This window comes from Cnephaeus nilssonii (genome assembly GCF_951640355.1).
Source record: "Cnephaeus nilssonii genome assembly, chromosome: 6".
Lineage (NCBI taxonomy): Eukaryota > Metazoa > Chordata > Mammalia > Chiroptera > Vespertilionidae > Cnephaeus > Cnephaeus nilssonii.
In genome coordinates, this window is record NC_137077.1 from 64,465,658 (window position 1) to 64,537,746 (window position 72,089).

Genomic DNA, 72,089 nt, shown 5'->3' on the forward strand with positions numbered 1-72,089 from the left:
ATATGAGCTGAGGGCCAGATTATTATGATCTCTGAATGCATAATAATCTGGCCACTCAGTGTATATCCTATATAATAAAAGGCTAATATGCAAATTGTCCCCTTGACCAGGAGTTCGACCAGCAGACAGGCCTCCTCCTGGTCAGGCTGGCTGGACCCCACCCATGCACAAATTCATGCACCGGACCAGATTATTTTGTGTTCAGAGATCATAATAATCTGGCCACTCAGTATATATATGTATTTCCCCCCCACCCTTTATTGAATTGTAGAGAGACAGGAAGGGAGAGGGCTAGAGATAGAAACATCTATGAGAGAGACCTGTCATTGATTGGCTGCCTCCTGCATGCCCCCTACTGGGGATTGAGTCTGGAACTCAGGCATGTGCCCTGACCAGGAATTGAACCAGTGACCTCTTAGTTCCTGGGTCGAAGCTCAACCGCTGAGCCACACCAGCTGAGCTGTCACCACATATTTGACCCCTTTTCTCTTAGCTAAGCCTCCCATCCCCCTTCCCTCTGGTAACCACCAGATGTTGCCTGTGTCTAGGAGTTTCTGTTTGCCTTGTTTGCTCACTTGTTGCTTCCAGTTTTATATCCCACATATGAGAAGTCATATGGTTCTTGACTTTTTCTGTCTGACTTATTTCACTTAGCATGATATTCTCAAGATCTATCCATGTTGTTGCCAAATGGCAGTATTTCATCTTTTCTTATGGCTGAGTAGTATTCCATTGTATATATTTACCATATCTTTATCCAAGCATGTACTGAAGGATACTTCTTTTCTGTGTCTTGGCCACCGTTAATAATACTACAATGAATATAAGGGTGCATATATCTTTGTGAATAAATGTTTTCAAAATTCTTGAGTAGATACCCAGAAGAGGGGTTGCTGGGTTATATGTAACTCTATTAATTTTTTTGAGAAACTTCATACCTGTTTTTATAGTGGCTGTACAATGTACATTCCTTCCAACAGTAAAGGAGGGTTCTTTTTTCTCCACAGCCTCGCAACACTTATTACTAGTCTTGTTGATAACAGCCATTCTAACAGGTGTAAGGTGATATCTCATTGTAGTTTTGATTTGCATTTCACTAATAGCCAGTGAAGTTGAACATCTTTTCATATAGCTATTGGCCATTTGTATGTCTTCTTGGGAGAGGTGTCTGTTCAGGTCCTCTCCCTGTTTTTTATTTGTATTTGTTTGTTTGTTTGGTATTGAGTTGTATGAGTTCTTTACATATTTTGAATATTAACCCCTTGTCAGAGCTGTTGTTTGCAAATACCTTCTCCCATTCGGGTCCCTCCCCCACCACACACTAACTAAGGCATTCTTCTATATCTATCTTCCTCCCTCCCTTCTCTCTCTCTCTCTCTCTCTTTCTTTCAATAGGACATTTGTTTAGGACAAGAGCTCTCTTGAAAATCTTTTTAGATATGCAAGGTCAGATCTTCAAAGATGTACCTATTTCAATTGTGACTACAAATAAGCCTTTTTATGGCTTAACCATGGACACAAGAGCTGTCTTCAAAGAGTGTATAAAAGATGCAGATTTCTCAAGATGCAGAGCCACTCCAAAGATAACCTAAGAAAGCAAAGACCTCATTGTCACAGGCAGTAAAGAAACTTCTATCTCCCACAAAGTGAGACACCTTAAATCACAGACCCAATCATCCGTGTTACTGGAAATGAGATACTGGATTGGGAATTTTTCCATCACAAACAAGGCAACAAAGGTAGAGTTGACAATGGTTCTTTATATACTGGGACTCATTATTAAGATAAACTATCCAGCTTGGTTGGCGTGGCTCAGTGGTTCAGTGTCTACCTATGAACCAGAAGGTCACGGTTTGATTCCCTATCAGGGCATATGCCCGGGTTGCGAGATCTGTTCCCAGTGTGAAGCATGGGATAGAGAGCCAGAAACATCAATGAAAGAGAAACATTGACCAGCTGCCTCCTGCACACCCCCTACTGAGGATGTGCCCGTAACCAATGTACATGCCCTTGACCAGAATCGAACCTGGGACCCTTCAGTCCGCAGACCGACGCTCTATCCACTGAGCCAAACCGGTTTCGGCTTATCCTCCTCTTTTGAGTAGTCCGATATGGAACACTGACATGGTAAGAATTCTCACCTTCCTTTGTCTGTTGTCACTTATCCCATATCTCAACTGCAGTCTCTAGGGAGAGCGGCCTATCCCAGTCTTTTAATGTCCCATCCTCATTGCCAGAAACTGTACAGGAGGAAAAAAAATCCCTTCCCTTCTACCCTATTAGGGTTTCAGCTGGGACTTTGTAACAAAAGACAGATTAACAAGAAAAAAGAACCATGTTTATGAACATGCACATCTCATATATGCTTGGGAGAAATGCAGGGTTGAGTAACTCCAAGAGGTGGCTAGCACTTGGGTTTTCATAGCATCTTCACCAAGAACCAAACGTTTTTAGAGAAATGACAAGACAGAGGAAAAGAGCCTTAGTCTCCCAAGGGCAGCGAACCGTGGGAAGCTAAATATATGGGGGACTAACGGAAGATAATAGCCAGTCAGTAAAGTTTGTTATGTGCTGCCTCAGGGCTGACAAGCATGTACTATTGCAGGTTATTAACTTCTGTACAAATTTCTGTTCTGCTTCAGGCACATAGTATAGAGAGCTTTTTGTGGGTCTGTTTCTTCGTAATTGCCTTCAGCTCAAAATAATCCTCTGGCAAAGGGGCAGGTTTTCAAGCAGCATATTCTGCTATTCTGTAGGTTTGATTATAAAGTTCCCCAACTTTATAATGACCCCTATGTTTTAACATGGAAATCTGAGGTAAGGCATTGTTGTAAAGGTGTTAGGGATGTTATTCTCATGAGGCTCATTTATAAACAAAACATGTATCATAGTAACAAAAAAAATTAAAGTAGACCAGATGGCGTGGCTTAGTGGTTGAGCATTGACCTATGAGGTCACGGTTTGATTCCAGGTCAGGGCACATACCTGGGTTAAGGGCTCGATCCTGTGAGGTGTGCAGGAGGCAGCTGATCAGTGATTCTCATCATTGATGTTTCTATTTCTCTCTCCCTCTATGAAATCAATAAAAAATATATTTTTAAAATTTTACAGAAAAGTTAAAGTAGAAATCAGGCTGGGCACATCATGTGGTGCCACATACCTATTAAAAAGACAGACAAGGTGTCACGTTCTTTCATGCCGAGTACATAAAATAATTTTACGTTGAAAAAGATGAAGACAGCATAGTGAATGCACACAAAACAATTCAATGAAATGAACGTTAATGAAAAATCAGGGCTCATTTTCAGTTTGTGTAAAGTGTTCATTTGTGGGTGTGTTTGTTTTTTCTTTAGAGTTGCTAAAATTCATAAAAATAAGAAAAAGTTCCTGTTTTGGAAACAGTACTAATACCAGTTCTTCCTGAGCCAGGTCTTTAAACAATACCATTTCATCAATGTCCTGTGGATTAATTCTTTCAAACTTTTGAAGTCAGTGAACCAAAAAATTGTTCCCGTTTTCCATATATCTCAAGGGGTGGATCCTCCAAACCACCAGGAGAAGAAGGAAGTTAAAAGAGGTTAAATACTGGGGCCAGCCTACCCTGGCCATCTGAGCGGTCTGGCTTCGCAGTCAACATGAAGGCTCTCCTGACTCTGGGGCTTCTCCTCCTCTCTGTCGCCGTCCAGGCCAAGGTCTATGAGAGGTGTGAGCTGGCCAGAACCTTGAAAAGACTTGGAATGGATGGCTACAGGGGAGTGAGCCTGGCAAACTGTAAGTTAACTCTCCATACTTCCAAATAGCCAGCCAGGTGTGCAACAGATACTAACAGAGGATGAATAATGAGAAAGGGGCTTTGTGTGAATGGACTTCTTTAAAAAAAGTTAGTTGAGGATTTGTATACTTAAAATGGTTTTTAAAAAATCAGCTTGTTCCTTTAGAACCAGAAATGCCAGATGAAGGGATGAGGGCACGGAGTGCAAAATTCTGCACCATTCTACATAAACCACCACCCATTGTACTCTTCGAGTGCTACCAAGCTTGCCACTTGCCTCAGACTCTGTGGACATGTAGGCTGACTAATACATTTGAGCACCTGAGCAATCTCTGCCACGTCTTTGGTACTTGACTCCAGCTATTTCCTGTGAGGAACTTGGGCTCTGTGAGCCTAGAATAATGCAGCATTTTTCTCTTTTTTAATTCCCCTGCATGACATGAAGCTTTCATAGCCAAGTTTTTTTTGTTTTTGTTTTTTTTAATTATGTTGAAATCTCAATACAGGGGCAGAAGGAACCTATTCCCCTCAATCACTGTTTATGTCAGGATCCCTGAAATGCAGAGGGAAATGCCATTTCATTATTCTTACTCACTCTAGTTGATTGTTTTCATTTTTTTTCTATGCAATCCAAGATGTGCCTGTGTAAAAGTTACTTTGTATTTTAGCCCATTTTTGTCAATGTTATCACTGTATATTTAGGTTGAATTCAAACACTTCCCCTTAATAACTATTTTTGAATGCATGAGTGAATAGTTTGATGGATATATGGATGGACTATGAAATAGTCTTTCCTGTTCTACATCTTTATACTTATAAAGTAAGTCATTAGTAAAATAAAATTAGCTATATAGAACTGATTATGGTATGCAGTATATGTCATATGGTGTTGCTATTTATTACTAAAAATATGTTCTTTTCAGGGATGTGTTTGGCCAAATGGGAAAGTAGTTACAACACACAAGCTACAAACTACAATCCTGGAGACAGAAGCACTGATTATGGGATATTTCAGATCAATAGCCACTACTGGTGTAATGATGGCAAAACCCCAGGAGCAGTTAACGCCTGTGGTATATCCTGCAGTGGTAAGAGAAAGTAGCATTTAAGTGAGGGCTCAGGACCCATCTGGTTATGCTTACAAGAATAGAGATTCAATACAAATGAAAAGTTTTTGAAAAATTCAACAGGGACTTACAAAAACTCCATCTTGCCCTGGCTGTGTGGCTTAGTTGGTTGGAGCATCATCCCGTACAACAAAATGTTTCGGGTTCGAGTCCTTGTCATGGCACATACCTAGGTTGCAGGTTCAGTCCCTCGTTGGGGTGCGTATGGGAGGCAACCAATTAATGTTTCTCTCTCTCTCTCTCTCCTTTTTTCTCTAAAATTAAACACACACACACACACACACACACACACACACACACACACACATATACTCAGGTGAGGATTTTAAAAAAAAGAAAAGAGGTGACTGACTTTGACTTTAAAAAATAAAATAAAATCATAAAAATGAAAATATTTGAATAGTATTATAAAATTGATATCATTAAACTTCTAAATGTTAAAATTCTAATAGAAAAGATTATTCTTAGAATATTCTTTTGTATCCAGTTAATTTATTTTAAAAATATTTTGTACTATATAATAATCTGTGGTCACTGAATAAAAATTCTTACCAAGAGATTTATGACTTCTAGTAACTTTTGGTATATATTGTTCTACATAGAATATATATCAATCATATATGTGAATATTAAGCTATGTCATGTACAAATATAACTACATACAAACATGTAAATAATGTGTGGTGTTTTTAATGGTTATTTTTTATTATTATTACTGATTTTGGAGAGAGAGGAAGGGAGAGGGTGAAACACAGATGTGAGAAACATGGATTGGCTGCCTCCTGCACTCCCCCTACTGGGGATTAAGCCCACAGCCTGGGCATGTATCCTGATCAGGAATCCAACCGTGATCTCCTGGTTCATGGGTTGATGCTCAACCACCGAGCCACACCGGCCAGACAAAATATGTGTTTTAACAAAAATAAAATTATACTATATATACTGCTTTATAATTTGTTCTTTATCACACAAAATTATTTATATGTTAACAAATACCAATCTTTATTATTTTATTTTTATTAATTTTTCGTTTTATTTTTATTCTTTTATTTTATTTTGGGGGGAAATGGATCTTTTTTTCATTTATTTTTTTAGATAGAGGGGAGGGGAGGGGAGGGGAGGGGAGGGGAGAGAGAGAGAGAGAGAGAGAGAGAGAGAGAGAGAGAGAGACATTGTTTGGTTACCTCCCATATGTACCCAGACTGGAGCCATGGATCGAGCCTGCAACTGAGGTACATGCCCTTGACTGTGATTCCAACCCTTGACCCTTCAGGTCTGCAGGCTGACGCTCTAACCACTGAGAAAAACTGGCCAGGACTCTTATTTCTTAAGGGGAAATTTCTAGTAGGAGAATTGCTGATTAAAAATTATTTGGTTGGTTCCTCTTTTTCTTCTAATAGTGCCTATTACAAAGAGAACTATCTATCATGTTAGTTGATAATTCCAGAACTTCCAATGACTTTGGTATCTGAGTTTCCTCCTAACATCCACAGATGCATAACTTGTGGAAAAGAATTTTAGTATCCATTCCTCAGCCTAAGAGAATAAAATGGGTAAACCTAAACTTAAAATGAAATTTCTGTGAAAGTTGTCTTCATTCCTCACCACGTGTTTTTCAGTTTTGCTTCAAGATGACATCACTCAGGCTGTAACCTGTGCAAAGAGGGTTGTCAGGGATCCACAAGGCATCAGAGCATGGTATGTGTAAGCATTAAAGGGGAAAGCTTTTTTGACCTGTGTTAGGAGAGAGGTGAGAGAAGATTTTCAAGGACCACAGTATCCTACTGAGAACTGAAAGTTGCAGCTTTAGAGTATGCTAAACAAACTATCACTTAGAAGCAATCTATTTTAACAGATGCAGAATATTTTTCTCTTCCTCCTCCATTAATTTTGGGGGATGTCTAGAATTTTTAAGATTCTCCACACTCTACCAGTTCCTTGTCCTATTTTGAAATGTTTGGAATGAGGTAAATGTAGAATGCACTTTGCAGTGGCTGTTAGGGAATGCACGTGACTCTCGTGGTCAGCATACTATGCTGTAGACAGGGCTTTGGGGAGAAGTGAAGTCTTTGGTGTACATATCTCCATTTAATAAATAGCAATACCTGGATCTATCAATAGCCTGTATTTCATATAGTGTTAAAATAATTTGTCAAAGGATTTTATGTACGTCTATCACAATGAAGATGTGCTTTAACCTTATCACCATTTGTTTCACCTTTCCCTACAGGGTGGCTTGGAGAAATCGTTGTCAAAACCAAGATGTCAGTCAGTATACCCAGGGCTGTGGAGTGTAACTGGACAGCTTTCCTTCTTCAGCTCCTTTTGTCTCGTTTTCATAATGAGGAAGTAGTAGTTGTGTAAAAGTTCACACTTCTTTCAAATAAACAATGTTGTTACAGAAGCTGGAGCAAAATATGGTCTTTCTTCTAAGAGGCTAATGTTGTCTAACGTGTTAATGATTGGGTAGTAAGTCTACAACATGTTTCAGTGTGCTGATGGAGGTAAGGCTGGTGAAAATTTACCTAAAATCTTGATTACCAAATACGTCTCCAGTACATTCAGTTCTTAATCAAAGACTTCATCTTGAATGACACCAGTGTTCCTCAATATTTGATAAATATGTAACAAAAGACTATTTTAAAACACATTGACCTTGGGCAAAATCTCAGCTGAGTAGGCATTTGATGTGTTCATCTGTTCATTCGTCTCGCAAAACAGTAAAAGATAACCATTCTTTGTTGGGCAATATAAAATTTACAAAGGAACAGAATGCCAAATAGCTGAAAATGGACACAGCCTGAATTAAGAATATTGTTTTTATTAAGTGTGATCTTTGGTTTAAATGCTTTCTTAGAAATGTTACGTTTATACAGTTTTAAAAATGAACTCACAATTTATATATCCATCTACTTTAGCCCTTTAAAGAACTTTTTTTATGTATCTTCCTGATCATGAAGGAATATCAAGAAGGATTAGATTAGCTGTTGCTGTTTCTTAATTTTATAAGCTTAGATTCATGTATTATGACTAAAACTGGAGGCAGATGAGTTTGAAAGTATTGAAATAATTGCTAATTAACCACCAGTGTGAACTTATCATGTAAAACATTAAACATTTTCCTTAAAGGACTCATATCTTGTCTTTCTCTAGTGTGGGAAAAAAAATGACTTAGCCCTCTTAATATTTCCTTATACCTCACCTGTACCCAAACCGGTTATATTGCTGGAAAAAAACCAACAACCCACAGGCATGCTGACAGATGTCACTTCAAATTCATAACCACACCTGGCCAGTGTGGCTCAGTGATAGAGAGTCGGCCCATGAACCAGGAGGTCGGGGTTCAGTTCCCTGTCAGGGCTCACACTTGGGTTATGGGCTTGATCCACAGTAGGGGTCATGCAGGAGGCAGCCAATCAATGTTTCTATCTCATCGTTGATGTTTCTCTCCCTCTCCCTCTGTCTGAAATGAATAAAAATATATTTAAATTCATAACCACAAATCTCAGATGGGCCCTCAAGTCTGCCAGGCCATCTTAGTCACCTGTCTGCAATCCTTCTGGATTGGTGTCCCCACCCTCCAAAGTGACTATTACTATTTTACTTTCCTTCCTCTCTCTTCAAAGCCGTAGCACAGGTGCCTGACCACTCACCTCCTGCCCACCTCTGCCCTCAGTACTGGCTCAGAGAACACTGAGAGAATAGAAACAATCTCATACACAATTCTCCCCTTGTCAGGGCCCACACCCTCCCCTAGGTCCATTCTTCCTTCTTGCCCTGCTATCACCAGGATGAAGGGCCTCTGCTCCTGCCAATGGCAGTGTCTCCACATGCAATCTCCATCTCCTCCCTCTCACTGCTCCAAGGTAGGCTGTTTCCTGCATCCTGGGTCTCTCCCTCTTTGCAATTACCCCACCACTGTGCAAACTGCCCTAATAACCTCCATTACAAATAACTCTCTATTGACCCTACATAATCCTCTAACTCTGCTCCCTTTTGCAGCAACACTTCTGAGGTTAGAGATGTATACTCACCAGTTCCACTCCTCACCTCCCATTCTCTTTTTGCTGTTCTGATTGGATGGTTTTTGCTTCCTCATATGCCAAATTGCTGATTTGAATCTAGGTGTCCTCTACTATACTATTGATTCACTGAATTTAGTCTTCATTTCAGGTAGTGTATGCTTCATTTTGATTGGTCCTTTTTTTATGTCATTGATGTTCTCTCAAAGTTCCTTGAAGTTGCCACTAAGTTCCTTGATGTTGTCACTAAGTTCCTGGAGCATTCTTATAACCATTGTTTTGAACTCTGTACCTGATCATTTGCTCGCTTCCATTTCTTTCCTTTTTTTTTAACATACTTTATTGATTTTTTACAGAGAGAAAGAGAGAGGGATAGAGAGTCAGAAACATCAATGAGAGAGAAACACCGATCAGATGCCTCCTGCACACCCCCCACCGGGGACGTGCCCGCAACCAAGGCACACGCCCCCGACCGGAATCGAACCTGGGACCCTTGAGTCTGCAGGCCGACGCTCTATCCACTGAGCCAAACCGGCCCCGGCTGCTCGCTTCCATTCATTCAGTTCTTTTTCTGGAGATTTCTTCTGTTCTTTCTTTCGTGACATGTTTCTTTGTCTTCGAATTTTCGCTGTTTCCCTGTGTTTGTTTCTATGTATTAGGTAGAGCTGCTATGTCTTCCCATCATTGGAACTCTGGGCTGAGGGTTTTGGTGTGGGGCAAGGACCCTTTGCTCCTCACGTAGATTTCCACAGCCAAGATATCCCGCCCAGCAGGCATGGCTCAGTGGTTGAGCATTGACCTATGAACCAGGAGGTCACAGTTTAATTCCTGGTCAGGGCACATGCCTGGGTTGCAGGCTCAAGCCCCAGGGTGGGGTGTGCAAAGGCAACTGATTAATGATTCTCCCTCATCACTGATGTTTCTATCTCTCTCTCTCCCTCTCCCTTTCTCTCTGAAATCAATAAAAAATATACACTGAATGTCCAGATTATTATGATCTCTGAACGCATAATAATTGGCCACTCAATATGTGCGTGTGTGTGTGTGTGTGTGTGTGTGTGTGTGTGTGTGTGTGTAGAGGCCTGGTGCATGAATTCGTGCATGGGTAGGGTCCGGCCAGCCTGGCCAGGGGGAGGGGATATGGGCGGTTGGCCGGCCTGCCTGCTGGTCAAACTCCTGGTCGAGGGGACAATTTCCATATTAGTCTTTTATTATATAGGATATACACTGAGTGGCCAGATTATTATGTGTTCAGAGATCATAATAATCTGGCCACTCAGTGTATATTTTTTAAAAAAAGATTAAATGAGGTAATAAGAGTGGTATCCTAATTCAATAGGACTGGTATTCTTATAAAAAGAGGAAGAGCCCTGGCTGGGTACTCAGTTGGTTAGAGTGTCATCCTGATATGCCAAGGTTTAAGGTTTGATACCCAGTCAGGGCACACACAATAATCAACCAATGAATGCATAAGTAAAACAACAAATCGATGTCTCCCTCTCTCTCTTTCTCTCTTTCTTGTTCTCTCTCTCTCTCCCTTCTCTCTCCCAAATCAACAAATAAAATTTTAAAAAGAGGAAGAGACACCAGGGATGCTCCGGCACAGAGAGAAGACCATGTGAGGATGCAGCAAGAAGACGACCATCTGCAAGCCAAGGAGAGAGGCCTCAGAAGAAACCAAATCTGACCTTCACCTTGGACTTCTAGCCTCCACAACAGTGAGAAAATAAATTTCTGTTGTTTAAGTCACACAACCTGTGGTATTTTATTATGGCAGACTTAGCAAACATAGATGTTCTTTTTTTTTTTCTTCAATATATTTTTATTGATTTCCGAGAGGAAGGGAGAGGGAGAGAGAGAGATAGAAACATCAATGATGAGAGAGAATCATTGATCGGCTGCCTCCTGCACACCCCCTACTGGGGATTGAGCCTGCAACCTGGGCATGTGCCTATAACCGGAATCAAACCTGGGACCTTTCAGTCAGCAGGCTGATGCTCTATCCAATGAGCCAAATCAGCTAGGGCTACATACAGATGTTCTTATCTTTTATTTCCTATTTTCCAACTCTGTCTTTTGCTCTACTTTCTGGGAATTTTCTTTGGTATTATCATCCAATGTTTTCATTTCTGCTATCATATTTTTAATTTCCAACAGCTTTTTTTAAATTTTGTGTCAGATTTAATACTTCTTATTTTATCTGAATATAGTAATAATAATCTGGGCTTGTTTTTTTAGTTTACTTCTCTAATCTACCATTTTGTTCACTTATTTTGGGTTATATCTTTGACATTAAATGCATTTGACAATACGGAGATAGAAATATGCAGGATTAAAAATGTATGGGTTGCTTTTTTACCATTTTAAAATTCAATTAGTAATTTATTTTTATTAAAGCATGGTTGACATTCAATATTATATTAGTTTCAGGTGTACAACATAGGGATTCAACATTTATACTGCATACCTCATGATGTGATCACCACAATAAGTCCAGTTACCGCACTGTTATTAGAATATTATTAACTATATTCCCTATGCTATACATGGCATCCCCATGACTTACTAATTTTATAACTGAAAGTTTATATCTCTCATTTCCCTTCACCTTCTTCACCCGACCTCCACCTCTCATCTGGCTCCCCTCTGGCAACCATCAGTTTGTTATTCTCTGTATCTATGAGTTTGTTTCAGTTTGGTTTTGTTAATTTGTTTTATCTTTTCAGATTCCAACTATAAGTGAAATCATACAGTTTTTCTCTTTCTCTGTTAGACTTATTTCACTTAGCATAATATCCTCTAGGTCAGTGGTCGGCAAACTGCGGCTCAAGAGCCACATGCGGCTGTTTGGCCCCTTGAGTTTTTAACAAAGGCCAGCTTAGGAGTACCCTAATTAAGTTAATAACAATGTACCTATCTATATAGTTTAAGTTTAAAAGAATTTGGCTCTCAAAAGAAATTTCAATTGTTTTACTGTTGATATTTGGCTCTGTTGACTAATGAGTTTGCCGACCACTGCTCTAGGTCTTCCATGTTTTTGCAAATTGGAAGATTTCATTCTTTTTTATTGCTCAGTAATATATGCATATGTAATATATCACATTTTCTTTATCCATTCATCCTACCTAATAAAAGAGTAATATGCAAATTGAACGCATGTTTGCTATGCCCAAGCCATGCCCACCAGCCAATCAGGGCGAGTATGCAAATTAACCCAACCAAGATGGCGGTTAATTTGCACACATAGGCGCCCTGAGTGGACCCCCTGTGACAGATCGCAGGGAGCTGGGGTCCGCTCCGGCACAGGGCTGAAAGCCTCCACCGGAGGCTTTCAGGCCTGGTGCACGAGCGGACCCCCTGCAATCCATCGCAGGGAGCTGGGTTTGCTTCAGCCTGGTTCTTTAGGCTTTAGGCGTGGAAAGGGGCCAAGCCTACAATCAGAGGTGCCGGGGAAAACCCCTTCCCAAGCCTAAAGCCTGGGGCGGAGGCTTTAAGCTTGGGGAGGTGCTGGGGGGAACCCCTTCCCAAGCCTAAAGCCTGGGATGGAGGCTTTAGGCTTGGGAAGGGGCCAAGTCTGCCATTGGAGGTTCCAGGCAGGGGGTTGAGGGGACGACCCCTTCCCAAGCCTAAACCTGGGGCGGAGGCTTTTGGCTTGGGAAGGGGCTGAGCTTGGGATTGGAGGGAAGGGGAAAATATCAATGGAAACATATCCTTAGGTGAGGATAAAAAGAAAAAGAAAGAAAGAAATGTCATATCCTATGAAAGACACATCTTGAAAATGCTTAAAGAAAGTTGTCATTTTTTCATGGTGAAGGGACTGGAGTCCGTTTTGATGAAAATACCTGGGCAGCTGTGGTGACTGGCAGTGGCTGCAGCAGCAGGGTGATGGGGCTGGCACCTTCCCCTGATCAGCCCGGTTGCCTCAAGCAAAGGGAGGCCAGACTGAGGCTTAGGTCCGCTCCCAATGGGGAGCGGCCTTAAGCCATCCATAGGACATCCCCTGAGGGCTCCCAGTATGTGAGAGGGAGCAGGCTGGGCTGAGGGACCCCTCCCCAGTGCACAAATTTGGTGCACCAGGCCCCTAGTCTATAAATAATGCTGCAATGAACATAGTGGTGTACATATCTTTTCGAATGAGTGTTTTCGTTGTCTTCAGATAAACACCCAGAAGTGGAATTGCTGGGTCACATGGCAGTTCTATTTTTGTTTTGAAGAATCTCCATACTGTTTTCCATAATCGCTACACCAATTTACAATTCCACCAACAATGTTCAAGATTCCTTTTTTCCACATTGTTGTCAACACTTGTTTGTTGAATTTCTGATACTAGTCCTTTTAACAGGTGTGAGATTTAAGCTTGTTTAACTCTTCTCACGGGAAAGAACCAAAGAAGGAAGGTTGAAGAAATGGGGCAGATTAGGGGTGGTTGCTGGGGCAAAATCCTTGAAAAGGCAAAAAGGAATGAGCTGAAGAACACAGTCTGAAGGATTGATTTTAAACTGGAAAAAGATTTCCTCTGAGAAGTACAGCCCTATCCGATTTGGCTCAGTGGATAGGACGTCAGACTTCGCAACAAAAGGTCCTGAGTTCGATTCTGGTTCCAGTCAAGGTCACGTTCCTTGATGTCTCCAGCCCCGGTGCAGGAGGCAAGCAATTGACGTGTTTCACTCACATGGGCATTTCCCCTCTCTTCCAAGCTCCCTAAAAACCAATGGCTCCTCGGGTAAGGATTAACAACCACCACCAAAAAAAGAGTACAGATTGCCTTGGCCGGTGTGCTGTGGTTAGAGTGTCAGCCTGAGCACAAGAGAATCGCAGGTTCGAGGTCACTGGGGTCAAGGGCACTGCACTCATCTGTACAGGATTTAGTACCACAGAAAGGCAATGGGGTGGATGTCCAGTTATGCACCTTGGATTGCAAACTGAGTAGAAAAGGAAGGAGATAAATGAGAAATAAGCGGTTCAAGCATTGAGATCAGAATGTAGACAAAGAAAAGCTGTGCGTGGGCGAGATTTCATGACCTTGATTTCAGAATTAGAACGCTTTGGCGGTGACAAAGGATTGCCCCCAAAAGCCATTTCTCAGCCACCCCAAGGCCAAGGTGTCCGGGCGGGTGACAGGCGAACTGGAGACTCCCACATCCCTGAGGCCCCTGGAGACGAAAGGCCCCGCCCATCTCGCATCGGCGACCCGCGCGTGCGCAGTGCGCCTGTGCCCGGTGCGCCTGCGCACGGCGCCCCCGCGCCCCTCCGGTTCCGCTCTCCGCCCGCGGGCTGAATGGGCTTCGGGTTCCGCACCGCCGGCGAGTGGCGGGCGGCTGCTCCTCTGTCTCCGCGAGCGCCGGCGACCCGCCCTCCCTCGGCCAGAAACCGTCCGCCTGGGCCCGCGCAGGCGGAGCGGCGCCTCTGAGGCTGCGGCGACCCCGCCGGCCTCGGTCTCTTTCCCTGGCGGCGGCGGCTTCTCCCGTAGGACAATATGTTCAAGAGAATGGCCGAATTTGGGCCTGACTCCGGCGGGAGAGTGAAGGTCAGTGGCCGCCCCGCCGGTCCTCCCTGCGCGGCGTGGGGAGGGCCGCGGGCTCCCCCGAGGTTTCAGGGCGGGGAGCGAGTCAGCGTCCCTGAGGGAGCATCTGTGTGTGATGGCGCCCCACCTTCACGGCGTCACCCCCTCTTCCGTCCCCGCCAAAATCCAAACTTGGTGCTGGCTGCGGGGAAGGACGCCGGGCACTGTTGCCCAGGAAACCAGCCTCTCCGCGGGCTGGGAGGTCCCGCCTGGGTGCGGGCAGCGGGGTCGCCGTCGGCCGGGGCGCCGCCCACCTGGTGGGAGGGAGTCCCAGCAGCAGGTGTTCGGTGACCGCCTCCGCCTGCCCAGCGCCCGGGCTAAAAGCTTGACCGATTCTCCGCCCCGTCCCCGAGCAACTTACAAAGGCCGATCACCCACCGCATTTGGGATAACTCGGAACTGGAGGTGGAAGGTCAGACACCCTGCCCAGGTTATGGTGGTGCCAAAGCCCCTGCAGGTACTGACCAGGGCATGCACAGCACATTGCCTGGCACACAAGGAACATGGACATGGCAGCTTCTGTTTTTCATCCCAGTTACCATAGAGCCTGGCGTAATGTCTGACATAGTGACACGTTTCCCTGCCACTTTCTCACATCCCCTCAGCACATTAATTTTTAAGGCGGGACCAACTGGTTCCCAGTACAACACCTGTTTCTACCCCTTAGGATTTTTATTTATTCCAGAAAGGAAATTTTTCTTTAAAAAGAAATTACCCACTTTTGCACCAGTCTAGTTAGTATAGGTTTTTAAAGAGTTCTTACCTGTCATATTGTTTTCACATAATTTTAACTCTATACTGTGTTTACAACTATCATAGATGGTGCTTTAATACCATATGTAAAGTGGGAGTTCTTCGAAAATCTCAAAAGCTACTGAAATTTCATCTAAGGGGAAAGAGATGTCAGGTAAATTGATAAATATACACATTTTGCCCAGACTTTTTGGTTTTGAACTGATAGGTAAGCACTAGCAAACAGAGGGTTAAAATAGATTTTGGAGAAGAACTCACAGAAGTTTCAATACTTGTAACCATGTTAGGTTCTGAAAGTTTGTAAATTTAAGTCCCAAGTGACTTGAGATTAGACCAGTAGCCCTCAAATGCTTTTCTACAAACACTGGTGTGAGTTAGTCATGTGAAGCTTAAAACCAGTGATTTGCAACCTTTTTCGTATCATGGCACACATAAACTAATTACTAAAGTTCTGTGGCACACCAGAAATATATATTTTGCTGATCTGACAAAAAAAAGGGGGGTATAATTTTGATTCATTCACACTGGATGGCTTTTGTTGTATTGAGTGTTGTCATTTTTTTAATTTAATAATCAAGGGAAAATAGCTCAGTGCCCCTGGCTAAATAGGTAGGTATCACATGTTTTAAAATTTCTTGCAGCATGCCAGTCGAAAATTTAAACTTAGGGACTTATTTCTCCTCCTCACTCATTGTTGTGTGGTTTTGTAGGCATCTTTTTCCAATTTAGATAAATTTTATCCAGGTAGAAAGTCTGTTGACAGATGAGCCCCGTTTTTATCATTGAGGAACTCTGCACGTTCCTTCCAACACCGTAGCCGCCACGGGAGCTCTTAGCCACTCACCAGTCCGCACTCCTTATCCTCACTCATTCAGGCCTGGAATCTGAGGCCCCGTCCGTGGTTGCCACAAAAGTGTCAGTAGCACTTACCGTGATTATTTACGTTCTTATACAAACAGCTTGCCTTCTTCTGGACTAACTTTAGGCTAATAAGTATTGAATTTATTTGTTACTTATTCAGCCACAATTAACAGTTTTTCCATTTGTTCACTGCTTTCCCTCGTCTCTTCTTGGTTACATTGGCACAGCACTTATCACATGTGTATATCTTGCTCTTTGACCTTCAGATACATTCTTACTGTTGAACAATTGATCTGAAATTCATGTGTAACATTCAGCATTTTGTCTCCACTTGAAATTTTTTCTCTCCTCCATCATAATCTGTCAACACTCACTGCCTTTACACTCACCAGATGTGATGAGAAACATGTATGTACATCTCAAAAATGAGCCCAAATGTAGGAAGCATGGCCATTGGCCAATAAACTAGCATCAGTCATCCAAGTGACATTTTATCAGTATCCAAATCCAGCTGTAATATTGAACATTTTTATTTAGATTACTTTTTAAAAGCCCGTTCCTAAGCATTAATATTTTTGAAATTATGGGTTTGAATTGCTAGTTATAGTTATGGTTTTTCTAACAGTGATTAAAGTAAACCTATAAATAATAAAATGCGTTTATTATGTTTGCCCTTATTCTACCTAAAATCTTCCAAGCTACCTTTAATACTTGAACCGTGCTTTGGAAAACACTGCCATAAGCTGATAAATAGGACATGGTCACATTGTCATCAGACTAGAGGCCAGTTGCACAAAATTCGTGCATGGCGGGGGAGGGGGAGAGGTGGTTTCCCCTCAGCCTGGCTTGCACCCTTTCCAATCTGGGATCCCTCTTGCAGTCTGAACCACTGGCTCCCAACCACTCACCTGCCTGCCTGCCTGCCTGATGCCCCTAACTGCCTATCTGCGCTCCCCTCCTGGCCTGATTCCCCCTAACTGCCTATCTGCGCTCCCCTCCTGGCCTGATCGCCCTAACTGCCTGTCTGCTCTCCCCTCCTGGCCTGATCCTCCTAACTGCCTATCTGCGCTCCCCTCCTGGCCTGATCCTCCTAACTGCCTATCTGCGCTCCCCTCCTGGCCTGATCGCCCTAACTGCCTGTCTGCTCTCCCCTCCTGGCCTGATCCTCCTAACTGCCTGTCTGCTCTCCCCTCCTGGCCTGATCCCCCTAACTGCCTATCTGCTCTCCCCTCCTGGCCTGATCCCCCTAACTGCCTATCTGCGCTCCCCTCCTGGCCTGATCGCCCTAACTGCCTGTCTGCTCTCCCTTCCTGGCCTGATCCTCCTAACTGCTTATCTGCTCTCAGATAGAGAGCAACCTGTCACGACCCACAGGTTGAGAACCGCTAGCAGGGTCGCCTAAGACATTCGGGAAACACAGATATTTACATTACAATTCATAACAGTAGCAAAATTACAGTTATGAAGTAGCAACGAAAATAATTTTATGGTTGGGGGTCACCACAACATGAGGAACTGTATTAAAGGGTCGCGGCATTAGAAAGTTGAGAACCCCTGGTATAGATGATTGCAGTTGGAGTTGGTGATCTTTATTGCAGAGCCTCACTTTAAAGTTTGTGAATAAAGAGCCTTTTGTGTTGTTGTTGTTTTTTGGTTTTTTTTTTTTGTTTTTTTCAGAAAAACTCTCAAAGTACTTAACATGTTTTAAACATATTTTTATTGATTTCAGAGAGAAGGGAGAGGGGGCGAGGTAGACACATCAATGATGGGAGAATGATTGGCTGCCTTCTGCACTCCCCATCCTGGGGATTGAGCCCACAACCTAGGCATGTGCCCTGACCAGGAATCGAACCCTGACCTTCTGCTCCATAGGTCGATGCTCAAACACTGAGCCACATGGGCAGGGCTAAAATAGACATTTTCAATGTAGGGACATTGTAATTAATCTGGTGTTTAGTTATTTGTATTAATATGAAATGAGGATAATTGTCTAAAATTGATTTATTGAGAGAAATGATGTTATAAGCAAACTAGTTTTTTTATTTTAATTTTTCAATTACAGGTGACACACAATATTATATTAGTTTCAGGTGTACAACATAGTGATTAGACATTTATATAACTTACAAAGTGATCACCCTTATATATCTAATAACCATCTGACACCATACATAGTACAGTACTGTTGACTATATTCCCTATGCAGTACTTTACATCCCTATGACTATTTCGTTACTACCAATTTGTACTTAATTCCTTCACCTTTTTCACACCCCCGCCATCCCCCTCCAATCTGGCAACCATCAAAGTATTCTCTGTATCTATGAGTTTGTTTCTGTTTTGTTTGTTCCTTTATTGCACACATAGGTGAAATTATATGGTATTTGTCTGTCTCTGTCTGACGGATTTCACTTAGCATAATACCCTCTAGGGTCCATCCATGTTGTTGCAAATGGTAAGTTTTCATTCTTTTTTATGGCTGAGTAATATTCCATTGTATATATGTACCACTTCTTTATCCATTCATCTATTGATGGACACTTAGGTTGCTTCCATATCATGGCTATTTTAAATAGTGCTGCAAAGAACATATGTCTTTTTGAATTAGTGTTTTGGATTTCTTCAAATAAATACCCCAAAATGGAATTGCTGAGTCCTTCTTTGTCTCTTGTTATAACCTTTGTTTTAAAGGTAGGTGGGTGGGAAGAGATCAACCAAAGAACTTGTATGCATATATGCATAACCCATGGACACAGACAATAAGGTGGTGAAGGACTGGGGCGGGGGGCGGGGTGGGCTAGAAGGGGACAATGGAGGAAAAAGGGACATATGTAATACTTTCAACAGTAAAGATTCAATTAAAATAAAATAAAGTCTATTTTGTTTGGTATAAGTATTGCAACCCCAGCTTTTTTTGTTTCCATTTTCTTGAAGTGTCTTTTTCCATCCCTTTACTTTCAGTCGGTATCTTTCCATCTGAAGTGAGTCTCTTATATGCCTGCCATTTCTTAAAACAAACTTTCAGAACTCTTCTATTTATTTGGATAATGATACAATATTAATTAGTGTTTACGTTTTTTTCTTTCAGGGGGTTACTATCGTTAAACCAATAGTTTATGGCAATGTTGCTCGATATTTTGGAAAGAAAAGAGAAGAGGATGGGCATACCCATCAGTGGACAGTATATGTAAAACCATATAGAAATGAGGTAAGTACTTCTTTCCTATAACTTTTTTGAAGCTACAGTTTGTTTTGCTTGAAAATAAATTGTAATATTATAGTGACTCTCTGATTATAAAATTGGTCCTTTTTAGAAAAGTTACCCACCCCAAAAGTCGAAAGAATAAAGTGAGAGCTGTCATTTTCATATAATTGTTCAGTAGAAAAAAAAAATTTTTTAAGTATATATTTTTATTGATTTCAGAGAGGAAGGGAGAGGGAGAGAGATAGAAACATCCATGATAAGAGAGAACCATGGATCGGCTGCCTCCTGCACAACCCCCACTGGGGATCGAGCCTGTGACCTCCTGGTTCATAGGTCTATGCTCAACCACTGAGCCATGCCTGCCGGGCTCAGTAGAAATTTTCCAAAAATGTTTTCTAATTAAAATTAAATTACACTAACAAGAAATGTGCTATATACACAGCACATCTTCCATTCACCATGTCTCAAGTTAGCCTAGTATTTAATCAGATGTTTCAAGAATAGTAGTTAATTTTTAAGTGATAATTTGGTTGGTAATAAGACCATCAGAGGAGATAAAAGACATAACTGCTATATAATCTGGCTGCTGGTAATTTTGTTTTGTTGCTGAATCTCTAATGCCTGGAATGCAGCCAGTCCATAGTAGGTATTCAACAGATATTTATTAAGTGAATAAACTGTTCCTCTATTTAAATCCTTCAAAGTCCACACAAAAGAATGGGAACAACTCAGATGTCTTGAATAAATAAAATATGGCATATCCATGCAATGGAATGTCATTAGGCAGTAAAAAAAAAAAAAAAAAATATTGGTACATGCTGCTACCACATGGAGAAATTGAGAAACATTATGGTAAGAGAAAGAGGCCAGACACAAAGGCCACATATTCTATGATATCATTTTTATAAAATGTCCAGAATAGGCAAATCCAGACACAGAAAATAGATTAGTGGTTGCCAGTGGGTGGGGGGAAGATGGACTTAGGAATGAGTGCTAATGGTATGGGGTTTCTTTTTATATGATAAAAATATTCTAAAATTGAATATAGTGATGGTTGTACAACTCTGTGAATATGCTAAAAAAAACCACTGAATGTTACATTTTAAGTGGGTGAATTATGTGTTGTGTGAATATCTCAATAAAGCTATTATTAAAAAAAACACCTTCGCCCTAACCGGTTTGGCTCAATGGATAGAGCATCAGCCAGCGGACTCAAGGGTCCCAGGTTCGATTCCAGTCAAGGGCATGTACCTTGGTTGCGGGCACATAACCAGTGGGGAGTGTGCTACCTTGGTTGCGGGCACATAACCAGTGGGGAGTGTGCAGGAGGCAGCTGATTGATATTTCTCTCTCATCGATGTTTCTAACTCTCTATTCCTCTCCCTTTCTCCCTGTAAAAAAATCAATAAAATATATTTTAAAAAAACACCTTCAATGACTACCAATTACCCTCATAAAGTTAAAACTATCTTATTTTAGAAGGCTTGCTGTGGTCTTTCCTTATCCTATCTCTGCAGCATTATACCTTGTCTATATTTGCTTCTTTATTTCCTTATACCCTACATTCTACTAATACTAAATTCCAGTTTCTCAAAGGAGGACTCTTAAACCCCTTCCTTCCTTCCTCCCTCCCTTCTTCCCTCCCTTCCTCCCTCCCTCCCTATTTTTACTATTCCCTTAGTCTTAGTTCAAGTGTATTTTCTTAAGAACTACTTTCTTGACCTCCAAAAACTGTTACGTTAGGTGCCTCTCCTGTGGTGTTATACCTCATGCCCTCAGGAACACAGATTACACTGAAATGCTGATTTCCTTTTCTGGCGCCTACTTCATAGACAGATCCTAAGGGCAAGACCCTATTACCATTTTGGCATCTGGTACCCAATGTTAGTAGTCACTTATACTTGTAGAATAAAAATGAATGAAACTATTTCTAAAACAGTCTTCAAAGATACTTAGGAAAATCTGCCTCAGAAAAAAATGTTCATACAGATGATGTGTTGAAGAATTGTGCACCTAAAACCTGTGTAATTTTGTTAACCAGTGTCACTCCAATAAATTCAATAAAAAGGGGGGAAATGTTCACAATATTATATTAAGTAATGAAAGCAGATATTAATATATCATTATAGTATGATTCCAATTTAAAAATATTGGATGCAAGGTAATAAGCACAAAAAAATTCCTGAAAGAAAAAAAATTAATAAACATTTTTATTATTTGGCTTATTCTGTTTTGCATTTTTCTATAATGAGGTATGTTTGAAAAAGACGTTAACTAGGAGAATCCCTTTTATGTGTCAGAACTAAGGAATATGCTCTTGTGCTTCAAAATAAAATTCAGAAAAGGAGGAGTTTATATCCAACAGTTTTAGCTGCTAAATTGAGATGACCTTAGTTTTATATGATATAATTTTGTTCTTTGAAGTTGCTTAGTTTTTAAATTTGCTTTGGATAATATAGTTATTATAAAAGTATTGGAAGTGTACTATTGTTTTTCTGGAAATATTTTGATTTAGAGTATTTTCTATAGATAAATATAAAAAAACTATTTGCAAAATAAGTGAATTGATATGTATATTCCTATCTTCTTCTATACTAATAAAAGGGTAATATGCTAATTAGACCAGGAGACCTTCCAGATGTCCTTCTGGACAAAGCCATGGTGGCGGGGCCGAGGCAGAGGCAGTTAGGGGCGATCAGGCCAGGAGGGGAGGGCAGTTGGGGGTGATCAGGCTGGCGGGGAGGGGGGTGGAGTTGGGGGTGAGCAGGCTGACAGTGGGGGGGCAGTTGGAGACGATCAGGCCAGCAAGGGGAAGGCAGTTGGGGGCAAGCAAGCTGGCAGGGGGGGCAGTTGGGGGCGAGCTGGCCAACGGGGGGGGGGGCAGTTGGGAGCGAGCAGGCTGGCAGAGGAGGGCAGTTGGGGGTGAACAGGCCGGCAAGGGGGGGCAGTTGGGGGACAAAGGCCAGCGGGGGAGGGGGCAATTGGGGGTGAGCAGGCCAGCAGGCAGAGTGGTTAGGGACGATCAGGCAGGCAGGCAAGTGAGCAGTTAAGAGCCAGCAGTCCCAGATTGCGAGAGGGATGTGTGACTGCCGGTTTAGGCCCGATCCTAAACCGGCAGTCGGACATCCCCTGAGGGGTCCCAGATTGGAGAGGAGTGCAGGCCAAGCTGAGGGACACCTTCCCCCCACAACCCCCCCTCGGTGCATGAATTTCATGCACCGGGCCACTAGTGTATTATGAATTATGAGAGAATTCACTGGCTTCCTTGTTTAAAATAAAAAACCAAATCTTCTAGGTATAATTCATGTTTTTTGTGGGTTTTTTAAAGAAAATTAGATTCTATAATATTTGAGGGGAAATGTATTTTATAAAATTAGGTACATATGCTTAGTTTATTTCCCTCCTAGTTTTTATATGTAGATGGTAGAACTAATTAATTCCTCTGTATTTTAGGATATGTCAGCATATGTGAAGAAAATTCAATTTAAGTTACATGAAAGCTATGGCAATCCTTTAAGAGGTAGAGTATAGTTTTTTCATTTATAAAATACAAATTTAAAAAGAGCTAGGAAACTACATCAGTAATTTACAATTATAATTGTTTTATTTTTTCTCTTCTTCAGTTGTTACTAAGCCTCCATATGAAATTACTGAAACAGGATGGGGTGAATTCGAAATAATCATCAAAATATTTTTTATTGATCCTAATGAAAGACCTGTGAGTAATGGTAATCTTTGTAAATTTAAAACAGATTTTTTTTTTTTTAGTAATTGTGAAAATGTAACAATACTTAATGAAGAACATACTATGTGTTGACATTTTTATTCAGACTTACTTTATGTACACTTATCGTATGGTGTATTTTTTTAAAATATGTTTTTATTTGTTTTAGAGAGAGAGAAAGAGAAATATTGATCGACTGTCTCCTGCCTACTGGGGATCAAGCCCGAAACCTGGGCATGTGCCACAACAGGCAATCAAACCAGCAACCTTTTGGTGCATGGACAACACTCAAGCAGGGCTGGCATGGTGTATCTTGCCATGAGTTAAGGTTTTTTATTTTAAGTGATGTGCCTTCCAAGGCTTTTTCAATATAGGAAGAAGGAATACGATGTGAACATTTATTGGAAAGAAATCATGAAAATTATATGATTACTATAGCAAAAATTTTATTTTTTTAATTTACAGATTTAGAGAGAGGAATGGGGAAAGAGAAAGAGAAAAAAACAAACATCAATTTGTTGTTCCACTTATTGATGCATTCGTTGGTTACTTCTTACATATGCTCTGACCAGGCAGGGATCAAACCTGCCACCTTGGTGTATTGGGACAATGCTCCAAACAACTGAGCTACTCGTCCAGGGCTACCACAGCAAAAATTTTAAATTCATTAATATCATTTGGTTATTAGTAATAAACAAGTTGAGTTCATATGCTATGAAATGGGAGTATTCAGTTTTTTATAGTTAAAAGCCTTAGAAATAGTCTTGTTGCTTTTTCAAAGCAAAAGGTACTAGCAGCTTTACTTGTGAATCCTTATTGATAACCAACTTTTTCATTTTATAGTCTCTTCTTATAAGATTGTTGCTTGATAATACAAAAAGTCCCTCAAACCTTTCACTTTGATACCTCAGCAACTTTGTGAAGTTGGTGATATCTTCATTTTAGATATGAGAATACTAAGGCTCAGAGATCAAGTCACAGACTCAAAAATACAGTTAGTTGTGGCAAAGCTAGTTTTGAACCCAAGTATTGGGTTTAGACCACACACTCTTTCCGTTACTCTTTCTTTCTAAAAAACCACTAAGCCTCCTTTTATTGATTGATTGATTGCTTTTTTGGAGAGAGAGGGAGGGAGAGAGAGAGAGAGACAGAAACATCGATTCGTTCCACTTATGCATTCATTGGTTGATTCTTGTATGTGTCTTGACTGGGGATCGAACCCACAACCTTGGCGTAAGCCTGTTTTATTTTTAAATCTAGAAGGCCACAACTCAGTTATGGTTCTCTCATTTCACATTTGTGTGGCTGGTGGTTAATTTATTTCAGGGCTTTAACAGTTCTCACCACTAATTTTCATCTTGATAAATTTAAGCTCATTCCTTTGGCACCAAATCTTTAGACTTTCATTATCAGATTAAATTTTTAAAACTATATGTGGTTTTGCCCTAACCGGTTTGGCTCAGTGGATAGTCGGCCTGCGGACTGAAGGGTCCCAGGTTCGATTCTGGTCAAGGGCATGTACCTTGGTTGCAGGCACATCCTCAGTAGGGGGTGTGGAGGAGGCAGCTGATGGATGTTTCTCTCTCATTGATGTTTCTAACTCTCTATCCCTCTCCCTTCCTCTCTGTAAAAAAAAATCAATAAAATATATTTAAAAAAAAGAAGAATATACACTTAAAATTTTAAAATAAAATAAAATAAAATAAAAAAGAAATAAATAAAACTATATGTGGTTTTAAAGGAGTTGAGTATCACCTGGGCCAGGGGCTCAGAGGATTGGTTCTTAACCGACTATATCAGAAGTACCTGAGGCGTTTTTTAAAATTTCAAATAGGCCCAATCCCCTGGAGAGTCTGACTCAGTAGTTTGGATAGGGGCCAGCACCCCAGGTGATTTTGATGCAAGGTAAGATTTAGAACCCATTGGCAGAAGCCATACTCTTCCTAGGTAGGAATTATTCATGCTATCTCTGAAATAAGAATCTCCTTTGGATTTGCTAACTTCAGTATGGAGAATATTGACTTCTGTCATAAGTGAAACATTCTGTTCAGGTTTGGGGTAGTTCTAGTTTTTTGGTTTTGCTTTTTGTTTTAAAGATATTTTTATTGATTTCAGAGAGGAATGAAGAGGGAGAGAGAGATAGAAACATCAATGATGAGAGAGAATCATTCATTGGCTTCCTCCTGTACACCTCCACTGGGAATCGAGCCCGAAACCCAGGCATGTACCCTGACTGGGAATCGAACCATGACCTCCTGGTTCGTAGGTCAAAGCTCAACCACTGAGCCATGCCTGCTGGGCATGGTGTGGGGTGGTTCTAGTTTTAAGAAAGCTCTACTTTATTTTAAGCTTCCTTGAACTTTTTATTGATAATTATTCATACATTAGTTTTCTTTTTTCCTGTATAAACATCTATGGCTCATTTAAATATTCTTCATGTGATAAGGTTTCCAGGTCTACCATTTTTGTTTTCTTTCTAGAGTACTCTCACAACTATTCTATATGGCAAGATATTATTAAATATTCATTATTTGCAAAATATTATTCAAATATCTTGATACAAAGATGAAGCACTGCTTTTGTCCTTAATCAAAATAGTCTTTTAAGTCCTGGCCAGTTTGGTTCAGTGGGTAGAGTGTTGGCCTGTGGACTGAAGGGTCCCGGGTTCGATTCCAGTCAAGGGCACGTACCTCAGTTGCAGGTTCAGTCCTTGGCCCTGGTTGGGGCACATGTGGGAGACAACCAATTGATGTGTCTCTCTCACATTGATGTTTCTCTCTTTGTCTCTCCTTCTCCCTTCCACATTCTCTAAAAATCAATGGAAAAATATCCTCAGATGAGAATTAACAAACAAATAAGTAAATAGTCTATTAAAGAGACTAGAGCACAAAATTTAGCAGATATTGAGAGAGATAAGAAGTCAGTAGTGTTACTAGAGCAGAAGCTCTTTTTAACTTTGTAAGATTGCTTTGAATTCATTTTTATTTTGAGAATGTGTGGCCTTACCTATCTCTTCATCTGTTGTCCCCTCCTATCCCAATTGGAAAATACATCTCTGAAAGAAATCTTTATATCATATAATTTTATTATGAGCTGGCTCTTAAAGTCCACTCTTGGAAAAGTAAAGTAATATGTTCGTTTGTACTTCCGCAGTGATTAATTTTTTAAATAAGTTTCCATATAGATCTACATAGGCCTGAATTTTAAAAATATATATTTTTTACTTTTTAAAGAGAGAGGAAGGGAAAGAAAGAGAAACATTGATTGGCTGCCTCCTGCATGCCCCCTACTAGGAATGGAGCCCCAAATCTGGGCATGTGCCCTGACCAAGAATTAAACCAGCAACCTTTCGGTGCCCAACCAGCTGAGCCACCCAGCCAGGGCGAGGCCTAAATTTTAGTCCCCAAAAACCATTGTAGTATTATTTTAGTATAATGAAACCATTATACTTTTTCAATAGTTGGTTCTTACAGAAAATGTCATATGAGGGTTTATTTAAAATATAAAAGACACTGGTAACTTGTGATTTATTTCTGTTATCCATTAACCTATTATAGGACAAGCCATTGCTAAAGGAATGGTTGTTTCTAAAAGCAAATGCTAAAATTGTTGCCCTGGCCGGTGTGGCTCAGTGGTAGAGCATCGGCCTGTGCACCAAAGGGTCGAGGGGTCAATTCCTGGTCAAGGACATGTATCTGGGTTACAGGTTTGATCCCTGACCCTGATTAAGCAACCAGTTGATGTGTCTCTTTCACATCAATGTCTGTCTGTCTGTCTGTCTGTCTGTCTGTCTGTCTGTCTCTCTCTCTCTCTCTCTCTCTCTCTCTCTCTCCCCCCCCCCCCATCCTTCCTTCCCTCCCTCCCTCTTCCTCCTCCCTCCCACCCTTCCACTCTCTCTGAAAACCAGTGGAGAAAATATCCTCGGGTGAGGATTAACAAAACAAAACAAAAGCTAAATTGTGTTTTATGTCTAGAAATACATCTGTAGCAAGTACAGGTGTTTTCATTGCTCTAAGAATCACCAAACATAGCTCAAAAAGTCTTTTGTACTAATTTCTTATGGCTGTCATAACAAAGTACCACAAACTGAGTGGCTAAACAACAGAAATTTATTCTCACAACTCTGGAAGCTAGAAGTTCAAAATCCAGGTGTTGACCCTGCCTCTCTCCAGAAGAGGATCCTTTCTTGCCACTCCTAGTTTCTGGTAGCCCCAGGATCCTTAGCTTGTGGCAGCATAACTTCATCTCTGTCTTCATTGTCACATGGCCTTTCTCAGTGTCTCTTCTTATGAGGACACTAGTCATATTGGATTTGGGCACACCCTAAACAATTTATCTTAATTTGATTACATCTGCAAAAACCTTACTTCCAGGTAAGGTCACATTCACAGGGCCTAAGGATTAGGACTTCATCATATCCTTTTAGGGGGAAACAGTTCAACTCATAACACCTTTTTTTTTTTTTTAATCTTTATTGTTCAGATTATTACAGTTGTTCCTCTTTTTTCCCCCCTTAGCTCCCCTCCACCCGGTTCCCACCCCACCCCATGCCCTTACCCGCCCCCCACTGTCCTCATCCATAGATGCATGATTTTGGTCCAGTCTCTTCCTGCACCCCCCTTACCCCTTTCCCCCTGAGAATTGTCAGTCCACTCCCTTTCTATGCCCCTGATTCTATTATATTCACCAGATTATTCTGTTCCTCAGATTTTTTATTCACTTGATTTTTTAAAAAATTTTTATTTTTTTTAAAATATATTTTATTGATTTTTCACAGAGAGGAAGGGAGAGGGATAGAGAGCTAGAAACATCGATGAGAGAGAGACATCGACTAGCTGCCTCCTGCACACCCCCCACCGGGGGATGTGCCCGCAACCAATGTACATGCCCTTGACCAGAATCGAACCTGGGACCCTCCAGTCCGCAGACCGACGCTCTATCCACTGAGCTAAACCGGTTTCGGCTTTTCACTTGATTTTTAGATTCACTTGTTGATAGATATGTGTTTGTTGTTCATAATTTTTATCTTTACCTTTTTCTTCTTCTTCCTCTTCTTAAAGAATACCTTTCAGCATTTCATATAATACTGGTTTGGTGGTGATGAACTCCTTTAGCTTTTTCTTATCTGTGAAGCTCTTTATCTGACCTTCAATTCTGAATGATAACTTTGCTGGGTAAAGTAATCTTGGTTGTAGGTTCTTGCTATTCATCACTTTGAATATTTCTTGCCACTCCCTTCTGGCCTGATAGTTTCTGTTGAGAAATCAGCTGACAGTTTATGGGTGCTCCCTTGTAGGTAACTAACTGTTTTTCTCTTGCTGCTTTTAATATTCTCTCTTTGTCTTTTGCTCTTGGCATTTTAATTATGATGTGTCTTGGTGTGGTCCTCTTTGGATTCCTTTTGTTTGGGGTTCTGTGCGCTTCCTGGACTTGTAGTCTATTTCTTTCACCAGGTGGGGGAAGTTTTCTGTCATTATTTCTTCAAATAGGTTTTCAGTATCTTGCTCTCTCTCTTCTTCTGGCATCCCCATAATTCGGATGTTGGTGCGCTTGAAGTTGTCCCAGAGGCTCTTTACACTATCTTCATATTTTTGGATTCTTTTTTCTTTTCCAGTTGTGTGTTTTTTGCTTCTTTGTATTTCAAATCTTTGACTTGATTCTTGCGATCCTCTAGTCTACTGTTGGATGTCTGTATATTATTTTTTATTTCAGTTAGTGTATGCTTAATTTCTAGTTGGTCCTTTTCCATATCCTTGAAGGTCTCACTAAATTTATTGGCCTTTTCTAGAAAATTCTTGAAAAACCTTATAACCGTGGTTTTGAACTCTATATTCAGTAGTTTGCTTTCCTCCATTTCTTTCATTTGTGACCTGTTTCTTTGTCTCCGCATTTTGGCTGCTTCCCTGAGTTGATAGAATGGCTTTGTGTGCTAGGTGTCCTATAGGGCCCAGTGGCTCTGCCTCCCCAATTACCTGAGGTGGACACTCTTGGTGCACCCCTTTGTGGGCTGTGTGCACAGTCTTGTTGTAGTGAAGCCTTGATTGTTGTTGGTATCACTGGGAGGAATTGACCTCCAGGCCAATTGGCTGTGAGGATCAGCTGTGTCTATGATGGGAGAACTTCTGTGCTGGAGACACCCTTATGGGGCAAGACTTGCTTCAGTGGGGCTTTGGTGCTCACTGAGTCTGCCCCCTGAGTGTGTCCCTTATGGATCTGAGGAGTTGTAATCTGGATGGTCCTACTCTGACCCCTGGGTACACTGGCTCTTGGGTCTCCAAGGAGGTGTTAATTTAGCCTCTGCCTGAGGCCACCCAGCAGGAGCTACAGAGAGATCTGCAGATTCCTCTTCTTTGTTTGGGTTTTGGAGGTGCCCAGATGAGGCCCAGCTGTGACACAATGCAAGCTGCTGTGGGGCCTTGGGCCTTCTTTTGGATTTTCTGGGTCTCTCTGACTCAGCTGCAGTTTGTTAGTTAAGTTTAGATTTCAAAGGACCAGGCCATTCCTATGCAAAAGCCTCTGTGCATAGCTTGGGTGGGGCAGGGTCTCAGGGAATCCACAGGGCGGAGCAAACAGCAATGGCTGATCCTCAGCCCTGCCCTAAGAAGCCCCCTGGGTCTTAGTGTCCCACCGTAATCTCTGCAAGCACCTCTGAGAGAAAGCCGCCCTCGAGTTCTGCCCACTGCCAGACAGTCCAGTTTCTCCCTGTATGAGTCTGTGTCCCCAGAGTCTCGCCCGGAACTGGAGTTCAGAGCAGTCGGGAGCTTGTGTCTCCCTGTGGATTTAAAAAGCCAGCCACGTCCTCAGTTGCCAGCCCTCTCCATGCACGCGCCTCCGTACCTCTGCACTTTACTTCCACAGCTCCTCTGAGTCTCATTGTGCTTTTCTCTTCCCTTCTAGTTGTAGAATTTCCACTTAGCCAGCCTTCCCGTGGTTCTGGGTGATGTTTTTTTTTTGTCTTTTAGTTGTAGTTTTGAAGTGGTTGTGCGAGGCAGCAAGTTCAGTTGTTTCCCTATGCCGCCATCTTGCTTTCTTCCCAACTCATATCATCTTGTTTTCTCCCATATCTGGCTTCTTGCCCAGGAAAACCATAGTTACTGTTTTCTATTTCTCTAGAAATTACTCCCATGGATCTCATATAGTTTGAATTTTTCTATTTAGATAGTGCCTGTCAACTACTAATGAGGACAGATGATCCTTTTTCCTCATTTTTTCAGGTTTCTTTTTTCACTTTGCTGGAGGAATTTCTTCAGAAAGGATGCCTGAAAAATAAACTTTCAGAGCCATATATTTATTTTTACTTCATACTGTTTGGATGAAAAATCTAGGTTCCACAGGAAGATATGCTCTCTTGTCCATGCGTGAAGGGAGACAGGAGAAGGATTAACAGGCCCAGCCACCCCCAGCATTCTTGATTTCTCCACCTGCCAACTTTGAGCTCTGAACCTCTCTGGGGCTCCTCTGGAAGTCTGGCTCCCACCTGTGATACAGTTCTCTTCCTGATGTTTTCAGGTTGTGGACTTCCCTGTTGTGGAATATCCATCCCTGTAGTCACATGCTCTTGTCTATTCCAGAAAGTTGTCAAGTTATCTGCTTGGAATATGGCTTGTGATTGTTGCATGGTTACTTATAATGATTTTTGCTAAGTTTTGGAAAATTCTCTGAGGCCTCTGAATTGGTTTCTCCAACTTCAACATGAACTCTGATATTTTGCCAGCTGGGTTTTATTTTGCTAAAGTAATCACACATTGTTCTACAAAACTTTCCCTTTGATGTCTTACTACACTGTGTTTTTTTTTAAGTATTTTGAAAACATGTTATACCAAAGTGAATTACCACTGACTTTGTTACTTATGTAATAATCTTATAGATCATCAAAGAAATTATCTTACCCTCACTAAGCATTTTAGTATGTCATTCCTTTTGAAAGTATCAAATCTTTTTTCCCATAGCAAATTTGTAAACTTTAATCTTCACAGAACAACTGTCATAATCTAATTTCACTTGTGTTAATAAAAGAATTTATGTGTTAGTGATTTTCCAGTTTAATTTCCAGAGCTGTATCTTATGCTATTTTTATATACTCTCTAGAAATGCTTTGTAAGAATCTTTACTTACCATCTTCAGAATGTTCATGTTTAGATGTGGATGATGGTAATACCTAATAGGAAAAAAAAGTACAGAGAGTTTTGAGTGATTTGCCACAGTAAGTTGAGACAAAATCCTGAAGTTGATGTATTTACTAATTCAGTTACAGAAATGACAGTATTTCACAATGATGAAGGTAACCATTGCACAGATGTGATGTCTGTTTTTATTTCACAGGTAACCCTGTATCATTTGTTAAAGCTGTTCCAATCAGATACCAATGCAATGCTAGGGAAAAAGACAGTGGTTTCAGAGTTCTATGATGAAATGGTAAGATTTTATAATGAGAGTTTTAAAAGCATTTTAAATTGTAGAACTTTGAAGTTATTGGGCCTTTTCTCACTTTATCTCATTAGATATTTCAAGACCCAACAGCAATGATGCAACAATTATTAACAACATCTCGTCAGCTAACATTAGGAGCCTACAAGCATGAAACAGAATGTAAGTGCCATGAGTTTATAATTAATCCTGAAAAATAGTGTTATGTAATGGTGAAAGGATCATTTGATTAGTAACTTTTAAATTCTTTTCTTAATGCTATATATAGATAAAATGTTCAGAAGTTAAAAATTAAGTATTACTATAGAACATGTAAGAAGCATATTTTAAATTGTTCCCAAAGTAGGTCTACTTTCAAAAAGATAAAAGACAGCTTCTCACAGTCTCTGAAATACTGTTTGTCTTTTATTCCCTAATTACATTTAAACATAGCTTTTTATTAATCTTGCTTAACCTGCTACTCAGTCATTTTCTCCCATCCAAGTACTAACCAGGCCCGACCCTGCTTAGCTTCCGAGATCAGACGAGATCGGGCGCGTTCAGGGTGGTATGGCTGTAGACTACTCAGTCATTTTCTATTCATTAGTCTTTGCTAACAAAATCTGTGTGAAAAACCTTGCAAAACATAATATTACTTTTGTGATCTGTGAACTAGTTTATTATTATTATTTTTTCAACCTATGCCATTTTACAGTTTCAGATTCATACTAAGGTGGAGAGTACCAGAATGCCACACGAATAATCAATCGGTGTATATTCCCTCTAAGCTGGCTTGGCCTCCGAATACTATACACATCACTCCATGCAGCTAATCTGCCTACAATATGTATTGATTACCCATTATATGCCAGGCATTGTTCTAGGGTCTGAGGATAGAGCATTGTCCAAACCAGACAAAAAGCCCTGCCCTCATGGAGCTTGCATTCCAGTAGGAAGAGAGATTTTAAATAAATAAAACAATAATGTGTATGATAGTGAATGGGTAGCATGGAGACAAAGCACAGGGGCGGGAGCACCTTTGGTGAGAGGAGATGATGATGATTGGAGTTTTAAATATCAGGTCACAGAATGCTTCCTGAGGTTGTGGCATTTGAGTGAATACCTAAAGGAGTGAGGAAGAGAGCCTCGGAGCTGTCAGAGATAAGAATGTTATCTGTAGAGGGAGCGGCCAGGGAAAAGCCCTGAGGTAAGAGGATGCAGGGCATGTCTGAGGAACAGCAAGGAGGCCAGCATGACTAGAGGGAACAAGGGGACAAGGAGTGGCATATGGGGGTCAGAGAAGTTAATAGGGAACCAGATCATATAGAGACTTGTAACTGTGAGGACTTTATTAAAGTGAAGGATGTGTGAAGTCATTTGTGGGCTTTGAGCAGAAGAGTGAACATATAAGACTAACATTTTAAAAAGATCAATTAGCCCGTGTGGTGTGGCTCAGTGGTTGAGCATCAACCTAGGAATCAGGAAGTCACAGTTCGATTCCCAGTCAGAGCACAGGCCTGGGTGCATGCTCCATCCAGGATGGGGACGGTGCAGGAGGCAGCCAATCAGTGATTCTTTCTCATCATTGATGTTTCTATCTCTCCCTCTCCCTTCCTCTCTGAAATCAATAAAAATATATTTAAAAAGATCAACCACCCTGGTTGCTGTGTTGAGAATAGACTGTAAAGCAAACAAAGAAGCAGCAAAGAGGCTGTTCCAGTAATCTAGATATGATAGAATGGTGGGTGGTACCCGAGTGATAGCAATATAGGGTGATGAGGAGGGGTCAGATTCTGGATATATTTTGAAGATAAATACAATAGGATTTGCTGATGGTTTGAATAAAAAGATGTGAGAGAAGCCATGGCCCATGTGGCTCAGTTAGTCTTCCTGTACACCAAACAGTGGTGGGTTCGGTCCCTGGTCAGGGCATGTACGGGAGGCAACCAATCCATGTTGCTCTCTCTCCCTTCCTCTTTCTAAAAGTAATAATTAAAAAAAAAAAAAAGATGTGAGAGAATATCAACAAAGAATGATTCTAAGGTTTTATGCCCGAGGAACCAAAAAATTGTCGTAGCTTTTTACAGAGATGGGGAAATTTGAGAGGGGCAGGTTTTGGGGAAAGATTAGTTAGGAATACAGTTTTGGACATATGGATGTAGGATGCCTGTAAGACATCTAAGTGGATATGTTGAGAAGGCAATTGCACAAGTCTTGTATTCAAGGAGAGGTTGAGGCTGAAGATAAATATTTGGAAGTTAATAAATAGATGGATTTATAAATTGTGAGACCCAATGGTAGCATCAAAGGAGTGAAGATGGAAAAGAGGTCCAAGGACTGAGCCTCTTTTCAGCACTGCAACGTTTAGAAATTTAAGGAGATGATCAGCAAAGGAAATAAACAACAGTGAGTATGGAGAAAGAAAAACTAGGTGCCTGTAATGTTCTAAAGCCAAGCACAGAGAGTGTATCAAGAAATAATCATAAGCTGTGTTTAGTACTGCTGATAGGTCAAGTTAGATGCGGGCCATGAAATGGGTTATAGCCAGGTAGCGGTCCTTGAAGGCCTTAACGGGCAGTTGAAGGAGAATAGTAAGGACAGTGGATGAAAAGAGAATGAAGTTAAACTGGCGACAGGCACTGTGGACACCTCTGCCTTGGAACTTGCAGTGGGAGCAGAAGCAGGATATAGGGACGAGAAGGTAGTGTTTTCAGGGGGAAATAAACCAGTATATTTATAGGCTGAAAGGAGTGCTGCAATCCAGTAAAAGAATGGCTGGGGGATGAGAATACAGGGGAGAAGGGAGTTGCTATTGAACCATTACTGGTTTTAATAGTGTTTAGTTTGTATTTTTATGAAACTCAAGACTAGAAGTTAAAAGATCTGAATATTGATTATAATTTTCCCAGTTGGTAGTCATTTAAAGTTTAAAATCATACTCATTTAAACATTTTATGCTTCACTTTCTGCATCTTCAAATGTATTTACCTGGCCTACTTCATTATGAACATAAAACAGATATGTATATGACCACTTTGACAAGGTAAAAAAACACCTAATGTGCTATTTTAATTTGTTATTGGTTATTTGTGCTCCATAGATCTTTTCTCCTGTAGCATAAAATGTGCCAAATTGATAGAGGAAACTTCTCTTTTAAAATTCAAGTGACACATTTTTGTGTTTTCAACAAAACAAATTAAATAACTTATTTAAGTAGATACAAGTAATTAATGTGTTTTATAAAAAAGCTTTTCTATAAATATATTTTATGTGTTAAAGCTTATGCATGGAGCTATATAACCTTAGGAAGTTATACCAGTAAATTGCACGTTTTGAATTATATTCACTTTATTTTCTTAATATCAAACAGTAAGGGGAAAAAAAGATAATTTTAAAAGTGGTACTGGCACAGTTGATAAGCTTTTGAGAAGAAAACTTAATTTAGATCATTGCTTCATAGTATTTATCAAAACAGATTCCAGTTTAATTAAAAATAGTTCAATGTTTTTTTAAAGTCAGTCAACCTGTTATTTAAAAAATTAGAGAAATGGCTATCCTGTCTGGGGAAGAATTTTTAAAATTGAGATGTTAGAAGAAATTACATTAAAGGAAAGAAAAACCTGATTTTGTAAAAAATATTTAACTTCTACATTTCAAAAGGGCAAAGAAGAAAAATAATTTTGCAGAAATATGGCAAAAGATTAGTATCATAAAAACCCTAAAATGGACAAATGAAATACAGGGTGTCCCAAAAAAATGTACTTGTGCACCAGTGGGGTCCCTTGGCCTGGCCTGCGGGATCGGGATAAAACCCGCTTTCCGACATCCCCCGGGGGTTCCAGATTGCAAGAGGGTGCAGGCCAGGCCAAGTGCACAAATGGGGCTGGGGAGGGACGTGGGAGGTTGGCCAGCCGGGGAGGGACCGTGGAAGGGCTCCAGAGCGTGTCTGACCCATCTCAGTCCCGATCCACCGGACCCCAGCAGCAAGCTAACCTACTTGTTGGAGTGTCTGCCCCCTGGTGGTCAGTGCACCTCATAGCGACTGGTCGACCAGTGGACTGTCTGCCCCCTGGTGGTCAGTGCATATCATAGCAAGGGGTTGAGTGGCCTTAGCATATCATTAGCATATTATGCTTTGATTGAACAGCCAACTGAACTACCGGACACTTAGCATATTAGACTTTTTAAAAATATATGTTATTGATATTTTTACAGAGAGGAAGGGATAGAGAGTTAGAAACATTGATGAGAGAGAAACATCAATTCAGCTGCCTCCTGCACACTCCCTACTGGGGATGTGCCCACAACCAAGGTACATGCCCTTGACCGGAATCGAACCTGGGACCCTTCAGTCCGCAGGCCGATGCTCTAGCCACTGAGCCAAACCAGTCAGGACTCATCAGTGATGTTTCTATCTCTCTCTCCCTCTCCCTTCATCTCTGAAATCAATAAAAATATATTAAAAATAAAATGAAAAGATAAATTTTAAAAAAATGCAAACCAAACAATAATGGGTGATCATATGTGTATCAAATCAGCAACAGGAATCTTTAATAGTGAGGATGTGTTGAGCTCTACATTCTCATAAATTGTTTGTGTGGGTACAAATTGCTTTAGCCTCTTAGGAAAGCAATTTAGGAATGTTAATCAAAGACCTAAAAAGATATGTACACTCTTACCAATTTGAGGGCATTATACTCAATATTTGGTAATAGTAAGATAGCAGATTTATTGAGTGCTTACTATTTGTTTTTGTTTTTATGGTTTGTTTGTTTTCTTTAAAATATATTTTATTGATTTTTTACAGAGAGGAAGGGAGAGGGAGAGAGAGTTAGAAACATCGATGAGAAAGAAACCTTGATCAGCTGCCTCCTGCACACACCCCACTGGGGATGTGCCTGCAACCCAGGTACATGCCCTTGACCGGAATCAAACCCGGGACCCTTCAGTCTGCAGGCCAATGCTCTATCCACTGAGCCAAACCAGTTAGGGCTGTTTTTATGGTTTTTTAAAAATATATATTTTTATTTATTTTAGAGAGGAAGGGCAGGGAAAGAGAGCTAGAAACATCAATGATGAGAAAGAATCATTGATTGGTTGTCTCCTGCACACCCCCTACTGGGATCAGACCAGCAACCTGGGCATGTGCCCTTGACCAGAATTGAACCTGGGACCCTTCAATCCGCATGCTGACACTCTATCTGCTGAGCCAAACTGGATAGGGCTGAGTGTTTACTATTTGTACTCTTCTAAATCTGTACATGTATAAAATTTAATTCTACAATTATTTTATTAAGTACTCCATTTTATAAAAACGAACAGGTATAGGGAAGTTAAGTTACTTGCCCACAAATACAGCTAATTATTGGTAGAGCCAGGACTATATCCCAAGCACTACCCAGAACTTAGGCTCTAAAAACTTAGTAATATTTTTAGAGTAATATTCAGGATAGAGGTTGCTCATTATGAAACATATTAAAAGTTTATAAAGATATTTGTGCTAATAAACCCATGGAAATTTACTTAAACACTAATCTAACTTTTAAAAGTAATAGTTGCTTTTACAAGGAATAATTTAAATGAACACGTAATGAGAGCTTACTATGTACTAGACAAGCACTTAACATTTCTTAACTTATTGGATACACCGTAATAACCATAAGAGGGGGGTACTACTTTTAGTCCCACTTTATAAGTAAAGACCCTAGAGCTACAGATCAGAGCCAGGATTTTAAACCCAGAGTCTGTACTCTTAACCAATAAGCTATCGACCTCTGTGTAAAAGCCTTACAATCTGTGCTTCAAACCAGTAAGTAAGATTGGCTCTGCACAAATAATTATTCTTCTTTGGATTAATTTACTCCAGCTTGAGGCTTCATTTTGAAATTTAAAACAGAATTTTTAAAAATATAAGCATTTAGTATGTAGAAAGCAGAAAAGTGGAACAAAATGAAAGAAGTTTTAAAATGTTTTCCCCCAGGATCTCATTGCTAATTAACCTAGGCCTTCTTCCAGATATATCCTGCCCTTTGCAGTCTTAGGATTTGTCAAGAATAAAATGTAACTAAATTAGACCAATGGAATCTGTATCTATTGCGAATGCTGTCTTTCTGACAAATGAGTCAGGTCTTCCTGACTAGATTTAAGACTTACAACAATACAGGACTCCTTGTTGTTCCCAAATGTACATGTGCTGTTTCGAGGGCCTGCTGTGTCTACTTCCTCTAGTACTTCCTTTCTCATTCTCTAGAACTTCGTTCAGTTTTTACTGCTACCAAGATGCCTTCCTTCATAACCACATACCCTTCCCCCTTAGTATAAATCCAGTCTGCTTTCATGGCTCCCTATGATTATCTTACGACATTGTACTGCATTTTTCTTTCTTGTCCATCTTCTACCTCTGTACCCCAGCATCTAACAGTGTTTTTTAATTGATATGGAGAAGGAAGCAAGGGAATAAAATACTTTGCATTGTAAACAAAGACCTGTAAACAAAGTGTGAAGACTTTGTTCCAAACCATGAAAAACTATTGTGTTCATATCACAAATGACTAGTTTCTTTAATATATAAAGAGCTCCTACACCTCATAAGAAAGGCCAGTAACCAATAACCAAAAAGCTTCTGCACAGCAAAGGAAACCATCAACAAGATGAAAAGGCAACCTAGTGAATGGGAGAAAATATTTGCAAATCATGTATCTGATAGGAGGTTAATATTCAAAATATATAAATAATTCATACAACTCAAGAGTTAAAAAAGCGAACAATTTAATTAAAAAATGCACAGAAGATCTGAATAGATATTTTTCCAAAGAAGATACAGATGGCCAACAGGTACATGTAAAGGTGTTCAACGTGACTAATCATCGGGGAAATGCAAATCAAAACCACAATGAGATGATCACCTCCCAACTGTCAGAATGGCTCTTATAAAAAATGCATCAACAGCAACAAAGGGAAAGCAAACACAGGAAAAATAAGGCATCAAACAGGTGTTGGCAGGGATGTGGAGAAAAGGGAACTCTCGTGCACTGCTGGAGGGATTGTGCAGACAACAGTGGAAAAACAGTACAGAGGGTTTTCAAAATCTTAAAAATAGAACTATCATATGATCCAATAATTCTACTTCTGGGTATTTATCCAAAGAAAATGAAAACACTAATTAATACACACACACACACACACTCTGCCATGTTTATTGAAGCATTATTTATGGTACCCAAGATACGGAAACTACCTTAAGTGTCCATTGATGGATAAAGAAGATATGGTATCTATATATACACAGTGGAATACTATTTAGCCTTAAGAAATAATGAAATTTTGCCATTTGTGACAACATGGATGGGACTTGAGGGAATTATGCTAAGTGAAAAAAGACAGGGATAGACAAATACTGTATAAGATCACCTATATGTGGAATTAAAAAAAAAAAAAAACAAGTTCAAAGATACAGAGAACAGATTGGTGGTTGCCAGGAGGTGAGTGAGGGGTGGGCAAAATGGGTGAAGGGGGTCAAAAGGTACAAACCTTTTTTTTAATATATTTAAAATTTTTATTTAGTAATTTTTAGAGAGAGGGAGGAAGGGTGAGAGAGAAACATCAACTTGTTGTTCTACTTATTTATACATTCATTAGTTGATTATTATATGTGCCCTTACTGGGGAATTGAACCTGCAACCTTGGCACATCAGGATGACGCTCCAACCAACTGAGCCACACCGACCAGGACTAATTTTATTTTTTAATTACAGTTTACATTCAGTACTATTTTGTATTAGTTTCAAGTGCACAGCATAGTGGTTAGACAGTCATATACTTTACAAAGTATTCCCCTTGATGTTTCTAGTACCCACCTGGCACCAAATATAATTATTACAATATTATTGACTATACTGGTATTTATTATGTCCTGCTTTACATCTCCGTGAAGTAAAACTTATTTTAAAAATATGTTTTTATTGATTTCAGAGAGGAAGGAGAGAGAGAAATATCAATGATGAGAGAGAATCATTGATTGGCTGCCTCCTGCACGCAACCCAGGCATGTGCCTTTGACCAGAATTGAACCCCCTGGGACCCTTCAGTACGCAGGCCAATGCTCTCTATCCAGTGAGCCAAACCAGCTAGGGCAGTGGTCAGTAAACCACGGCTCGAGAGCCACATGCGGCTCTTTGGCCCCTTGAGTGTGGCTCTTCCACAAAATACCACGTGTGGACATGCATGTACAGTGCTATTGAAACTTTGTGGCCCATGCGCAGAAGTCAGTTTTCAGCCTGGGCGAGTCTATTTTGAAGAAGTGGTTCTAACGCCAAGCCACACTCAAGGGGCCAAAGAGTCAGTCGCATGTGGCTCATGAGCCACGGTTTGCCGACCACTGAGCTAGGGCCAAAACTTTTTAAAAAATAGAGGTGAAAACAATTTAGAAATAAAAGCAATAAAGCACAGAGAAAAATATGGATTGTTTGGCAATATAAATATTTATCTGTGTTACAAAATGTATCACAAAAAGAAAGTCACTAGCAATGAGCAAAATAAAATATTGCATGTTTTGAATGTGCTAAATGTCTCACATATACATAGTCTTCTTCCCTTGGTATCCTTTGGGGATTGGTTCCAGGACACCAGAGGATACGATAATCTGCTGATGCACAAGTCCCTTATATAAAACTAGAGGCTCGGGTCACGAATTCATGCACGGGTGGGGTCTGGCTGACCTGCCCCAAAGGGTGGTGGTGCTGATCAGGGGTGGGGCCGGCCAAGGAGAGGGGCCGCAGGCGGTTGGTCAGCCAGCCCCGCCCCCTGGTTCAACTCCCAGTCAAACTCCTGGTCAAGGGGACAATTTGCATATTAGCCTTTTCTTATATAGGATAGGATGGTGTATTTGCATATAACTTATGCGTATTCTCCTATATACTTTAAATCATCTCTAGATTACTTATACTACCTAATACAATGTAAATAGTTGTTGAACTGTATTGTTCAGGGAATAACAAGAAAAAAATAGTCTGCATGTTCAGTGCAGATGTGGTCATCTAGGCCTGACTGCATAGTAAACATTAGTAACAGCATAACATTTCCCCCCAGTATTTTATGTCTACAGATGCAGAACCCGTGGATAAAAAGGGCCAGCTCTATTGATTAATCCTCACAACTCCTATGAGAAATACAGTTTTAACTGTATCATACAGAAAGATGACACTGAGGGAGACCTAGAGATGTTAGCATTCAACTAATAAGGGGCCAGGGGTGTATTTGAACTCAAGTCTTTCAGATTTCAAAGGTTTTTGTGTATGTCTGTTTGTTTGTTTTTTATTGATTTCAGAGAGGAAGGGAGAGAGAGAAAGAAATAGAAACATCAGTGATGAGAGAATCATTGATATGCTGCCTCCTGCACATCCCACACCGGGGTATTGAGCCCACAACCTGGCTGTGTGCCCTGACCGGGAACCATGACCTTCTGGTTCATAGGTCGATGCTCAGCCACTGAGCCTCGCCAGCAGTGCTCAAAGGGTTTTTTGTTTCTGTTTTTCCTTCACCAAACCTTGCTTCTTCCAATTAGAGATCATTTTACACTTAAAGCATAACTATGCTTTAATGGTTATCAGCAGCAATTACCTGAAATGTCCACAAGATGGAGATGTTGGGTGAAAGTAGGCATTTCTCTTTGTAAAATAGAATGCTACACTAAGTGGAATATTTAAATAGATGAATTCTACTTTGCTTAGTGATATTTTCTTTAGTAACTTGTTATATAGACAGCTTGAATGTTTTAAATATCATTTAATGTTTTTCAGTCATAATAGTAGTTAATATGGCTTACTATGTACCGGATAGTATTCTAGATACTTTATATACATGAATTCACTTAAAATCTCCTCAAAAAAGAATATTGAGGGTTTTTTTATTGTAATATCCATTTTAGAAATGATGAAATGAGCATAGAGATGATAAATTACTCAGAGTAGTACAGCTAATTAATGGTAGAGCTGGAATTCAAACCTAGACAGTTACTGCTCTCTTTTTGGTTTATGTCAGTTTTACCTGTACATAAATGTAAGAAACTATATATTTAGTGTTCTTATTAGCTGGATGTCTTTTGGATTGTATGCCCCCTTATTTCCAGATTAACATGTATATGGAGAAAAACAAGGATATTATGTTACAAAATTATAACTATAAATTGAAATATTAGTAGTCATAATTTTACTATTAAAGAAAACATCTGAGATCCTCTCTTGGGAGTTCAGATTTTCTTACCCACCCGTCTGTTTAATGTTATATCTCTTAAGTTGCCCATATTTCATCGTGGGAACATTGACTTCAGGAAATGCCTCATATATTACTCTATGACATATTTTAGACGTGCAAGAAAGATGAAATAGTTCATTAAAAGTGTATGTTTTTCTTAGTTGCAGAACTTGAAGTGAAAACCAGAGAAAAATTAGAAGCTGCGAAGAAAAAAACAAGCTTTGAAATTGCAGAGCTTAAGGAGAGATTAAAAGCAAGTCGTGAAACTATAAATTGTTTAAAAAATGAAATCAGGAAACTCGAAGAAGATGATCAAACAAAAGAGATGTAAACAGTTCTGAAGAGAACTGGGTAGGAAACTAAATTGAAAATAAGGTGGACTTGAAAGGGGAAATGGATTACTTGTTGACCATCGGTTTCTCAGCAATAGGGTCAAAATATTTGTACTTTTCAAGCAATATTTAATGTGAAACATATGTATATAATAGATATGAATTCTGTATGGGCATTTTAACCCATTTTAGGGTAAATTCTATGATGTTAAGCACAATTAAAAACTTTTTTTATTACATTGTATAGCTTATCCTTTAGACAGGCATAAAAATTTGTTATATAATTTATACACCGTTCATACTTCCCTGGTAGTTGGAATTAGTGGTAAAATTAATGTGTATATTTAATTTCTTAAGTTCTTACCTGCCTTTATCCTGATTCCTTTTTTTTTTTTTTTTTTTTTTTTTTAGTATTACAAGTTTATTTAAGTCATAAAAAGGATTCTTGAGGTAGGAATCACCAACTTACTGTTGGAGTAGAATTTCTTTCGGGTACAAAACTATTACTAACATTTCCAACACGGTGTTTCTATGACGGCCTCGTATGAGGAGTGCTGCGTGAAGGCTGTGCTGTTGCTTCTGCAGGAGTTCGGCGCTGCCCTCTGCTCCCCTCTCGTTAGTCTCGTGTAGTTCGTTTGCCAATGACTTTCCACATTCTGTTTCTTCTAGGTAGAGTTGCCTATATTTTTCCCATTTACGGTCTTAAGAAGTTTTCATGTTAGTTCAGATTTCAGATCTTAATTCTGAGTTCAAACTGCCTTATTGAAGCATTATTATTCTCTCTTAATTGCAATAGATTTTCTTGAGCAGTTTACAGACATGCTTGTGTCTGTAAAAATAGATTGATTTGTTCTAATTTTTCTGCTACATCCTGTCTGTTCTTTCTTCAATCTTCTGTTTATACTGTTCTCCTTTACAGTATTCTACCATATTCATTTCCATGTTTTCTGAGGTTTACTGCTTCTTGTTTCCACTTCTCTTTTATATTCCTGAGTTTTTCACATTTCTTTTCAATTGCTTTCACTGATAATAACTTCTGTTGAAGTGTATTTTTTTCATCCAGACATATATATACATTTTGAAGATGCAGGTTGCACTTTTGCTGTAAGATCATCATTCTGGTAATCTCCTTTTCTAATTCACCATTTTTCTTCATTTCTTGATGCAAGCTATATTGTAGAGATAGGTTTAACTCAATATATTTCTTTAAATGTTCCTTTTCATGCTGAGAACGGTCCCGCTCCCTCTGAGCTCCAGTGCTGGGCGGCGTCATGGGGTGAACCAGGGACACACGGGGAGGAACTGGACTGTCTGACATCGGGGCAGGAATTCAGGGGTGGCTTTCTCCCAGACGGAGGTGCTCGTAGGGGTCATTGTTCCTGTTCAGCCTGACTCTTTTGTATTTGATGTGCCAGTATCCAGTAAGTACTCAATAAATGTAGTTTACTGATGCGTTTCCTGCCTCATAATGTTTCTTCCTTTCTCTGATGCACTGGAGCTCTCTCATTACAATTAATGTCTTCATAGTACTGTGATCACACATCTCTTATTGGCATCCATTGTAGTAACAGAAGCTCTTTGAAGGCAAAGATCACAGCTTAAGTATTGTTCTGCCTAACTACCCTGTAGTGTCACTTGTTTTCACGTGGAAAACTTTAATCTCTCATCTCGTTCCAAAGACACACAGGAAGCACCGGTGCATCAGCTTCACATTCACCCCTAATTCCTCTGCCTTTTCCTCAGCCTCTCCTGTTCACATCCACATGGTGAGCCCTCTACTGTGGAGTCACCTACCATGACTTGAGCATTTAGTAGTACTTAATGGTTAAGGCCATGTTGGCTGAACTATCTTCGCAACCGAGGGACAATAGATAGGAAAGTATTTTGGAAAATGTGAGGAAAACCCTTGCCAGGTAGCTCAGTTGCTTAGAACATCACCCTGATCCACCAAGGTAGCGGGTTTGATCTCCAGTCAGGGCACATACAAGAAGCAACCAATGAATGCATAAATAAGTGGAACAACAAAATCGATGTTTCTGCCTGGCCAGCATGGCTCCATAGTTGAGCATCGACTTATGAACCAGGAGGTCATGGTTCGATTCCTGGTCAGGGCACATGCCCGGGTTGTGGGCTTGATGCCCAGTTAGGGGGCCTGCAGGAGTCAGCCGGTCAATGATTCTCTCTCATTATTGATGTTTCTTTCTATCCCTCCCTCTCCCTTCCTCTCTGAAATCAATAAAAATATATTTAAAATAAGTTAGTGAGGATGTGGAGAAATTGGAACCCTCATGTTGCTGGTGGGAATGTAAAATGGGTACAGCCACTTGGAAAAATAGTTTGGCAATTACTTAAAAAGCTAATCATGGTTATCCTAATGACCCAGCAATTCTACTTCTAGTGTATATCCAAGAGAAATGAAAACATGTTTACACAAGAACTTGTACATGATTGTAGCAGATTTATGCATAAATGCCAAAAAGAATACAACCCAAATATCCATCAGCGATGGATGAAGTAAAATGGGGCATAGCCATACAGTGGAATGTTATTCAACCAGAAGGAAATAAGTACTAATTTTGCTACAACAGAATGAACCTTGAAAACAAATGTAAATGAATGAAGCCAGACACAAAAGCCACATATTACACGATTTCATTTATATGAAATGTCCAGAATAAGCAATTTCTTAAAAATAGAAACTTGATTACTTGTTGCCAGAGATGGGGCAAAGGGGATTTCCATTTCGTGTGATGAAATGTTCTGGAGTTAGGAGTGATGATTTCACAATCTTGTGAATATACTAAAAACACTGAATTATACATTTAAACATGGTTTTGATACTATGTAAATTTTATCAAAATTTTTTAAACGTGACAAGTTTTGTTTAGAATTTTAAAGCAAACATTAAAAATACAAGGTTTTGATTTCTATTTCTCCATTCTTGTACAAGTGGAAGAGAATATGTGTTTACCAAGGATTAATTACTTTTGAGATAAAGACTAAAAACAAGTAAAGAAAAGTCAGCTAATTAGGCAGCTCACTTCTTTAAAGAAGATCAAAGTATAAGTCTCATTTTTCCAAACAGTGTGGTAGGTAGGTAGGTAGGTAGGGCTGCTATCCATATTTTGCATGTAAGAGATAGGAGATTAAGGGGTTAGTCATCCAGCTACATGACTCAGACCAGTAATTTACATCCTTTCTGCCTCAATAACACTTAATTCTTCTCATGTTCAAAGTGTTAGCTCATGCCTAAATACTTCATAAATTTCTTTTCCTGGAGTAATTTAAGACTGGGTCAAATTTGAACATCAGATGGCATAATTGCAAAATATTGAGATAAGAATCTGGCTAGCCATTAGTAACATGTAAGAAGTTCTGGTGTTAAGTTCTGGTGGATGGAATATTAAAGAATAGGTATTTGAAATCTCTTGTACAAGACATTCCTTAGCATTCCCACTAATGTCTCCAGCTGGTTTTTTAAAAAATAGTAATAGACTTTAAACTGTTGATATTGAAACCAAGGAAAATGAGGAGTAAAGACAGGAGTAAATACTGTTTTTAGAATTGCAAAGAATTTTTAAAGTACAGTGAGAAACCCAGAAATCATGAAGTTCTGGATTCCAAATTGAATGAGTTGAGGAATCTCCTGAGATTTGCTTTAAAGTACAGTCATGTGTTACAGGGATACCTTCTGAGAAATGCACCGTTAAGGGGTTTTGTCATACAAACGTCACTGTGTGCACTTACACCAACCTAGATGGTATCGTCTACACATACCTGGGCCATGGTACAGCCTTCTGCTCCTACGCTACACAAGCCTGCACAGCATGTTACTGTGCTGAATACTGTGGGCAAGTGTAACACAATGGTAAGTATTTGTGTATCTGCACTCAGAAAAGGGACACAAATGTCGGAGGCTGCTGCCCACAACACAGCACAGTTTTACAGCAAACTTTTTTTTTTTTTTAAGTAGAAAGAGTACACTCTAAAATGACCATAAGAACCGGCTGCTCTGGCTCAGTGGTTGAGTGTTGACCCATGAACCGGAAGGGCGCATGCCCAGGTTTCTGTCTCGATCCCCAGTAGGGGGCATGCAGGAGGCGGTGGAGCAATGGTTCTCTCTCATCATTGATGTTTCTATCTCTCCCTCTCCCTCTCCCTGAAATCAATTAAATAAACAAACAAAATGACAAGAAGTGTAATGTAGTAAATATATAAGCTAGTAACAGTCATTTATTATCAATATCGTGTGCTGTGCATAACTGTATGTGCTACACGTTTATACAACTGGCAGTGCAGTAGGTTTGTTCATATCCGCATCACCACAGACATTTTACAGCAGCTGTGTTGTCATTAGGAGACGGGAATTTTTCAGCTCCCTTATATTCGTATGGGACCACTGTGGTTTATGTGGTCCATCAGTGGATTGAAACATTATTCAAAGCATGACTATAGCTATGTAATTACTCCTGTTAAGAGCAAAATTCAGCCCTGGCTGGTGTGGCTCAGGTGGCTGAGCATTGTTCCATGCACCGAGAGGTCACCAGTTCCATTCCCCATCAGGGCACATGCCCGGGGTTGTGGGCTTGATCCCCAGTAGGGGGCATGCAGGAGGCAACTGGTAGATGTTTCTCATGGTGGTTTCTCTCTATACCTTTCCCTCCTCTCTCTAAAATCAATAAAAACATATTTCTTTTAAAAAAAGAACAAGCCCTACCCGGTTTTGCTCAGTGGTTTGAGTGTCGGCCCACGGACTGAATGGTCTCCGGTTCGATTCTGTCAGGGCACATTCCTTGGTTGCAGGCGGGCATTTGCTAGAGGCAACCAATTGATGTGTCTCTCTCACAGTGATGTTTCTCTCTCTCCCTGTCTTTTCCCCTCCCTTTCACACTCTCTAAAAAAATCAATGGGAAAAAAAATCCTTGGGTGAGCATTAGCAACAACAAAAGGACAAAATTCAGCCAAGTAAATTTGAAGCTCTAATTGGCTTTATGAAGCAATTCATGAACCATGCTGTATTTCATTTAGCATCTTGAAGGACACTCAGAAGGGATGAACAAAATGGAAGGTTTTTGTAGGGAGAAGGGTGAGGCAGGGGAGCTGTTAACAAAAGAAAAGGAAGAATCATTTTTTAGACCAGGACATCTTTTAAGGGAGGGCAAGGGTTTTTAGTCCCATAAATTGCCTCTTCTGGCGGGGGGTGGGAGGGTGGGGGAGATGGGGGATGAAGAGGGCCCACGTGACAGATGGCCTCATTGGTGTTGACCAGAAAATTCCACATTGGTTGAAGATTACATTTCTGGCCCTAACTGGTTTGGCTCAGTGTCAGCCTGTGGTCTGAAAGGTCCCAGGTTCGATTCCAGTCAAGGGCATGTACCTTGGTTGCAGGCACATCCCCAGTAGGAGGTGTGCAGGAGGCAGCTCATCGATGTTTCTAACTCTATCCCTCTCCCTTCCTCTCTGTAAAAATCAACAATATATATATATATTTTAAAAGATTACATTTCTGGCCTTACCTGGTTTTCTCAGTGGATAGAGCATCGGCCTGCAGACTGAAGGATTCCAGGCTCAATTCCAGTCAAGTGCACATGCCGGGGTTGTGGCTATCCCCGTTAAGTAGGGGCATGCAGGAGGCAACCGATCAATGATTCTCTCTCATCATTGATGTTTCTATGTCTCTCCCTCTCCCTTCCTCTCTGAAATCAATAAAAATATATATATTTTTAAAAATCAATAAAAACATTTTTTAAAAGAAGTGATTAGACACATTATCTGAAAAGAGCCAGATAGCAAATACTTTAGGCACTGCAAGCTATACATATACAGTCTCTTTCACTGCTACTCAGCTCTACTAATGTATCATGAAAGCAACCAAACCTAAACAAAGGAGCATTGTGCCATATAGTTATCTAATGACACTGAAATTTGCATGTTATAATTTTTACATCACAAAATATTTTCCTTCATTTTATTTTTTTTTTTCAATGAAAATGTAAAAAGATTAAACCCTAATCGCAGGCAATACAAAAACATGTGGAGGGGCAGATACAGGCCCAGGAAGGATCCTTATGTCACCAACCTCAAGAGGGAGCTCTAGGATTTCAGAGTAATTTGCTCTTTGAATTCAGAGTAAAAACCTGAGATTTGGCCTTTTTAAATATCCTGAGCTGACTAGGTTAGTCACAGTGCAAGCTACTCTATCTCTGAGAGAGAGAGAGAGAGAGAGAGAGAGAGAGAGAGAGAGAGAGAGAGAGAGAGGAGAGAGATTTGTAGAAGAATCTTGAAGCACCTGGTTTATTTCTTTTACTTAATCTCACCAAGACTGTTTCATGATAGGCCACAAAAGCATTAAGCCATGGAGGATTTATTTCATAACCTCCTAAACTCATTGCAATTTGGTTTCTTTCCTCACTCTGATACCCACATCATCAGAGACCTTGGGGCCATGTCCAACTGGGCAGTTTTCAGGGTTTATCTTATTTAACAAAATTGACCACTTTTTTATTCATTGAAAATATGTCTCTTCTCTTCATGATTTTTTAACCCCTCACCAGTCCTTTTGGCCAGTTTTTCTCAGTCTCTTTTCATGTTTTATTTCCCTGTAAATATTTCTCATTCTCTAGAATTCTAGATTGACTCAGTACTATTTTTTTCTTACTTATCCATGGTTTCAAAATTCTGTTTTTATTGTCCCAAGCCTAGATTTCCAGTTCAAATTCCCATACTGGACTTTGGGCTCTATACTCATTTACCTCCTAGGCAACGTATTTTGGGTGTTCTATGGGCATCTCAGTTGAACTAGTCCAAAACTTAAGTTATCATCTTCCATTCTGATCTCCCCATCATGAATTCCCCACCTCGGTGGTGGCATCAGTACCCATCCAGTTTCCCATGTTGTCAATAGTAGACGGGATCTCCCCCACCCAGGCCCCTCTGGGGAGAACTGCAGTCCCCACTTACAGGTGAGTCCTGTGGCCCATCCCCCAGGCTAGAAGTAATGGATTTGGGTGGATACTTAACCCGATCTGGATCCCTCAGGTTAACTCCTGGGATTATCTGCAGCTTGATCTAGGGCTGGTGCAGCTATGTGCATGGAGAAGAATAGAAGGTGCAACAGAGAGAGGTTGAAATTGATACCCAAAAAGAAGCAGAGAGAGAAGAAATGACCTTCAATAGAGTAATTCTGACCCTGCCTTCCCGACTCCCCTCCTGTGCCTTGTGGTGCAGGGTTGCCTATGTCCCTAGATCACCACCTTCTGGATATAAGATCATTTGCCTCTAAGTTTTTGTAATGCCTATATTCCCTGTATTGAATTAGCTAACATGAGTTTAGTGTGCCTGACTGGGAATCGAACCGGCAATCTTTTGGTGCACAGGACCATGCCTAACCAACTGAGTCACACTGGCCAGGGCTCATATAAGTTGGTTTTCAACAGCTTTATTGATGCATAATTTACATATTGTTATGAGATTAATTTTGTCACCCCCAAATTTTATATGTTGAAATACTAACCCCTACTACAGAATGGAGTTGTATTTAAAGATAAGGTCTTTAAAGATGTAATTAAATTAAAATGCGGCCATTAGGTGGACCTAACCCAATATGACTGGTGTCCCTATAAGAAGAGGACTTTTGGATGCACACCTGTGCAGAGGGAAGGGGTGTGAAGATGAAGGGAGAAGACCATCTACAAGCCAATGAAAGAGCCAGGAACAGACCCTCCCCTCACAGCCCTCACGAGGAATGAACCTGCTGACATCTTGATCTCAGATTTCCACCCTCCAGAACTTGAGAAAATAAATTTCCGTAGTTTAAGCACTCTACTCTGTGATACTTCATTGTGGCAGCCCTAGTGAACGAATGCACATACCATAAAATTCACCCATTTCAGTGTATAATTCAGTTACTTTTATTAAATTAACAGAGTTGGGCAATCTAACATGAGACTATTTTCATCATGGTCCCCCTTTGCAGTCACTTCCCATTCCCACCTTCAGCCCCCAAGCAGCCACTAATTTACTAATTTTCTTCTCTATATACATTTGTCTGTTCTGCACATTTAATATAAATCCTCTCCAATGGTTAGGAAATTTTACATTTTATATCATGATTACCTGTTAAGACTTCTTATATTGGGTCCAAATGCACTGCCCTGTGACTTCTACACAGTAACATATTCCCATTACTGTTTAGGTATAACATACGTTAGACAAGTTTATGGCATGTACCACAGAATAGCTGGAACTGAAATATTCCATCCAAATGACCATTGTAATCATACATTAAGAAATGATCACTGCTTTTTTGCAATCAATAAGCGAAAAGGTTGTAGAAAGAGACTATGAGGGCCTGGCTGGCGTGGCTCAGTGGTTGAGCATCAACCTATGAACCAGGAGGTCACGCTTCGATTCCTGGTCAGGGCTCATGCCCAGGTGGCCGGCTTGATCCCCAGTGAGGGGTGTGCAGGAGGCAGCAAATCAATGATTCTGTCTCATCATGGATGTTTCTATCTCTCTCTCCTCCATTTCTCTCTGAAATGAATAAAAATATATTAAAACAGAGAGAGAGAGAGAGAGAGAGAGAGAGAGAGAGAGAGAGAGAGAGAGAGAGACTGAGGGAGAATGCTTTTTTGAGTTGCAGGAGGATAGAGACAGCCCAGGAAGGATTTCGATGGAACTGCTGATGAGAAACCCTTTCTCCATGGTGAGACCTGAACTGACAAGCTATTCCCCCAGAGCTGCTCAGGCACATCTGATAGCTAATCAAGACATTCCATCTAGACCACGTGCTCTGGGCCACGCCCAGACGCAGAGCATCCACACCGCCAAAGATCCATGTAGTTGAAACCTATCTAGGGCAACGTGTCAACGCTGCAATGAAGAAGTCTGCTTTTCTCACCTAGCGGAATTGCCCCCCTGCTAACCTTTCCAGCCCTTAGTGACTATAAACTGAAGCCACGTGTAGGTCTGCATGCATATGTAACAACTTACTTGGGAATATTTATGAAGGGCCGTGTGAGCAAGCACTTGGGACACTTCATGAGTAAACAGAGGCGTCTGCACTTGTGGAGCTAGCATTCTAGAGGAGAATCAGAAATAAAGTCTGAGCGTAATGAATAACTCAGCTGAAGAGTTAAGTTGGAAAGTGTTAAATAAAATTAAAGAAGGTAGGAGGGTTTGGAGTGCTGGAGGGAAGCATGGACAAGGTTGCAATTTTGTCTTTCACTTTAAAACAAGGGCACTTCATTGAGGTATGATTGACATACAAACACTGTACATGTTTACTGTCTACAACTTGATGACTTTGGAGATACATGCACATCAGCACCATCTGTGCCATGGACGTGTTCACCTCTAAAAGTCTCCTTCTGCCCTCTTCATGTTTTTCCCTCTTCTTTTATTTGTGATGAGGTTGTGGTTGCAATTTTATTTATTATATATATATATATATAATATATTTTTCTTGATTTCAGAGTGGAAGGGAGAGGAAGAGATAGAAACATCAATGATGAGAGAGAATCATCAATTGGCTGCTTCCTGCACGCCCCCTACTGGGGGTCGAGCCTGCAACCCGGGCATGTGCCCTTGACCAGAATCGAACCTGGGACCTTTCAGTCCACAGGCCAATGCTCTATCCACTGAGCAAAATCGGCTAGGGCTGAGGTTTCGATTTTAAATAGCGTAAACCCTAGCCAGTTTGGCTCTGTGGATAGTCAGCCTGCAGACCGAAGGGTCCCAGGTTCGATTCTGGTCAAGGGCACGTACCTCAGACCTCGGTTGCAGGCTCTTCCCCAGGCCCTGGTCGGGGACCATGCAGGAGGCAACCAATCAATGTGTTTCTCTCACAAAGATACTGTATTTCTCTCTGTCTTTCCCTCTCTCTTCCACTCTCTATAAAATCAATGGAAAAATATCCTCGGGTAAGGATTAACAGATAATAAAAAATAAGTAAATAATAAATAGGGTAATTTATGCCGGCCTGATTGAGAAGGTGCATTAGAGCAAGACATGAAGGAGGGGATGAGTTAGCAGTTGTTGCTGGAAAGAGTGGCCTGGGCAGAAGGGACGGCCAGGGTAAACTCCCTGAGGCAAAAGCATTCCTGGTGTGCTGGGGGAACATCCAAGAGAGAGGCTGGAGCTGAGTAAGCGACGGGCGGGCAGCAGAAGATGAGGTCAGGCGGGCAACAGGGAGCCAAACCACGTAGGCTCTTGGTGCCCCTTGCAAGGACTTCAGTTGTTATTCCCAGTGAGATGTGAAACCGGGAGAGCAACCTGATCTGACTCAAGTTTGGGAAAGGTCCCTCCGGCTGGACTGGAGGGGAGAGGCAAAGAGCAGGGGCCTGGGTCAGGAGCCGAGTTCAGGACCCAGATAAGAGATAATGGTGTTTGTCATCAGGAGCCATGGATGTGCTATGTTTGTGCAACTGGAGATTTATTTTATTTTAAACATACTGTTTAAATTGTTGATAGTATTACAGATATTTCCCATTCCTCCCCCTCCCTTCCCCCTCCTCCCTGTCCCTACCTCCCTCCCCCCCCCCCCCCCCCCCGCCCAGGTCTTCACTACCCTATTGTCTGTGTCCATGGGCTGTGCATATAAGTATATAAGTTCTTTGGTTTAGCTCTTTTTGTCTCCCCACCCCACATTGAGGTATGTCTGTCTGTTCCATGCCTCCATGCATGTCAGGTCTTATTTTGTTGGTCAGTTCATTTTGTTCATTAGATTCCACAAATAAGTGAGATCATGTGAAATTTTTCTTCCTCATATTGGCTTATTTCACTTAGCATAATGCTCTCCAGGTCCATCCATGCTGTTGCAAAGGGTAGGAGATCCTGCTTTTTTACTGCTGCATGGTATTCCATGGTGTAAATGTTCCACAGCTTTTTTAATCCACTCATCTACTGATGGGCACTTGGGCTGTTTCCAGATCTTAGCTATTGTAAATAATGCTGATATGAACATAGGGGTGCATATATTCTTTCTGATTGGTGTTTGGGGGATTTCACGATATATTCTCAGAATGGGATCACTGGGTCAAACGAAAGTTCCATTTTTAATTGTTTGAGGAAACTCCATACTGTTCTCCACAGTGGCTGCACCAGTCTGCATTCCCACCAGCAGTGAACTAGTGTGCCCTTTTCTCCACATCCGCGCCAGCACTTGTTTGTTGATTTTTTGATGATAGTCATTCTGACAGGTGTGAGGTGATGTCTCATTGTGGTTTTAATTCGCATCTGTCTGATGATCAGTGACTTTGAGCATTTTTCCACATGTCTCTTGGCCATCTCCCGTATGTCCTCTTTGGAGAAATGCCTATTAAGGTCTTCTGCCTGTTTTTAAATTGGATTGTTTGAATTCCTTTTGTTGAGTTGTATGAGTCCTTTACATATTTTGGGTGGTAAACCTTTATCAGATGTATCATTGGCAAATACGTTCTCCCATTTAGTGGGCTCCTTTTCATTTTGATGGTGGTCTCTCTTGCTGTGCAGAAGCTTTTCATTTTGATGTAGTCTGGCGATTTATTTCCCCAGCAAATGTTCATAGGCGCTGTGCAATGCGCAGGGATGCTGTGGGGACCATCCCAGTGATGGCCCCTCCCCTGTTACGGTAAACACTTAATGGTAATGGTTAAGGCAGGTGGAGGGCTTGCCGAAAGTCAGGCTGGCTCTAAGCGGTGGGAAGGTATCCTCTCGGTGATCCTGGACCTACCTCAAAGCTCAGGTGCCACTATCGTCCCCAGGGAAAGGTGAGGAAAGTAAAAGACTGAGAGGGTTCGTACATGGCCAGAACGTGCACATCAGGCAAAGTGAGAATTCAAGTGCTCAGGGTTGGGCCCCACAGTGCCTCCCTTAAAGATAGCGGGTGTGATGGGGGTTATCATGGGATGATATGGGACGGAGGAAGTAACACTGAAGCTGAAACTTAATAGCGGTTTGCCTCCCCAGAAGGGTGGGTGTAGGTAGAGGAGAAACAGGGGTGCAAGGGGAGTGTTCCAGGTACAGGGAGGAATATATACATACAAAGACAGGCCTAGGAAAGACTGAATAAAAACTCCACGATGGTGAGTCCCCAAGTGTGTGAGAGGTGGTTGTGGTGATTTAGAATGAATCAGAAAAACCACCAGAGAGTAGAACTTCGGGTTAATAAATCTATGGATCAATAATCACATGTTTGTCTTTAAATTTTTCTTTCTGGGACCTCGTGTTGCAAATGTATCAATTGGAAGAGAATTGATCTTGGAGTCAAAGAAGCAATGGCATTCCAAGAAGTGGTTTGCAGTGAGGAGGCTAAAGTCCCCCTGGTCTCCATCCCCGCTTCGATCTAACCCAAATGAATACACTAAGCAAAGCGATGGAAGCACAACTTCAGAGAAAGGCCCCTGCCCACATTCCCATCAGATGTCAGTCAAGCCTAACTAAATCCTGTTCTATTATTGATTAGCTTTGAAATAACATCGGTAAAATTCATTTCTCTACTCTGTAAAATTGGCATGCTATTACCCATTGCATCAGCTCCTCATCACACTCAGCTGAGCTAATGCATACAAATTGCATATTTGACAGCTTCTATTCATTTGCAAAACTCAGATATCTAAACAACAATTGCATGTTCTAATAAAGAGCACATTTTTTTTATTATCCCACAAATTGGACAAATGATTGAGATGGGAATAGGAAAAAGATTCACATGTTTGTGTTCCATAAATTCGCTCTTGCCCAAAACTTTCTACTTAATTTACTTCATAATAAGATGGGAACTTCTTGGCGTCTAATGTCTGAAAGTAGGAGAATGCACTGACTTCTTACGCAGAGCATCCCCCAACTTCCAGAGTGAGAGCTGGCTTGGCCCACTAAGAAGTCCCGGGTGTTGAAGCCAGCCTGATTGGGGATTAACCAGGGTGATGTAGTTGATTGCTCATCGGTGACATTGGGAATGAATTTGTACTGCCTTGCACCTGCATGGCTTTCCTTCCCAGGGGAAATGTTGCCATTAATTGCTTTGTGAGATATCAACAACTTGACAAGAAAGCAAGTCTTCTACAAAGTATTGTAGTCATTGTGAGGGAAGAACTCTGGGAAACCCCACGCAGATTCTTGTGGGATGCAGACAGATGTCCACAAGCACATAGCAGACAGTTCGGGCCATAGAAGCATGCCTGGTGCAAGCCTGCACTCATGCAGAGGGAGCAGGACCTTGCCCTCAGAGCCAGGGACCCAGCGGCAGGAAGAGAGAAGCATGAGAACTTGTTTCCCCCCGTTGACCTTTGGACCTTTCTATTCCAGGATTTCTAACTTAAGTTGTTAAGGGGACAAAAGTCCAGTGTACTCAGTGATCCGCAACGTACATTTAGAGTCACAAAGAGGAGCTGGTAATGGCCTAGTGACGACGACAATTTCAAAGCAAGTATGGATCTAAACATGGGAGAGCCGTGGCCTCAATGCTTGGCAAGAAGTGGTACATCTGTGAAAACCAAGACTGTGTGTGGGGACAGATGGGGGAAGGCAGGTGTGCTGGGAGGCGACCGCCTGTGGAATGGGTTCTGAGGCCAGCGCTGGCTGAAAGGCCTGTCCAGGGGGTCCAGGCAGACGCGGCAGCCCTCCTTAAATGCCATGCGCACCACAGCCTGAAGGTGGCATCTCTCACCCTGCGGGATTCCTATGAAGGTGAAGAAGCCTTGAGATACATTTTCGGGAGCTCAGTTCACATCTGTTTTCTATTTGACATGTTCTGTCAGCACTTCTGTGAGAACACAGCCATCGCCCTAGCCTTGGAGCCGGAGGCAGCTGCATCCTCCAGGTCTGGCACCCCCCGGCCCTCTGTCCCACCTCAGTGGAGGAAGAGGAGAAAATGCAGTTGCATCCCAGCTTCAGTACTCTTTCCGTCGCCCCACTAACTCTTACCCATACATACACTGTGCTTCAAAGAGCAAACAGGTAGGAAGAAATTGACCTGGTTAATCAGTTGTTCTCCCGCCTCAAAAATAACAACAACAAACAACTTAGAGGCTTTTCAGACAACTGATGTGTTTAATTTGTTACCTAGTAAGCAATATAATAATAATAATCAAAAGATAAATTCTCCTGATTTTTACATTTACAGTCCTCTAGCTAGGGAACTGGAGTTTGCCCAAGAGGCATATTGCAAAGTGACTGGCCGTAGGGGAAGATCCAGAACTCAGAAACACGGTGAACTAGTGATGTTCATCAGAATGAAGATTTCCAAATGACACTTATCAGTGTGCGGAGGCATTTGTCACAGTAAGGAAACATTTCCATCGATTGGGTTCAAAGGGCAGCCCAAGACCACAGTGAGTCACATCTCCTGTCTACTGCCCTGCAATCCTCCCTCCGCCCCTGGATGACCTAGGCTGGCTTCACCAGGGTCTGGATTTGAAATTACAAGGCTCTATGACTCCACTTTCCACTTACGTCCGTGTGTCATGACTGACCTCCAACGCTAACTTTTGATGATAAGAACGCATTTGGTGGGAGATGGGTGGTCAGGGCTGGATGACCGAGATCTTGGCTGAATACCTTCCAAGCTTCTGAGCAGATGAGAAAGAATGACCAACGGCTGATGCATAAAGGCTGCGTGGGTGGGAGGCCAGAACTCCTGTGACTATAAATCCTTTGCTTTTCAAGGCTAATTATTTGTGTTCTCCACTAGTAATTCTGCGATGTTTTAAAAGTAGCTTTAAAATGGGGGAAATGTTTCGTTTTATTGATCACTGTGTACGAGATGTGTTCCTAAGCCTGTTTACTTATCGGTGTTTCTGTAAAAGCAACGGCAGGCACTTGTTATTGTATAAACAGTCCCCGTGGAAACCAGCAGGACTTCGTTTGATGTTGGCATTTTCCTTGCATGCCTCCCCAGAAATGCTTGACTTAATATTTTTACAATAGAAAAAAAAAGCAAGAAAAGATTTTGAAGCCAGATGTCCCTTAAAAAAAACACACACACACACACAACGAATTGCTGATGGAGAATCTTTTCTCTTGTAGAAAGAGATTTTAGTTAAGATGATCAAATGAAATCCGTTATACTTAAAGATTCTGGCTTTTTAAAAATCTTAGTCAAGTAAATCTGTGTATTCTAAGGGAGAAATCAAAGGTCATTCCTCTGATAAAGAAAGATCCCAGGGATTGTCTCGCATTAGGGAAGGCATGTGAGCAGTGACTTCAGCCTTGGCCGGTGATAATGCTGTTCGAGTCATGTTCAGAGAGTGGAAGAGTTCCAAAATCCAAGCAGGTTTTGGACTGCAGATACCATGCTTGCGATTTGTGTAAGGTGCTTCTTACTGGTTTCCTGATCTGCACCAAATCTTGACTGTCAACTCTCTCTCCCTTTTTAAAATGTCGGTAATAAATACCTGCTCGTCTAAAACATTCGCCTGTCAACAATGTGATGTATGTGTTAGAGGGAGTCAACAACCAAGAATGAGAGTGATTTTTTCAGTGTCTTCCCCCTCCCCCATCATATTTCTTTTGGTAGAATCCTGTGTAATAGTTAACTCTCTTTTATCTGTTTCATACCAAAGCAAAACCTACATAATCTAAATACACTTGAGCTAATCCTTCAGCCTTGTTACCTTACCACCATTGTAATGGCCAATAAGTTGTCAATATCGCTGACTTAAGTTTCACGTCAGTCGTTTCTCCTGCTCATCTCTCTAACCATTCTTCCTTGAGTGCCCAATTTAAGTGTCATATCCTTTGAGGCCACACTTTCCCATTCTCAATCACCCCTCCACGAGTAAATTCTCCTTTACTTTGTATATACCCCCCCCCCCCCGTGTGATCATCACACTTGACAGTCACGTGTTTATGTGCCATTCTCCCCGGTTCGAGTGAGAACCCCATCAGGGCAGGGGCTGTGCCTCATCCATCTTTATAGGACAGCATCTGGCTCAGTGTCTGCCATTGCACAAGGCTTGTCTAAATGTTTGTTGATTGAGAAGATGCCACGTGCTGGGCACTCTGATGGGATACAAGATGGAGAAGGAGTCAGTCCCTACTCTCAAGAAGCATACAAAGTAGCGGGGCCAGGGGAGACCTGGCTATAAACACAGTATAAGAAAGTGTCCGACAGGTGGCATTACCAGTGAAATATTTGCGATGGGCCTTGAAGGGTGCTGGAAGGACCTTCCAAACAGTGGACCTGCATCAGCAAAGGGAGAACGCTTGCGGTATCTTTAAGTTGTCTGATGACGCTGAAGCTGTCCAGGTGATATTAGGTAAGCATCAGGGAGCAGTGGAAGATAAGAGTGGAAACCTGGTTGAGGCTAGATGGCTGAAGGTCATTCTTAAGTTTTGGATTTTCTCCTTCAAATGATGGAGAACTTAGTCAAAGTCTCTGATGCATCAAGAATGTTGTGGGTAGCGTGGACTGTCATTGCTTTGAGGATTAAATATAACTGAATTGCCCAGTCGGTATGGCTCCGTGGTTGAGCATCAACCTATGAACCAGGAGGTCACAGTTCGATTCCTGGTCAGGGCACAAGCCCAGGTTGCAGGCTTGATCCCCAGTTTGGGGTGTGCAGGAGGCAGCTGATAGATGATCCTCTCTCATCATTGATGTTTCTATCTCTCTCCTTCTCCTATCCTCTCTGAGATCAATAAAAATATTTAATATATTTAACTGGATTGCTGGGAAGAACTTGGAAAGGAATCTTGACTAATTTGCATGTCTCATTCTTTCAGCTTCAGATGCCGAGCAGCAGAAAGACATGATCACAGCAGTGTTTTAGGGGGGTGATTTTGCCAGGGTGTGAGGAATGAGATTTGGATGAGGGGCAGGAGGGCCAGTTGGGAGGCCAGGAGCTTTGAAGACCTGAAAAAACGCTTTGTCGGTCCAAAGAAAGGGAAAAAGTGATTTGCAGTCTGGATCACTGTGAGGACTCCATCAGCCCGGCTGGAGTGGCTCAGTTGGCTGAGTGTTGTCCTGTGCACCAAAAGGTTGCAATTCAATTCCTGGTCAGGACACATACCTGGGTTGTGGGTTCGATCCCCAGTCGGAGCACGTAAGGAAGACAACCAATCCCGTTTCTCTCATATCGATGTTTCTCTTTCTCTTTCCCTTCCTCTCTCTAAGCATGTCCTGGGGTGAGGATTAAAAAAAAAAAAGAACTCCATCAACAGTTAATTAGTTGGGAGGGCGCAAGAGGTAAGGTGAGGAGTTGTAGTTCAGATGTATTAAACCTGAGGTGCTGGAAACACATTGCGGAGGAGACTTCCCGCAGATCGTTGGAGATATGTGAAAACGACATGAGAAAGAGACAGAGAGAAATTTGCTTGTTCTTCACATAAAGGTATGCATGACAAAAGCCACATGACTTGGTGAGCCCGTGGAGGTGAGTGGGTCCTAGATAGAAAATTTCAGGACCAAAACTTAGGAAAAGCTTTCATTTAGGGAAGAAGAGGGGAAGAGCCAACAAAATGGGCATTAGGGGTCTAAGAGGGCCAGGAACAACAGGTGCTAGAGAGGTGATAGAGAGATGCAGAAAGTTCAAGGACAATGAGGATGGCGCAAACATCTGTGTATCTCATAACTGGAAAATCACTGGTGAGTTTTAAGAGGGTACTTCCAGTTGCAAGATAGGGATGTAACCACAAATCCAGCAGGGAACTGCAAACTCAAATGCTTTCAAGGACCTGATAGGTAATAGGTGAGCAAAGAGCGTCAGAGGAGAGTGTGATGACTGGGTGATCACATGTCCCACCCTCGAGTAGCAGCTGAGTCAAGACCATTGTTGCCACGTGGAAAGGGTGGCTCAGGGCTGCCAGCTGTATGACCTTTACAGAAAAAAACAACTGAAATCTTTTTTAAAAAAATATTTATTATTGACAGTATTACATAGGTCCTCCTCCCCCCTGCCCCCCCCCCCCCACCGCTTAACCTCTTTCAGCCCACTCCTGCTCTCCCCACACCACCACCACCCAGGCCCTCACCACCCCATTGTCTGTGTCCAAGGGTTGTGCATATATGCATACAAGTTCCTTGGTTGATCTCTTCCCACCCACCCTCCCCTGCCTTCCCTCTGAGGTTTAACAGTCTGTTCATGCTTCTATGACTCTGGATCTATTTCTGATCACCAGTTTATTTGGTTCATTAGATTCCACATATGAGTGAGATCACGTGATACTTATCTTTCTCTGACTGGCTTATTTCGCTCAGCATAATACTGTCCAGGTCCATCCATGTTGTTGCGAATGGTAAGGGTTCTTTCTTTTTTACTGCCAGGTAGTAAATATACCATGTGTGTTTTCTTATCCACTCATTTGCTGATGGGCATTTAGGCTGTTTCCAAGTCTTAGCTATTGTAAATTGCACTGCTATGAACATAGGGGTGCATACATTCTTTCTGATGATGGTTTCAGGTTTCTTGGGATATATTCCCAGATGTGGGATCACTGGGTCAAATGGGAGTCCCATTTTCAGTTTTTTGAGGAAACTCCATACTGTTCTCCACAGTGGCTGTCCCAGTCTGCATTCCCACCAGCAGTGCATGAGGGTTCCTTTTTCTCCACATCCTCGCCAGCACTTGTCGTTTGTTGATTTGTTGATGATAGCCATTCTGACAGGTGTGAGGTGATATCTCATTGTCGTTTTGATTTGCATCTCTCAGATGATTAGTGACTTTGAGCATTTTTTCATATGTCTATTGGCCATCTGTATGTCCACTTTGGAGAAGTGTCTATTTAGGTCCTTTGCCCATTTTTTAAATTGGATTGTCCTCCTTTTTAAAAAATAATATTTTTTTTATTGACTTCAGAGAGAGAAAGAGAGAGGGAAAGAGAGATAGAAACCTCAATGGTGAGAGTCACTGATTGGCTGCCTCCTGCACGCCCCTACTGGGGACTGAGCCTGCTACGCAAGCATGTGCCCTGACAGAATCGAACTGTGATCTCCTGGTTCATAGGTCCAGGCTCAACCACTGAGCCATGTTGACTGGGCTGAAATCCTTATTTTTCACTGAAACTTCCTAATTTAAAAACACTATAACAGTCAAGTTTATAGGCTGTATCTGGTCTCTGAGTCGCCATTTCTAGCAACCTTTGCTAGGCTTGAAGGCATTGATGACAGGACAAGAATCTTTCGAGATGAAAGGCAGTGCAAGAATAACTGGTGGGTGTTTTCAAGACTGAAGCGCTAGCAGGTGTCAACGAGAAGAGTGAGTATTCTGGGGAGAGAGGTCCGAGGAGGGGGCAGAAGGCATGAGGCTTTTAGGGAGAAGAGATACCGTTTCCTTTCCGATGAGAGAGATGAAGAGAGTGAGAAACAGAGAGATGTTAAATGTTGGCAATGAGAATTGAGGTAAAATGAGGGAAAATTAAGGACTATAAACTTAATGTCATCAATAAACTCTGAGAAGACGATCTTGAGATTACATGCTGAGGATGAAGTAGGCCAAGACTGCACTTGGGTCATGAGAGGGTGGGTAGTGTTTCCAATAATCTCCAGGGTCAGCACTTAAGTGATAAATTAAACAAATAAAGACCTGGTGAAGATTGCTAGCAGACACCCATTGGGATTTTCCATATTATCAATACTTTTCTTTTTTACATTTTTTAATCGCTTTCGGAGAGGAAGGAGGGAGAGAGAGATAGGATCATCAATGATGAGAGAGAATCATTGATCGCTGCCTCTTACACATCCCCCACCGGGGATCAAGCCCCTAACCCGGGCATGTGCCCTGACCAGGAATCCAGCTGTGACCTCTTGGTTCGTGGGTCGACGCTCAAGCACTAAGCCACACTGGCCGGGCCAGGAACTCAATACTTTTAAAGTGACTTCTGCATTCTAGCCTCTGGGCCAGGCCCTGGGGATTTCCAGTCGAGTCAGAGAGATAGATGAAGTAATGATCACAAGACTGTACATGTCCTAAAAGGGCTATACACAGGGTCCTGTTGAGAAAAGAGGAGAAACATCCTGGAAGGCTTTCTGAGGAGGGGGCAGTTAAAGACTGTGTTTGAAAGAGAAGTTGTAATTACGATGAGAAAAATGGGGAAAAGTCAGAAAAGATAATTATACAAAATACTACAGGTAACAACAAACATGGTCATTCTTGGAATTTCAGCTAGCACCGTGTGTCTGAAATGGAGTACCCTTGGCAAGGTCAGAGGTGAAATTGAAGGTTAACACAAAGAAGCACGAATGGTCATGGAACTTGGATTTGGCCTATGGACAAGGAAAAGCCATAGAAGAGTTTCAAGCATGACAGTTACATCATCAGGTTGATTGTTAGAAAGAGCACACTGGCTAGAAGCAAGAAGATCAAGAAGGAGGCCAACGCTGATGTGCGATTGTGTACCTAAACACAATGGATACATCTTGATTTATTTAGATTACTGAGGACAATCTTAATCTCCTTATCCACTGATTGATCTAGAGTTCGGGTATGCAACCCACTTTAGGTTAATGGGGTATAAAAGGACTCTACAAGGAGCTTCTGGGAAAGAGTTCTTTTTCTTTTCTTTTTTTAGAAGGATCAGATAAAGTTCTTTATTAAAGACCTACAAAAAATGAGAGAATTCTATATTACTCTCACTTGTTTGGGTTTCTTTTTACAAAACAACAGCAGGAAAGAAAAATGCAGGAGGCAGATGAGCCAGGCACCGGGGTTAGGATCCGAAGGGCCCGGGGAGATGAGGACAAGCTGTTACTGGGGACAGGAACGCGGCGGGCTGGCCCAGGCTCTCCAAGCACCTTGGGAGAGCCGCAACAGCCCTAGAGGGAGCAGACACCGAGAGTGTGGGGGACCGCTGTCCCCAGATCAGCAGCAGCACCATTCCTCTGGCGGCCACCCCGGCAGTCAGCCGGGCTGGAAGCACTGGAGGATCCGTGCTTGGAGGTCTGGTCTCCAAACATGGGCCCTCAGGGCCAGACAGAAGGGAGGAGGCGGGAAGAGCCTGCACACGACTGAGTTCTATCAGGGTCCTCCCAGGACCCCGGCGCCCCAGCGGGCAAGAGCATCAGGGTCCTTTCCTGCTTGTCAGGCAATCAGCTTCTTCATGAAAGCCTCCAGCGGATCCTCATCCTTGATGCCCACAAACTTGTCCACCACGTCCCCATTCTTGATGGCCAGCACGGTGGGCACAGCTGACACCTCATACTCTATGGCGAGGTCTGTGTGGTCGTCAATATCCACCTTGGCCCTCACCACTTTCCCATGCTGCTTGGCCACCACCTTCTCTAACCTTGGCCCCAGGATCTTGCAGGGACCACACCACTGTGCATGAAAATCCACAACCACTGGCGTCTCACTGTTGACAACTCGGTCTTGAAAGTCAGGTCGGTCCATCCTGGATGTTAAAGGTTGTTGAACAGACTCTGGTGGTGTATAATGGCCGGGCTTGGCTGGATGTTACTGTCAGGTCACCAGGACTGTGTGGTGGGGTCTGCAGAGCCCTGGAGATGAGGGGTGCCCACCGACCTTGAGGGGGTTTCCTGGAGATGACGGAGGCCAGGAACCTCCTCAGGAGAAGTCGCTGAGCCATCTCCTTGCAGCGCGAGATGCACAGCCTGGGAGAGAGTTCTTTGGTAAAGAAGAAATGCTTGAGAAGAAAGCTTCTACTGTCCCATTCCTTCATCTCTCTCTCTCTCTCTCTCTCTCTCTCTCTCTCTCTCTTTTAAAAATATATTTTATTGATTTTTTTACAGAGAGGAAGGGAGAGGGATAGAGAGTTAGAAACATTGATGAGAGAGAAACATCGATCAGCTGCCTCCTGCACATCTCCTACTGGGGATGTGCCCGTAACCAAGGTACATGCCCTTGACCGGAATCGAGCCTGGGACCTTTCAGTCCGTAGGCCAATGCTCTATCCACTGAGCCAAACCGGTTAGGGCCCTGCCTCTCTTTATGCATTTTGCACCATGAAGATGTAATGTGTGGAGCTGTAGTGATTATTTTAAGATTATGGGGCAATAAGGATGAAAGCCAACAAGCTGGAAATGGCAGAGCAGAAGAAAAACCCTGGGCTCTTGGTGTCAGAGGAGATCACTGGGAGGACGTGCCTGCCAGACCCTCAAGCTGGACTCAGCACTTGGAGGCTCCTCGCCCTTCCCCTGCCTTGGGAATGTGCGTTCTGCCCACCATTCCGACAGCCAGAGCCTTTTGAAGGACACAGCTGTGAGAGAGGAACGTGTGGGTGGACTGTGACTGAACCCCATGAAAGCTTCTATATAGGCTTGAGAGATTCGGGCATTCTGGTGGATATGGAGATCTACTGGTTTTGCAGCGGCCGGAGACAAGCCTCAAATGCAGGTTCCCTTGCTTGTTAAAACTGCCACCTCCCAGTCTGGAGTGGTCTGCCTCACTCCCCCTTCTCTCCTTGCCCTCCCTGTGAGGGGGCCACTTCGGACTTGACCCAGGTTGTGAACCAACACTTGCTGACGCTGTTCTGTTCCCAAAACTACTCAGGGATGGCCTGTCTCACACTTAACCACGTCAATAACGAGTGACTTGATTAAATCATGATTGATTGGATTTTTGGGTTAATTGCCACTCTGCCTTAGATGGCACCATCACAGTAGAAAGCTTAAAGAGCAAGAGTTCCTAACCAGCTAAGAGACTGTGCTCACGTAGCGTCCTGTTTCTGTGCGCAGGAGACGAGATGCAGACTCTGGCTCATTTTTTTACTTCTCTCACCAGTCTTTACCCTCCCCTTCCACCTGGAGTAGGAAAAGCTGCCTTACTTAGCCTTGTGCTCTTCTTTGTAGCGTCCCTTGCTTTTTCCCCAACAGAATTCATTTCTCCTCATTTAAAGTCCCAGAGTCTTGGCATTTGTAACAGGGCCTCCCTCCCTTCTCCCGGACAACTCCCTGTCGAGGGGACAATTTGCATACTATGCTTTTATTATATATGATTAGGAGGCCATGGGTCTTATTTTCTTTATCTGTGTGCCCCTGGCACAAAGGCTGATAAATAATAGATGCTCAAAAAATGTGTTTTAAGTGGAATTTTGAGAGAGGGGGCTTGAATACAACAAAAGAATATTGGGCCTGTTTTATATGTTTCCCCAGATTTGCCTCACTGGCCTGCAAGCTGCTTGCTAGATGGAGAGTCCTGTGGTGTTTATTTCCCCGGGTGTGAGGACCATCTCAGGCATGGCCTCCATGGCAACACGCAGTGTCAAGCCAGCTCAACCTGACTCACGGGGTTTCTGTTTCCTCCCACCGCTTCTAGGCAGTGCTGTGACTTCCCCAGTGATGCCTGGAGAGGTCTTGGGTTCCAAGTCCAGGCTGCAAGGGAGTTATCACCCCTGTTGGGGGTCTACTTTGACCAAAGTGAAACAGAAGGTGAAAAGGAACCAGCACATTAACTCCTCCCCCTTTCTCCTTGAACCTTGATGGACCCCTCTGTGCATATGGTTCCATAGGCCTGACCAAGTAACTCACTGTGTTTTCTCATGAAGCCGTAGCCAATGCCCTTATGCATCGCTTTGTATTTGCTATTTCTCCATCCCTGACTGACTGCCTTTTCACTCACTCCTTCTTTCCAGTAACATTAGCATATACCCTGGCCTCAACCTCTGTGTTCTAGGCTAAGACGAAGAATTACAGCTATTATTCAAAATCAATTTTCTCATTGTATATTTGTGGATGCCACTTCAGTTTAAATTTTCTTTCAAACATAGGCAGCCAGGGATGCCAAAACAGCACAGGATTTTTAAAAGCTCTTTTTGTTTAAGGGAACCATTATTCACAAGTGGAATTTCTTAAAAACCAATCTGTCCATTTTTTAAACACTATAAAGGAGGTGAAAGGAGGTCTCAGGGGCAGTAAATTAACTCCTAGGATAAGCAAGTATTTAACTGTCCTTGATTTTGAACACTGAGTTGTCAGTTTGCGCTTGATAATGATTCCTTGAAAGTGATATTATTTCTCAAGGCATCAAGTCTGTGTGGACAAGTTTATTGAAAGAGAGTTGGGAGAATCAATGGAAGGTACACAATTATCCTTTGCTTGATGCTTGGTTACCTTAATGCCATCTCATATCAATAAAAGCTACAGCAAGTGATCAGAGGACCTGAGTTATTTCCTTTTGACAGATGTGGAGCACTATATTACTTGGTATGATTATTCTATTAATCACAGACATCTTTTTGATGTACTTAAATTTTTTTATATTGAATACCTGCAGGAGTTATATATAATTAATAGAAATATCCTCAGGGAGAGGGAAATGAAGCTTCAATCTCAGGGGCAGCATAATCATCTGGAATTTATATGGATGTCTCTGCCTGAAGGGACCTGGAGTCATTAGCCAAGATAAATGAAAAACATAATTTACAATAAAGATATTAACCTACATTATCTTGTCCGAGATATAAAAAACAAAGAAGACAGAACATTTTGGCATATTGCTGAACTGCCCAGAACAGAAGCACATGGACACACTGAAAGGGGGAAAAAAGAATAAATATTGTGTCTGCTCTGAGAAGGGCCAACAGGGGAGCTGTACAAGTTGAAAGGAACCCATCAAGAAAAAAAATCAAATATAATAAATTTGACAAAAATTATTATTATTATTATTATTATTATTATTATTATTATTATTTTGGTTAATCCTCACCCAAGAATATTTTTCCATTGATTTTTAGAGAGAGTGGAAGGGTGGGGGAGATACAGAGAGAGAGAAACATTGATGTGAGAGAAACACGTCGATGGTTGCTTCCCGCATGTGCCCCAACCAGAGCCTGGGATTGAGCCTGCAATCAAGGTTCATGCCCTTGACCAGAATCGAACCCGGAATCCTTTAGTCTGAGAAGGCTCTATCCACTGAGCTAGAGCAAAGATTACATTCTTGATAAATTTAATTTCATACTTTCTTGAGAATAGAAAAATCATCAGAACTCTCCTACACGAGATTGGAAAATAATAGCATTCATACTGAAATACATACATGCTAAACACAGCCAACTCTCAACCATCTTAATGGATGAGTGCTTCCCAAATCCATCAGCAAATGTTTGTTAAATTTGAATCATGGGGATTTTGCCTAGAGACCACGGCCTAGGTTCCCGCAACTACGTTCCCTGACCAAACTGGAAATTGCCAGCATCAACTAGGACCTGCTTTATAACTGAAGTTGTGTCATAGTAACAGTGATAATTATTATGATAGGAAATAAGTAGAGAGTGTTACAATGTTATAGCAATAGAAAATAATGAAAGAGTGTTCTAGGAAATGTAGAAAAATACTTGTGTGAAACTTAATATGAGGTTTTAGAAAGGAGCGAGACAGGAATGCACCCCCTAGATAAAGATTTGCTGTGGAAAGCACATGAGCAGGAGTGCACGCCATAGATAAGGACTGGTCAGAGAGACATGAAGTACGAACATGACTCACCCTGGAAAGTCCAGAACTGGTTTTGGTTTAAAGTGTAATTTGGAAGAATATTTTGTACCCTGATTGATTAACACTTGCCCTGACTGATAATGCACCTGTACCATGGACGTAATTGATCAATTAACACCTTGAATCCCTGTACCTGATTGATAAGTACCTGGATGGCCGTGAGGTAAACAATCCGGCTATAATAACGGGTCCCAAACCTCAGACATCAATCGACTTGATCCACGCTCCTGCTCTGCTCCACGCCAGACGGCAGGAGACGCCTGAATCCTCAGATCGAACTACGATACAACTTCGCGAGATCTCAGACAGTAAAGCCTCGAAACCCGTTCCTGACTGGACCTTGCCAGCTGCCAGACAACGTCGTAGCTGCCTCCAGAGGAAGCCACACTTTGGGATCCCGTTAAGCCTGTATCCATGGCACCAGGAATTCATGTGAGTAATAAAGTGCTGTGTGATTTGCAACTGCATATATTTGTGTGGTGTAATTCCTCTGGCGGTCTTGATTATATTAATACTAGAGGCCCGGTGGATAAAATTCATACAGGGGGGTGGGGAGGGCCCCTCAGCCCGGCCTGCACCCTCTCCAATCCGGGACCCCTCGGGGGATGTCCGACTGCTGGTTTAGGGATTGGGCCTAAATTGGCAGTTGGGATCAGGCCTAAACCAGCAGTCGGACATCCCTCTCGCAATCCAGGACCGCTGGTTCCTAACTGCTCACCTGCCTGCTGGCCTGATCACCCTAACTGCTCTCCCCTGCCAGCTCCCCCTAACTTTTCTCCCCTGCCAGCCTGATTGCCCTAACTGCTCTCCTCTGCCAGCCTGATACCCCTAACTGCTCTCCCCTGCTGGCCTGATCACCCCTTACTGCCTCTGCCTCCACCCCGCCACCATGGCTTTGTCCAGAAGGACATCCGGAAGGTCGTCCGGAAGATGTCCAGTCTAATTAGCATGTTACCCTCTTATTAGTATAGATAAGGTCAGATGATAATGCCTACCATCGTTCCTGCTTGTTTAGAGTAGTCTCTGCGCTAGAACTACTTAATATCCGAACACCTGCACGGTTAAGTTCATCTCAAGGGACGCCTTGGATAACACCCCATATACTCTACTCGGACAAGTTGCCTAATCACCAAGACCCTCTGGAGAAGAGAAGATATAGGGAAGGAATGGTAAGGGAGATAGGATGATCTATGGAAGGAGAATTTAAAGAAGACAGTGATCCAAATGTTGTCCCAAGAACAAGAGGAATAAGGAAAAGCCTTTGGATTTACTTAGAAGTAGTCACTGGTGTTGTTCTTCAAAAGAGAAGTTTCAGACACTCTATCTTCTGGCCATAATGGAATAATTGGAACTGGGGTTAGCCCTGAACAACTAGAAAAGTAGACAAAATATATGAAACAACTATTTCACGTTCAGACCACAGGTAGTGTGGGACTGTGATCTCTGAGTGAAGGGGGCCCTAAGATCACCCTGGCTTCTGCCTGCAGACACCGGCCTGGCCATGAAGCAGGGAGGGGAGCCCATGTGAAACACGGTGGTCTTCCTGAGTTGAGGAGATGAAGATGGGAGTTCAGAGAGCTGAAGCTGCTGGCAGTTGCAGGGCAGAGTTGCAGAGAGGAGGAAGGCACCTAGAAAAAGAGCTCCAGGAATCTGCATGGGCTCATTTTGAATTTTGGGAGCTGTAACTGAACAGTTCCTGGTCTTAGCCCATCAGAAGATAAGCCTGGAAGCAAGGTCTCAACAGGCTGAGAATAATGCTTCTTAGAGTGGCAGTTTGCAGCTTCTTTTACGAATTTTGAATTCAAGAGGGAACTAAGAAAGATTACATGGCGGAGGGAGATAGCAAGGCAGGGATTGGATTACAGAATAATTAAGATGGTGTGCTCTCTGGAGGGTGGCTTCTGAGGGGTTGAAAGAGGCATTTCAAAGGTGTGTTAACCTAGATGCACAGAAACAATGCACAGGGCTTGCTTAAGGCAAAGAGAAACCTTTTACTGATGTGCCTGGGGCATGACTACTCAACATGACCTGCCCAGTTAGGAATTTATAATCAGATCACCCTGTGAGTTAACGTTCTGTAGAACCCTTTTTCACTCACATCCTAAAATGGCCATGCTTTAGTAGTGTTACTAAACTATCCCTAGAATAAAGGTTACTTTATATCTGCCCTAAAAAGGCTTCATACAAGCCCCAAAGGATCAAGTATCTTTACTGCCTGCCACAAAACATGAGAATCTTTAAAGGAAGACAGCAAAATCTAGACAACTCAATAATGTAAAACGCACAGTATCTAGCATCTAATAAAAACAAAACCAGCCCTAGCCAGTTTGGCTCAGTGGCCAGAACATAAGCCTGCGGACTGAAGGGTCCTGGGTTCGATTCTGGGAAAGGGCATGCCCCTCGGTTGCAGGCTCCTCCCTGGCCCAGGCCCTGGTCAGGGCTTGTGCAGAAGGCATCCATTCAATGTGTTTCTCTCACATCAATATTTCTCTCTGTCTTTCCCTCTCTCTTCCACACTCTCTAAAAATCAATGGGAAAATATTCTCAGGTGAGGATTGAAAACACACACACACACACACACACACACACACACACACTCTAAAATATTCCAAAAACATGACCTGTAGCAAAAAAAAAAAAAAAAAAAAAAAAATTCCCTCGAAGGAAACAGACTCAGAAATGATAGAGATGGATAGAATTAGCAGACAAGGATGTTAAAGCAGCGACAATAACAGTTTGACTAATGAAATGAAAACATGAACAAAGTGAGACAATAAATGGAAGCTATTTAAAAAAAAATAAAATTTCAGCCAAGTGGTGGAGAGGACAGCAGACTGTAAAAGGAGAAGGAATGATGAGGAAAAAAATGAAGGTTAGTGGGCAAAGACCATTTTTTCAAGAAGTATGGCCGCACAGACAGAAAGGGGCAGCAAGACCTATCAAAGGCTTGGGTTGTTATTCTTTCCTAGAAATAAAAGGAAAGCTAAAAATGAAAGCGAGAGAGAAGGAAGCAGTTGAGAAAGAAAGATTTAATTTTTACGAAGAAGAAATTTTATGAGATTAATGGTTCTAGGAAGCTTTAGGAGAGAAAACTTTTACCTCTAATGAGAGGAGGAGTGGTTTTTTTTTTCCTTACATAATGGAAAGAAAATGAATTGAAAATAGAAACAGAAAGTTCAAGGAAATTAAGGCCAAGGAAACTAATGGAGTTTCAGTAAACAGGAGGCAAAATCATTCACTGTGGGGGCCACTATAGGAGATGAATAAAAAGGATTAGCTCACTTTCCCCAAACACGGGGAATTGATTACATTCCAGAATTAGAAGATCATCAAATGCAAAGGAGGAGGGATTTGAGTTTAAATGTTACATGGAAATGATTTTTCTTTTCATTTTAGTATGCTAAATCAGGGAAAACATTCAGGGAGAATAGTGATGTCCAGGGGTTAGAATTGTGAAGGTGATCTCACATAATATTTCTCTCTGTCTTTCCCTAGACCAGTGGTGGGCAAACTAAACTCATTAGTCAACAGAGCCAAATATCAACAGTACAATGACTGAAATTTCTTTTGAGAGCCAAATTTTTAAAACTTAAACTATATAGGTAGGTACATTGTTATTAACTTAATTAGGGTACTCCTAAGCTGGCCTTTGCTAAAAACTCAAGGGGCCAAAGAGCCACATGTGGCTCGCGAGCCACAGTTTGCCGACCACTGCAACTGTACTGCAGGTTGAGGTGAAAGTCAGGCCGAGGCAGACGACAGAATGTTGTGTCTGGTCTCCGACATGACCATCATTGTGGGTTAGTCATCTCATCTCTAGTCTGTTTCTGCATCTGCAAAATGGGCAGAATGCCAGTTACACCTACTCTGGATGAATTGGCACAAATCGAATGAGAATACACATGAAAACACTTTGCATGCTGCTAAAAGCTATCAAATGTGTTTTAGACCTTTTGGGGGTGTTTATCCAGCTTACAGTGACTCATCTTCCTGAGAGATGCCTTCCTTGTCCACGGATGACTCCACTCCCCCAGTTGTATTTACTATTCAGTATCACTGTACTCACCTACCCACAATTGATTGGACCAGGGTTGAACACCTGATTCTGAATGGGCCAATCAGATTCTCTCTCCTGATTATTTATAATTCAAGCAAGGTTACCCAATTTGACTTGGTCAGTTGAACATAAATGTAAACTCTGGATAAGTGGGTTGGTCACCTTCTGCCTGCTGAGGGCATGGAAATGCAGAGGAAGCCAGGCAGGGGGAGACTGAGAGGAGAGGGAGAGGGAGAGGACAGAAACTTCTGATAGCTGCGCAGTTCCAGGTTCTTCCTCCTGAGGACTGACTGCTTATTGCCTCGGGGTTCTGTGACACACTCCCATGTCCAATTAATAAAATATTTTTTCCATAATATGGCTCAAAGGTTGTTCTGTAATTTTTAACTAAAGAGTCTTAATTAAATAAAGCAATATAGTGGGTTGAATAGTGTTCCCCATTGCCCCAAATCATGTCTGCCCAGAACCTTAGAATGTGACCCTATTTGGGAATAGGATCTGCAGATGTAATTAGTTAAAATGAGGTTATACTGGATTAGAGTGGGCTTAACCCAATGCCTGGTGCTTTTTAAAAAGAATAGAAGACACAAGAAATACACACAGAGAAGAAGGCCATATGAAGACAAGGGCGGGCAGAAAGTGGAGTTTTGCTGCCAC

General features: G+C 41.7%; 3 protein-coding genes across 3 annotated transcripts; 2 read left to right on the forward strand and 1 right to left on the reverse strand.

Moving 5' to 3' along the window:
- Positions 1-3,621: 3,621 nt before the first annotated feature.
- On the forward strand, positions 3,622-7,217 carry LOC307101948 (lysozyme C-like). Its single transcript, XM_079775457.1, has 4 exons — positions 3,622-3,771; positions 4,696-4,860; positions 6,519-6,597; positions 7,130-7,217. The coding sequence occupies exons 1-4, from the start codon at positions 3,636-3,638 to the stop codon at positions 7,194-7,196; spliced, it is 447 nt and encodes a 148-aa protein (XP_079631583.1). The 5' UTR covers positions 3,622-3,635; the 3' UTR covers positions 7,197-7,217.
- A 6,922-nt stretch (positions 7,218-14,139) lies between these two features.
- YEATS4 (YEATS domain containing 4) lies at positions 14,140-42,254 on the forward strand. Its single transcript, XM_079775016.1, has 7 exons — positions 14,140-14,448; positions 19,187-19,306; positions 22,757-22,823; positions 22,927-23,021; positions 31,350-31,442; positions 31,529-31,616; positions 41,845-42,254. Exons 1-7 carry the CDS (start codon positions 14,398-14,400, stop codon positions 42,012-42,014), a joined length of 684 nt encoding a protein of 227 aa, XP_079631142.1. The 5' UTR covers positions 14,140-14,397; the 3' UTR covers positions 42,015-42,254.
- A 20,417-nt stretch (positions 42,255-62,671) lies between these two features.
- LOC307101528 (thioredoxin, mitochondrial-like) lies at positions 62,672-63,536 on the reverse strand. The gene is given in 2 exon segments (XM_079774542.1): positions 62,672-63,308; positions 63,310-63,536. Coding segments are annotated over 2 exon segments (504 nt in total). The 5' UTR covers positions 63,514-63,536; the 3' UTR covers positions 62,672-63,008.
- Positions 63,537-72,089: the final 8,553 nt, after the last annotated feature.

Excerpts from the sequence above, each read along its gene's own strand:
- YEATS4 (XM_079775016.1), top strand. The coding sequence starts at position 14,398 with ATGTTCAAGAGAATGGCCGAATTTGGGCCTGACTCCGGCGGGAGAGTG. Across the intron at positions 23,022-31,349 it reads TTGATCCTAATGAAAGACCT|GTAACCCTGTATCATTTGTT; the intron begins GTGAGTAATGGT and ends TTTATTTCACAG. Across the intron at positions 31,443-31,528 it reads CAGAGTTCTATGATGAAATG|ATATTTCAAGACCCAACAGC; the intron begins GTAAGATTTTAT and ends TTATCTCATTAG.
- LOC307101948 (XM_079775457.1), top strand. The coding sequence starts at position 3,636 with ATGAAGGCTCTCCTGACTCTGGGGCTTCTCCTCCTCTCTGTCGCCGTC. Across the intron at positions 3,772-4,695 it reads GGGAGTGAGCCTGGCAAACT|GGATGTGTTTGGCCAAATGG; the intron begins GTAAGTTAACTC and ends TGTTCTTTTCAG. Across the intron at positions 4,861-6,518 it reads CTGTGGTATATCCTGCAGTG|TTTTGCTTCAAGATGACATC; the intron begins GTAAGAGAAAGT and ends CGTGTTTTTCAG.